The sequence below is a fragment of the Jatropha curcas genome, chromosome 2 (assembly GCF_041381405.1).
Source record: "Jatropha curcas cultivar XTBG-Jc1 chromosome 2, XTBG_Jcur_1.0, whole genome shotgun sequence".
Lineage (NCBI taxonomy): Eukaryota > Viridiplantae > Streptophyta > Magnoliopsida > Malpighiales > Euphorbiaceae > Jatropha > Jatropha curcas.
In genome coordinates this window covers 6289094-6360256 of record NC_143152.1, presented here as the reverse complement: position 1 = coordinate 6360256, position 71163 = coordinate 6289094, and the positions used below count along the sequence as shown (strand labels likewise).

The 71163-nt window shown below is 32.3% G+C and overlaps 6 protein-coding genes across 15 annotated transcripts in view; 2 read left to right on the top strand and 4 right to left on the bottom strand.

Annotated features, from left to right (window-relative positions):
* Positions 1-10955: 10955 nt before the first annotated feature.
* LOC105635908 (F-box family protein) lies at positions 10956-12238 on the bottom strand. The gene has a single exon (XM_012219042.4). It carries the CDS (start codon positions 12174-12176, stop codon positions 11133-11135), a length of 1044 nt encoding a protein of 347 aa, XP_012074432.1. The 5' UTR covers positions 12177-12238; the 3' UTR covers positions 10956-11132.
* Positions 12239-22020: 9782 nt separating this feature from the next.
* On the top strand, positions 22021-35983 carry LOC105635877 (hypothetical protein). 6 transcript variants are annotated; one of them, XM_037638437.2, is made up of 19 exons: positions 22021-22318; positions 23205-23697; positions 24542-24633; positions 25273-25437; positions 25520-25913; positions 26862-26980; positions 27064-27136; positions 27216-27436; positions 27521-27565; positions 28015-28108; positions 28799-28990; positions 29597-29679; positions 29790-29871; positions 31561-31710; positions 32397-32522; positions 33925-34095; positions 35398-35457; positions 35554-35725; positions 35804-35983. In XM_037638437.2, the coding sequence occupies exons 1-18, from the start codon at positions 22272-22274 to the stop codon at positions 35665-35667; spliced, it is 2721 nt and encodes a 906-aa protein (XP_037494365.1). In that variant the 5' UTR covers positions 22021-22271; the 3' UTR covers positions 35668-35725; positions 35804-35983. The 6 variants fall into 6 exon arrangements, with proteins under 6 accessions (XP_037494365.1, XP_037494364.1, XP_037494363.1 ...); XM_037638436.2 differs by having other exon boundaries at positions 29573-29679; positions 31561-31704; XM_037638435.2 differs by having other exon boundaries at positions 22023-22318; positions 29573-29679; positions 35808-35983.
* LOC105635878 (protein trichome birefringence-like 8) lies at positions 35720-38157 on the bottom strand. Its single transcript, XM_012219007.4, has 4 exons — positions 37579-38157; positions 36588-36980; positions 36162-36320; positions 35720-36066 (listed from the first exon to the last, which is right to left on the bottom strand). Exons 1-4 carry the CDS (start codon positions 37938-37940, stop codon positions 35733-35735), a joined length of 1248 nt encoding a protein of 415 aa, XP_012074397.1. The 5' UTR covers positions 37941-38157; the 3' UTR covers positions 35720-35732.
* Positions 38158-39637: 1480 nt separating this feature from the next.
* Positions 39638-46053, top strand: EMB2735 (embryo defective 2735). Of its 4 annotated transcripts, none has more exons than XM_020680013.3 (4): positions 39638-40256; positions 42718-42940; positions 43282-43450; positions 45605-46053. In XM_020680013.3, exons 2-4 carry the CDS (start codon positions 42803-42805, stop codon positions 45796-45798), a joined length of 501 nt encoding a protein of 166 aa, XP_020535672.1. In that variant the 5' UTR covers positions 39638-40256; positions 42718-42802; the 3' UTR covers positions 45799-46053. The 4 variants fall into 4 exon arrangements, with proteins under 4 accessions (XP_020535672.1, XP_012074398.1, XP_012074399.1 ...); XM_012219008.4 differs by lacking the exon at positions 39638-40256 and adding an exon at positions 41580-41736; XM_012219009.4 differs by lacking the exon at positions 39638-40256 and adding an exon at positions 41580-41736 and having other exon boundaries at positions 42663-42940.
* Positions 46054-50086: 4033 nt separating this feature from the next.
* Positions 50087-53566, bottom strand: LOC105635876 (B3 domain-containing protein At5g06250). Its single transcript, XM_012219000.4, has 3 exons — positions 52633-53566; positions 51965-52188; positions 50087-50830 (listed from the first exon to the last, which is right to left on the bottom strand). Exons 1-3 carry the CDS (start codon positions 53423-53425, stop codon positions 50780-50782), a joined length of 1068 nt encoding a protein of 355 aa, XP_012074390.1. The 5' UTR covers positions 53426-53566; the 3' UTR covers positions 50087-50779.
* Positions 53567-67741: 14175 nt separating this feature from the next.
* The window catches only part of LOC105635875 (uncharacterized), a 4470-nt gene continuing 1048 nt past the window's right edge, over positions 67742-71163 (bottom strand). For both annotated transcript variants that reach the window (XM_012218999.4, XM_020679985.2), the window contains exons 3-10: positions 71155-71163; positions 70498-70610; positions 70276-70399; positions 69905-70060; positions 68665-68820; positions 68477-68556; positions 68327-68376; positions 67742-68237 (exon numbers count right to left, since the gene is read on the bottom strand). The exon at positions 71155-71163 is cut by the window's right edge and continues 125 nt beyond it. In XM_012218999.4, coding sequence (XP_012074389.1) covers positions 68101-68237; positions 68327-68376; positions 68477-68556; positions 68665-68820; positions 69905-70060; positions 70276-70399; positions 70498-70610; positions 71155-71163 — 825 coding nt within the window. In that variant the 3' untranslated portion in view covers positions 67742-68100. The remainder of the gene's footprint in view (positions 68238-68326; positions 68377-68476; positions 68557-68664; positions 68821-69904; positions 70061-70275; positions 70400-70497; positions 70611-71154) is intronic.

Genomic DNA, 71163 nt, shown 5'->3' with positions numbered 1-71163 from the left:
TCAAGAAAAAGACAGACACAATGAAAAAAAAAAAGTTACACATTTGTTCCTGTGCTTGCTAGAAAATCAAAAGATTCCTTGTTCTCCCTAACTTTGCAATCTGTTGTCAGCAGCAGCACCTCTTCACACAAATTGCACATAGCAGGATATCCATACTGCAAGATGTGAAGCCCAAAATACCATCTGCAACACCTCAACAACCCAAAAGAACATCCGCATCATATTAGTTCACAAAAAAAACCATCTTCAACATTTGAACCAAAAAACCAAATCTACTATCATTCTTAACACAGAGCAAAATATCAGTATTCACGATATAGGATGTCCTCTCCCTCTCAAACCAGAAGCTCCTCTCCCTCTCAAACTAGAAGGACCTCTCCCTCTCAAACCAGAAGCACCTCTCCCTCTCAAAGTAGAAGCACCTCTGTCTCTTGTTGCAGCAACACCTCTCCCTCTTGTTGCAATAACACCTTTTCCCATAGCAGAAGCAGCACCTCTTTCCACAATAGCATCAGATCCAGATGAATTTTTTCCTCCTCTTTGCACAAGTTGTTTGTTCCTCTAATAAAACAAATGGTACGTAGTAAGTATTCACATAGTATAAAACATCATAGTAATTATTGAGATTGCAAAAGTGAATCTGACTTGAGATATGGCTGGTGGGGCTTGCTCGCATGTTCTCTTATTATGGCCTAGTTGCTTGCATGCCACACACCTAACTGTGCAAGATCTTTTAGCTGTGCTTGGAGGAGCTTCTTCCTCTTGAAGTTTTCTCCTTTCTCTTGGTCTGTCAGGCTTCCTTTTAACGGTTGGAGGCTTTAGGAATGGAAAGTCAATTTGTGGTGGGATGTTGTAATTTGGAATTGGATGAATGACTCCTTTGTAGGCCTTTACATACTTCTCTACTGTGAAATACTCGTGACAAAAGTCTTCAAGATTGAGTCTCATGTATCCAAGTGCAATGCAAGCATGTTTACATGGAAGACCTGAAATCTCCCAATAATTGCAGGTGCATGTCCTTTTCCCAATGTCAACAGCAAAAGCCACAGGCCCCTCTCTCACCTCAAACTCATTATTGTTGCTTGGTAGTATCTTGCATTGTCTAGATTCTTTTATCAATCTGTTCAATGTACTCTTGCATTTTGGAGTTACTCTCCCTTCCCAAGCAGAAGCCACTGCAAACCTTTTATGAAGCATAACCATGCATTTCTGCCTAATAGAGTCTATTAGCTCAACAATAGGTTTGTTCCTCAAGTTTCCAAGCCAGCTGTTGAAACTCTCTGTCATGTTATTTATCACATCAACGCTTTTAGCTGCTGGATGAAAGGCATGTCTACTCCAATGTGAAATAGGAATATCCAGTAACCATTTTGCAGCCCTTCCCTCATTCTTAGCCTCAACATTCTTCATATGCTGCTTAAATGCATAACTATGGCTAGACTTAGCTGCCATCCAAAATTCCTTCCTCAACATCACCCCTGGAAAGTGCTTCTTGAAGTTCATTAACAAATGTTGACAACAATATCTGTGGATTGAACCTTCAAACTGGGTCCTCACAGCCTCAAGCAATCCCTATGTTCAAAAAGAATTCAACATCATTAGCTAAATAGTTGAAAGTGAAATATGAAATACTTTGGAGGAAGTTACCTTTTGTCTGTCTGAAATGAATGTCCATGGCTTTGAATCACATCCCGGTCCAATGCATTATCTAAGACAGTCAAGGAAGAAGGTCCACGTTGCAGTGCATTCATTTTGAACAATTGCAAAAGCTAGTGGGAACACCCCCTTATTCCCATCTAGTGTAACAGCACTCAGTAAACATCCTCCAAAAGGGCCCTTCAGGAAGCATCCATCCAATCCAATGAGAGGCCTACATTATAACAGCCCAGCCCATGGTAGATATTGTCCGCTTTGGGTGCCAAACCTGGCCTGAACCCTCACGATTTTGTTTTTGGGCCAGGGAAAACCTCTGCTCTGCCAGCCCAAAACGCGTCTACCATGTTCAAGGTTGCCACCCTTTATGTATAGGACTTCCACCTTGTGCGTAACCGATGTGGGATTCGCCTAAGGTGTTGTGCCCCAAACCTGGGATGTCACATACACCCCCCTTAGGGACTCAGCGTCCTCACTGAGGTTTGCCCCACCACCGGCCAGAGGGACAAGGCTTGGCTCTAATACCAAATTGTAACAGCCCAGCCCATGGTAGATATTGTCCGCTTTGGGTGCCAAACCTGGCCTGAACCCTCACGGTTTTGTTTTTGGGCCAGGGAAAACCTCCGCTCTGCCAGCCCAAAACGCGTCTACCATGTTCAAGGTTGCCACCCTTTATGTATAGGACTTCCACCTTGTGCGTAGCCGATGTGGGATTCGCCTAAGGTGTTGTGCCCCAAACCTGGGATGTCACATACATCCCTCCAAAAATCCCACTTTCATTGCTTCAAAACATATGAAAATGGAGCTAAAGACAAGTGGCTCATCCACATTGTTCCTTGGCATTGATTCAAATTTGATTAAAGTTCCAGGGTTTGACATTTGAACTTGTGCAATGTATTCATGCAACTTATTGTAGCTCTCAACGTGTGAACCTGCAAGTTGCTCTCTAGCAGCTATCCTTGCCCTATGAAGCTGCCAATATTCAGTCTCAATGCCCCATTTTGCCTTTAACTCAGCTTGCATTAAAGCATAGCTCATTCCTGGATCAGCAGCCAATTGAGATTCCAGTTTCTTCTTCACCCACTGTCATGGCCAGCACACCTTAGGCAAATCCCACATCGCTTAAGTACGAGGGGGTGGTCCTGTACATAAGAGGGGTGGTTTTAGAACATGGTTGAGGCCTTTTGGGCGGGTTGCAAAGCCTGCCTGAAAACAAAACCGTGAGGGGGTACTCGTACGGGCTGGAGCCCCAAAGCGGACAATATTGACCATGGGCTGGGCTATGACAATTGGTATCAGAGCCGACCCTCGTTCCTCTGGCCGGTGGTGGGGCAAACCTCAGCGAGGACGCTGAGTCCCCAAGGGGGGTGTATGTGGCAAGGCCAGCACACCTTAGGCAAATCCCACATCGGTTAAGTACGAGGGGGTGGTCCTGTACATAAGAGGGGTGGTTCCAGAACATGGTTGAGGCCTTTTGGGCGGGTTGCAAAGCCTGCCTGAAAACAAAACCGTGAGGGGGTACTCGTACGGGCTGGAGCCCCAAAGCGGACAATATTGACCATGGGCTGGGCTATGACAATTGGTATCAGAGCCGACCCTCGTTCCTCTGGCCGGTGGTGGGGCAAACCTCAGCGAGGACGCTGAGTCCCCAAGGGGGGTGTATGTGGCAAGGCCAGCACACCTTAGGCAAATCCCACATCGGTTAAGTACGAGGGGGTGGTCCTGTACATAAGAGGGGTGGTTCCAGAACATGGTTGAGGCCTTTTGGGCGGGTTGCAAAGCCTGCCTGAAAACAAAACCGTGAGGGGGTACTCGTACGGGCTGGAGCCCCAAAGCGGACAATATTGACAATGGGTTGGGCTATGACAATTGGTATCAGAGCCGACCCTCGTTCCTCTGGCCGGTGGTGGGGCAAACCTCAGCGAGGACGCTGAGTCCCCAAGGGGGGGTGTATGTGGCAAGGCCAGCACACCTTAGGCAAATCCCACATCGGTTAAGTACGAGGGGGTGGTCCTGTACATAAGAGGGGTGGTTCCAGAACATGGTTGAGGCCTTTTGGGCGGGTTGCAAAGCCTGCCTGAAAACAAAACCGTGAGGGGGTACTCGTACGGGCTGGAGCCCCAAAGCGGACAATATTGACCATGGGCTGGGCTATGACAATTGGTATCAGAGCCGACCCTCGTTCCTCTGGCCGGTGGTGGGGCAAATATGACATGCATGTTAATTGTTGGATATCTACATCATACAATATTCTAATACGATGCATGGTTTTCTGTGATAATATACAGAGAGCGTGTTATTTTTGATCGATAGTATGGAGGGTGTTAGTCGGGGAGATAATTTTAATCCGCTTGAGGAGCAGTCTGAAGCGAGACAGGAAGAGAGTGGTAATGCTCCCGAGCATGCTGATGTCCCTGTTGCACCAGCTGCTGACCCTATAGCCCAGCAGATGGCTGCGTTATTGAGACAAATGGCGGGTAACTTACAGCAACAGCAGCAGCCAGTTAGACAGTATGATAAGTTGGTTAAGTATGGGGCCACAGAGTTTTTCGGCACCACTGACCCGATGGTAGCTGAGCAGTGGCTAGAGAGGATTGATAGGGTTTTCCTAAAACTCCAGTGTGATGATGCTCAGAAGTACGATTATGCAGTCTCTTTACTTCAGGAAGATGCATATGAGTGGTGGAAGACAGTTCCTAGGAGCAGAGTGCAACCACCAGTTCTGACTTGGACAGACTTCCTGAGGGAGTTTAAGAAAAAGTATGTTCCATCTAGCTATGTGGCAAGGCCAGCACACCTTAGGCAAATCCCACATCGGTTAAGTACGAGGGGGTGGTCCTGTACATAAGAGGGGTGGTTCCAGAACATGGTTGAGGCCTTTTGGGCGGGTTGCAAAGCCTGCCTGAAAACAAAACCGTGAGGGGGTACTCGTACGGGCTGGAGCCCCAAAGCGGACAATATTGACCATGGGCTGGGCTATGACAATTGGTATCAGAGCCGACCCTCGTTCCTCTGGCCGGTGGTGGGGCAAACCTCAGCGAGGACGCTGAGTCCCCAAGGGGGGGTGTATGTGGCAAGGCCAGCACACCTTAGGCAAATCCCACATCGGTTAAGTACGAGGGGGTGGTCCTGTACATAAGAGGGGTGGTTCCAGAACATGGTTGAGGCCTTTTGGGCGGGTTGCAAAGCCTGCCTGAAAACAAAACCGTGAGGGGGTACTCGTACGGGCTGGAGCCCCAAAGCGGACAATATTGACCATGGGCTGGGCTATGACACCCACTTTGTTGTTGCATTGGGATTCTTATTGTTTAATGGCCTCGTGCATGTATGCTCAGGTTGTAGGGTTTTTACTACAAAACTCACTAAGTCGGGAGCCACACTAGCATAGAACCTAAATGTGCAGCCCTCCCCCCTTACATTTTGATGTCACTCTTCTACTATCATTCTTGATCATCCTCAGTATGAACCCTCCCCTAACAGCATAATCCCTTAAAGCTTCCCTACAACTATCAACAGTTAAGAATGCATGCCCAACTCTGAATTCAATATCACCTTCAACTGGTGTTTCAAATATATTGTCATATATTTTCTTCCAAGGATCTCGTGTTTTCTTTTTAGGTCTTCTCCTTCTTGGTGCATCAATCTCCATGTCACTACTTTGAGCTGACTGTTCCTTGTCAGTATCAACATCACTGGGACCATCATCAACATCATCATTGAAGTCAACTTCCTCTTCTGGATCTGTTTCCATTCCCTCAGGTGTTTCAGCTTCACTACTCTCATCTTCAGTATCAGAAAAGACATAGTCATCATCTGTGGACTGACTATTAACAACAGTTTCTGTTTCTCCCCCCTCCCACTCCAATGGTTGTTCTTGTACTCTATCTCTAAAGCTGTAAGAGGCTCCAACTGCAATTGCTCTTTTCCCCTTCCTATTGTCCCTATTCACATTGGCCTCATGAACATTTGCCCTGCCTCTACATCGCCCTCTCCCCCTCCCTTTTCCCCTGCCTAACTGGTTTACATAGCCTGAATACTAAGTGTTGTCAGCCAGCACAATATCCCACATCTGTGATCCTATCAACATTTCTGCCCCCTTCCCCTTACCATTACCTGTACCCTCTGTATTTCCAATCCCAGCACCTACATTTTCTTGCTCAATAATGGTCACATCTCCAACATCCCCACTTATCTCAGTTTGTGACCCAATATTACGTTCTCTCTCCCCAACACCATTGCCTGGAACTTCCCTATTAGGCTGCAAATTTTCATTATGTAAACTCATATTATCTGCCACCTGACTGTGGAACACATTTGGCATAACAACACTCGGTTCACCTTGCCTCCTAACCAAATTCAATTCAATATAATCAGTGTCGTTGAATCTTTCAAACATTAGAGTAACGTCTGCATCATTCTCTATTCTATAATTTTCAGAGCATGTAATATCCACATTCTCATCCTTTATCTTGTGAACTTTGCATACGTTTTGTAAGAGGACAATGTAACTCATTCTGTCAGGTTGTGCATCATACAAATACACTGTATCCCCTTCATATATGACCCCAATGGTGTAACTTTCAGGCAAAGCCATCAAATTCAAGTTTTCCTACATTGTAATTTAACACAGGTGTTACAAAAAACCCTCAATACATTATGATTAAGCATTATAATTATCATTATCATTACACACAAAATGTCTGCAAAAACCCTCAATACATTATCATTACACACAAAACAACTCATAACGATGCTTAAGCATTTCAATATACCAAAAATCATCATCATAAACATCCTCAATAATATTGATTTTCAATTTTTTTTTTTCAAGCAAAAAATGAAGTGGGTCTGAGTATGTGGTATTTACCTCAAAACGAAGCTTGAAGACTGTGATTCCACGCAAACAAAGCACTACATGCAACGACCACTCAATTCGTTTCGTCAATAAACATCATTTTCTAGCATGGATTCTTCAACACTTCCACTGGAGATGAAGACGTTTTTGCGTGAGAGAGTTCGGTCTCTAGGACAGTCTGACCTACAGTTTCCCTCGCTTGGAAGGTCATACTTGTCCACGTCAGTTAGGGAGGGGTGTTTTAGTCTTTTAGTCTTCAATTAACGGAAAAAAAATCAACTTTTCGGACGGAAGGACCTTTTAATTAGACGGAGTTAAACCTGAGGGACTAGCTAGATATTTGCGCAAAACTTGGGATTAGTTGGTTAATTATGTAAAACCTAAGGGACTAAATAATAAATTTCCCTTTTATTTTTTCCATACACCCCTATTTATAATACTATTAATCTATTTTTTAGTTAAAATGATTTGAATTCTAAATTAGTGGTGAACATTACTATATTTTAATTAATTAATTTTTTTTAATATTAAATTTAATCATATTTATTTTTTTAACAAATTATAAGTATTTATAACACCTATAAATTTATTATGTTCAAAAATATATTTATAAATATTATATATAAAAATTCGGTTAAATCGTATCGAATCCGATAGAACCCTCCGGTTCAATGAACCCCCTGTTTTTACTGGTTCGGTTCTCAGAACACTGCTCTGATTGACATACAAGTAACAACTATCAAGTTTCCTATTACAAATCTTTTTCTCTTTTCTCTCTAGCCTTTTAACCGTAGTTTTGTTTTAGGGCTGCCGCTATTTATTAATAGTAGCCCTACTTTCTACTTTTCTTTTCACTTTACCTCCTTTTGCTTTTAATCTTTTATTCACTCTAATAAACTCATATTTGTCTTTCTTTTTTTTTTTTAGTTTTGTTATTATTATTTTGTCTCTATGTTTGGAGTTCTTTTTGTTCTTTTTTTATGAGGGTTTATTATTACTAGTTAAAAATAATATGATATGATATTTGACTTTACTTAATTAGAGATTTTAGATCTTAGATCTTGATTTGCAGGTGTGGATCTTCGATCAGTAGAGTCTGATAGTGCGACTTGTTCCTCCATTAGTGCTATTGATATATAGTAGCGTAAACACATTTGTGTTCGTCATATGTTATAAATTCTTGAAAAAACAATCAAGGTATGAAATCTAGAAGAGTTATTATTTTATTGTCCAAATCAATTAATGAATTAGTTACTGATATGAAAATTTATATCTTTGTCAATATCAACTCCAAGCGGAAGAATCGAATATTATATATTTTTTTTAATTTTAGTTTCATTATTTGAAAGGATATAAATTCTTTTGATTTGTTAAAAGATCATCGAGTTCTATATATCTATATGAGTATTTGTAATTCTTAATATTATTAATGAATTATGTTTGTTTTAAAAAAAAAGTTTCCTATTGCAAGTTTAGCAATGGATTAATAATTGAAATAATATATATATATATATATATATATATATATATATATATATATATATATATATATATATATTAAAACAAGATTGAAGCTCTGGGTTTTATGTTCCGAGATTTTAAAACAATTTTGAAATGGGGTTCAATATATAAATTCACTCTATTTTTTACAAAAAAAAAAAAAAAAAAAAAAAAAATTGTAACACCCGCTAGTTTTACCTTGACCCATTTAACACTTTAATCATGTTCGACAACAGCTATGAACTAACTTTTAACTTTTGACCATATGAAATTTTATCTTTATTAATTGCAGTGTTGGATGACATAGCTTATAAAACATCAAACGCTATAAATATTCATTTTTAATTAAATTAGCTTTTAATTAATATTTTTTGACAATGAATATTCTTTTTTTTTTTCCCTCTGAATTCAATTGATTAAACAACTAAGGTCCTTTTTATCATTTTAAGCTAAACAGCTAATTAAACAGTTCTTTTATTAAATATTTATAATTTAAACCGTTATATAAATATCTACCAGCTAGTATAACAGGTAACAACTACTAAAACTATTAATACTGCTGAATATACTCAAAATTACACTTATTGACACTTTAAATTGATTGTTGAACACTTCAACTTATAAAATTATACAATTAAACATTTATTAGATAGTTAAAAACATGTAAAATTATTATTTCAAAAGTTATATTAACCATATATCATCGATATTTTGCATATAAAACCTAAATTTTAAAAATTATTATTGACTAAGAAAATGTAAAATTATTAGAAAAAGTGAAATTTAATATGCTAAAACGCTGATTATAAAATCTATGGTACCATAAAAAAAATTTTAAATTAAGGGATTAAATTATATATTGGACTATCTAAAAAATTAAAATATATTATCGACCTATGCAATTCCCTGAAAGTTTACCACACATTTAATTTAAGAAATATCAACCGGTTAAACTGAGTATGAATAAAAATTATTATATTTCCGTTTGGTCTACTCTAGCCGTGAAAGGCCGGACGGTCAGCCATCAGCGGTTGGCCTTTCACCAATCACCACTCAACCAAAGCGGAAAGCAACCTCCAACTTTTCTTGATTTACCATTTTACCAACGTGTACTTATTTAAAGACCCATCAACTTTGACTAAAACAAAAACTATTAACACTTGCCTAATCAATAATGTCCACTTCAAATTTTGCAAAATTATATTTATCTGAAGAAAACTTGTTCTTGTACCAATTAAAACTCTGCATCTTTTCTTTTTGAAGTAGTAAATTCTGCAGTTCAGTGATATAACAATAAAAAAGGGGGGAAAAATAAAGAAAACCCTAAATTCAATTATCTTCAATTTTCAGAGCAAAAATTGGAAAAGAACTTGATTGAGGATTCTCCCACTATGATAACATACAAAAATCATATGTTTGGTCCACATGATATGTGGACTTTTTAGTGTTAAAAAAAAAAAAAAAAAAAAAAAAAACATAACGTTTGTCTTCCCTCGTGAATCAACATCCTGTGTTTAATCATATTCACGTGTAGACTCATAATTTCCGCATGACGTGCGACAGCCCTCCAATTTCACGATTTGTTCTGTTTAATATTCTATAGGGGCAATGGCGCAATGCTCCTTCGACTTGCAGCATTTTCTTAAGGCACTCTTAATTATTTGTTGTATTTGTTTTCTTAATTTATATTTCTGACTTCGCCTCTGTCTTTCTGACAGTAATCTGTTCACTTGCATTTGCAATGTCTTGTCTGAAATTTAACTCCAACACAAAATCAGATACTACTGGAGTAATATTGTCTTTAAATTAATTAACCTCATTGAGGGTTGAACTTTCTTTTTTTCCAATTTTCATTCCTGCTCTTTTGTTTCTCACAAGTCGTTTAATGGAAACGGGTTTACAACGAAGGTATTGAGAGCAACTGTTGTACTGGTTTTTTTTAGCTCCTTTTGTTTTTTTTTAAATAATTCAGAGAAAAATATTTTTCACAATTTTTCATTATTTGGAACAGTTTAAAAAATAAGTTAACAAAAAATATTATTTTGATTAAAAGAAACACCGAGTCATTTTTAAGGAAAATAGTTTTCCACTTTCAAGAGAGGAAAAAATTTTTTGGATTTTAACAAAATTATTATAACCGTATAAGTGCATATTTTTAGTTTATTAATTATTGGTAATCACTACCACCAATTATCTTCGGCCACCACCACAATCGGTTATTGGCGATTTTTATAATTTATCATTTTTTTTTAATTTTTTCTCATATTTAACAATAAAAATTTTAAAATATAAAATATTATTTTTATGGTCTTATAAGGTAAAGATTTTAACAGAAAATAAGTGGTAAGTTATTTTCTGAAAGCAAATAGTGCCTTAGTATATAATTAAGGACTCAAAATCGAAACTTTTTTACTCTTCATGCTGATTAGAAAACCAACCAGACAATCTAATTATAATTAATTTAAATTTTCTCTATTGAATTTTTACCTTTTTACTCCTATTAAATTATTAATGTTCTTTTTAGTATCGGAAAGGGAATTCGAACTTAGAACTATTGTCAAGTCATATATGCACTTACTACTAAGTTATAATTTAGTGAGCAAATTATTATCAATGAAGTACTTCCATTGATAAAATATTTCTTAATCGGTCCTTGGCTCCAAAGAGTGCAATTATTATTATTCACCACAACTTCTTCAATCCAGTTTTTCAACACATCAACAACGGCTGCAATATTAATTTTCAACATCTTTCTGACTTAACAGCCCCACCATTTATGCTTTCATACCAAACATCCCACATTAATGTTACTTCTGACTTTCAACTCTAACTCATCCATTATGAAATCAAATAAATAAATAAATATCCAATCTTTCAACTATAACAACAAAAATAATTATAATGATATTATTTTTTTGCATTAAATTACGTAAAACAGCACCCTTTTTTCTTTGATAATATAAAATTTGCTTCTCATCAAACAAACAATATATAAATCAGATATGAATTTTTGTAAGTACAATTTTCTTTTTCACTCATGTATACTTGAATTGAAACAAAAAAAAAAAAAAAAAAAAAAAAAAAAAAAAAAGAAAGAAAAAAGAAAGTTTTCAGGCTGCATTTTTTATCTAAATAAAACAAATAATCCAAGAGAGGCAAAGATTAAGACCCCAAAAGTCACACACAGAATGTCTAATGTACTTTCAGTCCGCAATTTTCTTTCTTTCCTCCCTCTCTTCATTTCCAAAAATTCCTCGTACCTTTTCTTTCCTTCCTCTTCCTTTCTTCCCTTAATTCCTTTCTTGCCCTCAAATGAACTATTCAAAATTCCCAAACTATCTTTCCCATTCATGAACATTCCATCCATGTCCTCCACTTGCAGGCTCACTTCCCTCACGTGCATTCCTCCTCTCTCACTCCCTCCTCCGCACGTCACCAGAATTCCACACTGCACAAACTCCGATGCTGATCCTTTCTCGCCCACCAAAATCGAAGCAAACCGCGCATGCACCTCACCGGTCAACCAATGTCTCTGCACCGACACTGGCTTATGACTTGAAAGATTCATAGCTCGCCGTCCGGCTGAGTCGATCAAAATCCAACTTAAAGTGAACTCCTCGGCCAACTTCCGGCGATCGTCTTCTGTTTCCGGATGTGGTATCTGAGTTGGACACGTGTCCTTTGGGTCAAGCATGTCGATCCTAAACGGCGAGCACCGGAACCATCCGGACTCCGTCTTTGTCTCCACAACTCTACTGAAAATAAGCTCGTGACGGTAATAAATATCAACGGCGGAGATAAGTTCTGATGGACGGTCACGGCTGACCAGTGAAGTGGCGGGATTCTCGTTAACGGTCAGGAGAGGGAAGGAAGCGGAGAAGAAGGAGCGAGGACCATTGGGGAAAGAAGAAATTACTTGGCGCAGACGTGGCATGTCAGTAGAAGGCCACGTGGAGAGACAAATATTAGTCCATAAATCCTCTTGGGAAGCGAGCGAATGGAGCTCCGTGGTGGCGCAAGCGGTGGAGGCAAGGGTGGGGCCATCTAGACGTGTGAGGATATGCGATTGGAGAATATCTGGATGAATGTCGGCGATTGAGGAGGAAACGGTGGTTGTTTCGGCGGTGGAAGAAAACAGTGGCGACGGTGGTTCAAAGGAGGAAGCCATTTTTAGTAGCTTTTTTCAAAGGTTCTTGTCCAAAGAGAAAAATATCAAAATAAAGGTTTGATTGGGTGGGAGAGAGATTGAGGAGCGAAGCTTGTGCTGTAGAGTTTATATAGGAAACTTTTAAGGAGGGAGAGTTTTTTTTTTTATTATTTTTTGTGATTAAATGACCAAAATAACCTTAGTTTTGAATTGAAATAAGAAAAAAGAAAACAAATAATCATTCTCTTTCGGTTTATTGTCAAAGAATTTTAGTAATAGACTGCAGGCAGGCCTTCTTTTTGCTTCGTTGCTTCCTTTCCGCATGAGAACAAAGAACACCCTGACATATATATATAAAAGCGGGTTTAACTGTTGGTTAAAGTTACAAATTAGACGTTGATTGATTGGTCTTTTCACTTGTACTGGATTGAGTGTTGAATAAAGAGAAAAACTATTTCTATTGACTATTATATAACACATAATATTCTTTCTGAATTTATTAGATTATTAGGTGGGACATCCATTCTATTATATAATTACTTCAACATAAGTTTCTTGCACCTTACTAACAAAGAAAAAAAATCCTTGTACGGTGAAAAAGTAATTACAGATTTTCCATTTAAAAAAAAAAATAATCGCATAAAATATATGATGAGATGAAGTTACCCACCGGAAGGGTTATTATAAAATATTGTTGCTATATATAGACCCACTTTCTTAAATTTGTATTTTTAATTAATTATTAACTCCTTTTATTTGACCAATATATATCTCCAAAAAAAAAAAAAAATTCGTAGCAACTATTTATTACTAAACCCCAAAAATTATTTGATAAAAATATATAACAATTGTACTAGTGTTGTGATGCAAGATTGTTATTTTATCCGTCCTTGTTTGTCCGACATTATATATGTTTTTACTTTTTTTTATATTTTTTTGTAATATAATATTTATGATCCGCCCAAATCAATAATTTAACAAACATGAAAACATCATCAATTATGCATTTATACGTTAAATTAATATAAATTAAATAAAGAATTTAAATGGTTTGCTTCATTCTATTGGCCTTTCTTATTGACCCATGTTTTGTTTGTATGTGATAAAGAACTATACACGACTGATCTCGTACTCGTTTCGCTTGTATTAAAATTGGCTTCTGAAAGTTGAAACTTGAGATAATAATATATATGTTCATAGCATGGTAAATAGCATAAGAGAAACACATTCATTGTGTTTAACCTTGTTAAACTGCTTACACTTTTTATTTAAAATTTATAATTTTTACTATATATATAATATCTGATAGAAGTGTGGATGATCACGATGAGGTATTAATTGTATAATTTTTAGTTTGAATGGAAATTTTTATATTTTTTGAATGGAAACTGCCTCTTTTAGCTAGAGATGATAATGAGTATGGTTCGAGTCGGATAGTTCCATACCAAATCCTATACCATCTTTAATCTTTATACATTACCTGATAGGGTATCGGGTTATATGCATAATAGGTACTCATCATCCAAGATTACCATGGGTATCTATTACCTATGGATATTCATTTATTGGATTATATTAAATTAAAAAAATTATCCAAATGATTTATGTAATAAATAAAAAATATGAAAATAAATTAATACATAATAAATGTCGAATCATGATATATTAAAATTTTAATTACAAAATTGTTCTTCTTATTATAACACTTTATTCAAGTGTAATAGTAATAGACTTTATTAAGTGTAATTATAACAAAATTCAATTAATAAAATAACTAAAAAACTCATATACCAAAATTACTAGACTTAAAAATATTATTATCAGAATACTCCAAATCATTATCATCATCATTATTTTTCTTTATTATTTGTAAAATTGAAATTTAAATCAAATATTAAAATTGAATTTTAAGTTTCAAAATCTAAAATTTTAAAAATTTCACCGATTCAAATTAATAAATGAAAAATTTAGAGTCAGGTCATTTTGGATCACACTACATTACAATAAAGATAAAGTTGCAACTTATATAAATAATTTACTACAAATACCCCAGTTATTGAAATTTTCATACTATAAATTTAAAAACATAATAAAATTTTAAATATATCGGGATTTGTATTTCAAGTATGGATTCAGGTTTATAATAGCAATACCGGTATCCAAAATAAAACTTTCTGGTGTTACCCAAACCCTATCTATATCCTGTCAAAACTCTGAAATTCGAGTTTTATTGGGTTTGGTTCAAGTTGATTTTGCATCCCTACTTATGGCCAATTGAAACTCTGAGAAAAAGAGAAATAAAAATAAAATCAGTTAATTTCAATTATTAATTCATTGTTAATCTGTTAATCATTATTCCCTCATTTCCACTTTAATAGTAACAAACGAATATTTTATTTAGGAGTTTGAGAGTATAATAATAAATTATTTTTCAGTTTTACCCATATTTATTTAGTATAATTTATTTTTAAGTTTGCATTTATTTATTCAATCATTTATTAGTATTAAATTAAAGATAATATAGTCAATTTACTCAATCATTTATTATAATTTAGATAAATTTAATAATTTTCTCAATAGATATAAAATTTTAAATGTGAAAAGTATTATAAATCTGATGCAATAATTAATAAGGTCAAGGATGCATAATGACGTGCCATTATCACTGATCAAAATCAACATTTGTTGATGCGTGCGTGGAACTTGAGATTATGACTTTTTGTCTACTAAAATGGATGTTTATGGGCAGAGGCTAGCTAGTGGCTTCATCTTCCCATTTTATGCATTTCAATTTGTTAGTCTATATATATTACAAAAGATGACGACTTGAGGCTTATCTCTCTAATTTTATACTCAAAAAGTTGCTCAAATTAGAGTCCGTGAAACTTTAATATGAAAGAGATGACCATTGACTGTAACAAATGGAGATGGAGGTGGTATCAGGTCAGCTCTGTCACTTATAAAGTCAAATCATACAGTGATTTTTGGATTAAAATTTGCCAATTTCAAATCACATTTAGGATATCTCAAGTGGTAAATTATTTTATTTTTTTAGAAAAATAATTCTTGAAATAAGTTTTCATATAATTTTTTTAAAAAAAAATTAATCACCAAATTCAAGTCAGAGTTACCGAATTGATTCAATTTTGCCACCTTTGATAATGACAGTTTACAGATCTTTTTTCTTTTCTTATTTAACTAACAGTATATTATAGGTGTTTTAAGTATTTAATATTTTAATGCATAAAAACATAAAAAATAAAATAAAATTGATTCCCTAATTTACTTAAAATAAATAAATAAATATATCAAAATTATTTTTTGGATCGGAATATCTGTCACTCCCCGTCCCATATATATAGTTCTAGTTTGACTTTCACAAAGATCGAAAAAAACTAGTTAATATAATTAAACTATATTTTTATTTAATTTTTTAAAAATTACCCTTTATAATATTAAATGATGTATGTATAATTGAGAACATAGATGTACATTAAATATGGATATATTAAAAAATTACATAATAAATTATTTTTTAAAAAAGGAAATAAAACTACATTTTGAGACTTACGAAGAAAAAGAAAGTTAGCCTATATATATGGGAAGAAGAGAATATTATTTTTCTTTTGATTTCTTTGAAGATTGGGATACCAATGGGTATCTTTATAATACATGAAGAGATAAAGTAAATGAATTTGCTTTCAATTACAATGGATATTTATAAATAATCATGACTGTTTTTTCAAAAAAAAAAAAAAAAAAATCATAATTGTGATTGTTGTTAACAAATTTCAAGTTTTAGATTTATTTGTAAATGAATTTGCTTTTCATTTTTTTTATTTGATTCATTTTGTTGAGTTAGACTACAAATGATAATTTTTCATTATTTATAAATTTTCATATCTTAAAATAAGTGGTACGTCTTTAATCAAAATGAGAAATTAAACTTAATATATTATGTGAAAACTGGCCGCCACTAAGTGTTAAAAAAATAAAGTCTTGTTACTCTAAAATTAAAAAAATGAACCGAACTAATTAACCAAATAATTGAACTAGATCAATTTAATACAACGTTTTGATTTTAATTGATTGTGCTCATTTTTAATTAAGAGACAAATAAATTTTCATTGGATTAATGGTCTCTCAACTCTTCTATTTATTCATAAATAGGTAACAAATTAACAAGTCATAAATCAACTATTAATAAACCAAATTTCAATTTTCACATGTCCTTTAGTTAGTTTTGTTATGTATGTGTTTTAAATAAAATCTAAATCACAAGTGTGGACTTAATTATTTTGGTGGTTTATTTGTGGCAATAGGATTTCAATTCACAATGAGATTATTATTATTATTTTTTTTAAAATTTTAGTGATGTTGATTTTTTGTTTGGAGAAAATAATAGTTATTTTATAGAATAATTTTAATTTTAGATTAAATTCATATTTTTTTCTGCAAGATAATTATTCTTTGAAATTGATAGTTTGACTCATTTTATAGTCACAATCAGTGAACAACCACCTTCTTCCTACCTATTATCTTTAAATCTTCTATCAATGTCACGAGAGGTTGCTAGTCATGTAGGCATCAATATAATTTAGAAGAATTATTAAAGGTTGTTAGTGTCTCTAACCCATTAGACTGGGCTTAATCTTACTCTTACTGCGTCTGGTGGTCAAACCCTTAAGAAGAGAGAAGCACTTTCAGTTGAGATTTTCTTTCAACATATTAGAATTATTAGTTTTAATTCCAAATAAGAATGGATTTAGAATCAAATTACTCTTAAGCAACCCCTAAGACAATTTTAAGACCCTCAGTCTTACTTCAGAAATTACACATTTTTTTCAACTTTTTTTTAAAATTTTTTTAATGTGCAACATCAATAAAACATAATGATAAAAAAAAATTATTAATATATCCTATACGATGGTTTTACGCTAGTTAGTCTTTATTTTTGTCAAAATACATAATTACATCCCTAAATTTAGATTTTTATCACATGATTCAGTCATTCTATTCATTTTTTAGGTATTTAGCGGTGAGTCAAATTCTAAAAAGGCAATCGATGAGTGAGATAATTTTTTAAATGTCAAAATTAACCTTATTCACACATGTAAAGTGTGAGAAGCCCTAAATATCAGATTGAAGAATCTGAATTCCTAAGGCACTCTCTTTTCTTCTCCTCTTTTCATTTTTTCAAATATTGAGTTAGTGAGATACTTAACTCATTATGCCATGACCGCTTCAAGTGCAAGCAGAGTGTCTTAGATGGAAGGTTCTGTAACACTTTATGCAAATGTGGTAAGATGAATGGAATTCACATTTCCCTAACAGTTAAGAAGAAAAACCGACTGTACTCTTACTGCTAAAATAATAAGTATGAAACCTTTCTAGGATGATGCAAGCCTGTAGAGTCATTTGACACCACATATCATATAAATATAAGGGACAACAATTAAGTGGAGGTGTGTTGCCGAACTTTAATTTAGAGAAGTGAACAATTTAAAAGACGTCGTTGTTCATATGAATGAGGAAAATCTTAGGCTTATAGTAAAGATGTAGGGGCGTCCATTGAAAAGCTGTGAACCACAAGATATATTTTGTTGTATGTTATTAGTGCCTTTTGGTGCTTTCTATGTTGGTTTTTATTTTGCTGGATAAGAAGTTATAGATGGCTTATAATATTTTTATAGCTCTTTCTGTATGACCATATAATAGGTAGAAAATGGTGTAATTGGGATAGGTTGGTGGATTAATTATGATGGATAGATGAATTGTAATGGCTGTACTACTGGCAATGGTTAATTATATGACTTTCTTGAATATTGTACAAATGTTGTTTAATTAATGAAAATGTTAATTTGGTTGCAGACTTGGTCTGTTAAGTTTGATATGCTATACAATTTGCAAACACTTTAACTAAACAATAATTATTCATTTCATAGGTAACATAATAATAAATGTTAACAAATTATACTAACACCTTTTTTCATGTAAGGAAAAATATAATGAAAACAAAATATGGTAGCTATACATAACTATACATTATAAGACCAATAAATGGACAAAAAAACATCAGAGTTTGCCTTTGCTTGAAAATCAACGTGTATATCCCCATATAAGCTAATTTAAGGCCTTCTTGCTATCCACAAAAAGAAAAAGCTTCCAAATCATCAACTTGTGTATCAACTCCTAGTAGCTGGTTGTTGTGAACTTGTTACACTTATTGCTGCCTATCCTATCCTAGGCCTCTTATTGCTTTGTGAACTCTAAAACAAATAAAAAACACAAAATTGAATGATTTAGTTCAAGAAAATATGTTGAATGATATAGCTTAACAATTATTTTCATCCAAACTAACAGTACATAAAAACAAGCCTCCATAGGATCCTTTTAGATGGAAGCCATCAAGGCCAAATGGCCTACAACACTTGAGAAAGTCGTTCTTTATAGCAGCAAGTGTGTCCATATCATTTAAATCATGATCATTTTGGTTTGTTGAGGGGAATGGGTGAATGAGTTTAAATAACTTCGGGATACTTTTCTCAATTACAAGAAAAGATAGCATTATTATTTAAATTATAATCATTTTGGTTTATTGAGGGGCCATGCTTACATCTTCAAAATCATAGCTTATCACATCATCCATATTATCTGAATCTGCATTAGTATGAGGTGCTGAAGGTCTTATATTTCCTTGAGATAATTTTTTTTTTCTCTTTCATTTTTTGCATTCCCATTAGTGTTAGCAATCATTCTTCTTGCAACCCCAACAGACCTGGAAACATCCCTAGCTCCGTCTCTAGAAGTTCCCATATTATTGCCCCTTCTTCTACCCCTATAGTTGTTGTTCCTTCATAACCTTCAAAACAAGCCTCACCCATCACCCACCATTTTCGTTTATGTCCACATTTTGACCATTATTCACATTCTCGCATTTTAATTAACATTAGCCATATTTGCATCAATGTTAACAACTTCAGGACCCATACCCATATTTGCAGCCTCAATTCCCATCCCAATTTGATGTTTCTCCACCTAATGGATGTTGATCAATTACACTACCTTCTACATTACTCTTACCAGCTTGACTACATAAAAGTAGTGGCATTGCACCACTAGTCCCAGCTTCATCACTATCCTTAGTGCCACCAACATTCCCTTCTCGATGACTTGTTCCACTATCTAGGAATTAAACTGCAATTGGATATTGTACATTACCTATCCTTAATTCAACTTCATCCGTAACTTTGAACATTTCAAACGTAAATAATACATGAATATAATTCTCGATCAGTCTTGATGTTATTACCACAAGTAATTTTCATAAATTCCCCTTCTACATTAAACAACTCAAATACAAGATCTAATAAATCCAAGTATGAGAACTTATCTGGATCAACATTCCCTATTGTCCCTTTCTGTCCTTCACACGTACAAAATACACCAAAATACGCTAGAAGAGCCATTCTGCAATGTAAATCATATGTGCAAAAACTCAGTAAAATAGTGCAATTTCATTTAATGAATAGAAAAAGTAAAGTTCTACACTGTGAAACCCTGGAAAGTAACTCCAAACATCATCAACAAGCAAAAACAACAAATTGCTTATTACTACCAGTCAAATGCATCATCTCGAATATAATTTTTTATAAAATTACGGTTCACACAGTTATATGGGTGGGAGAGAAAGCTTATCTCTCTGGCAAAATAGCGATAATCTTCAAAGGAAAACAATCTGATAGTTATGCGTGTTGAGAGAAACAGACACTAAGTGACCACCTTTGCTTGAAAATCGAGGTCCTACACTCATAATTTATCGATTAGAGTATCCATGGGAGAGTCGCATTTCTAAGAGTTTTCGATGGAGGGAAACTTTTTGTTAAGGATCTTTTATCACAATACACTTTGACTTAATAGGCAAATATGTATAATAGGATATTTTCGTCCTTTACTATGCATTTAATGCCTAAACGCCTTAAAAATAGACAGAAAGACCGAATCATGTAATGAAATCTAAACTTAGGAATAATCTTATATTTTGATAAAAGTAAGGATTGACTAGTGTATTTGACAATTATATAAGATGTAATAGTAATTTTTCCTATGATAAAATGATGACAAGTAATACTATAGAGACTAAACAAGTAAATAAAAATGTTTTAAATTTTATTTAAAAAATTATAATAAAATATAATTTGAGAGTATTTTTTTTTCTTTATTTCACAACTCTTTATCTTTCTTTTTATTGTTTCAAATTATGAGAAAACGAAATCAAAGCCGCATGCTTATGGTTTCAATTTTCAGATCATTGACTATAGTCTAATTTTGGTTTTGATTCGAACTGTGATGACACGTACAATCATACTAACTTCTTGTACTTGCTTGATATTATGATGGAATACAGTATAGATGACCCTTCCAAATTGAAACCACATAATATTACCTCGTCGCTATAATTTTAGAGGTCTAATGATTTAAAAAAGTCTCAATTTTGGTTTTTTTTTTTTTAAATTTTTCATTACCTTTAATTTCGTCAATTGATAAAACATTGGCCTTTGTCAAAAGCATAGGGCTTCAACTTTTTAAAAATGGACCAGAGTTGAGGGTTTTTTCTTTTTGTTATGATAACGTGACATGTTGGTGTAAGGCTAAGGTAGCATTTGTGAGCTACGAACAACCACATTGGTTAGTTTTTAATAGAATTTGGATGGACTAAAATTAACAATAATAAAAAAAGAAATAAATTCATGGTATGAATAGACAAAATTAAAAATATTGGATAGAATTGAAAAAGAAATATAAAGAAAAAAAAATTCATTGACTTCAAGAGCTTTCGCATCGTCTCCTAGCCCACCCGCACCCTTGGCCTTGGTCATGAGTCTGGTGGGTCAACCAAATGACCAATTCCCATATACTATTTTCCCCCTTCTCTTTCTTTCACTGTTCAGAATTGGCACTCGGTTAGTGGTGACTACTATTTCAAAAATATTTCTAAAAAGATAAACTCTCTTTATTTTAGTCGGGTCCGATGGGCCTTACGAGAGACGTAGAATACTTTAAAATGTAAATATATTCGATAAAATTAATTATTTTAATAATTGTTAGTTATTTTTCATCAAATGTTTATATAGTTTGTTCGATAATTAACTATTTTGATAATTGTTAGCTGTTTTAATAGTATTTAACTGCTTGAGTAGTTGTTAACTGCTTGAATATCTTTTCGTGGAACACTAAAAGTTAAATGTTAGAGGGTTAATATTTTATAATGCTTTTTATAAAACCCTAAAGCTAAACATTAAAAGGGTTAACATTTTATAAAACGCTACTTTAATTTCTAAAAACTAATTCAAACTCTATCTTACCGAATACTATAAAATTTAGTGTTTAACATTTTAAAAAAAACTATTTAAAAAGTTATTGTTAAAACATAGTCATAATATGCTCTTCTAAATTCTAAACACCAGTATAAATACGCTATATTACTGAATACTATAAATATTAAAAGTTTCATTTCGAGATGAGTTTGTTAGGTGTAAGCACAAACCAATTGAAATAAAAAAATTGAACCAAATCAATCTAATTTGGTTATTTTATTAATCGATTTAATTTCAATTTATAATTTAATTTAAAATAATCTCCCAATTTAAATTTTGATTTTTAATTCGGATATTTGAAGTAAATAAAATATATATAAAAATCGAATCAAATGCACTGAACCAATTCTTTTAGTTTGGTTTTGATTCATTTTAGAAAAGTACATCCTTCTGTTCTTAATATTATTGACTTGGTTATTATTGAGTTGTTACATAAAAGCAAGCAGGCGTTTAGCGGGTGACTAAGCAAGTAGCAGCTTCCATTCTACGCTTCAGAAACAACCTCGTCTACCAGTTTTATCTATCTGATAATTTATGTGTCCACGTTTACAGATAAAGAGTATCTGCCACGTCACCTTCTTTTCATTCTTCTGCAACGAGAAAGAAATTTACACAAACGAAAACAACCTTGTCTTTCTTTTTCTCTTCTCTTCCCCTCTTAAGCTTCTCTCTTTGTTTACCGCGACCCAAACGCCTAATTTTCTCGACGAATTATTTCATTTTTGACCGATTTTCTTCGATGTTTATGGCAGTTAAGTTGCAGCGTCATTGCTTCGTACCCTCAAGGTCCTCTATTGATTCCCTCTTCTTTATTAGTGTGTACTTTTTTTGTCAATTTTATTTTTGGAAAATATTTAAGGCCTTTTGTTATTGAAGCACGGCTGGGGTGTGGGGTGGGGGGGGGGGGTTTGGTTTTAATTGCTTGCACTTTTGTTTATTTTATTTAATTTTCTCTCTGGTGACTGAGAAACTGGAGGAAATGAAAAAGAAAATGAATGTTATTAGAATTTTCTATAACTGATGTTTTGTGTTGGTTAACGATGCAAAAGAAATAATTAAAAATTCAATTTTGAATGTAATTGGATTCCAGTTGAGTATGTATTCTTTTTGGAATTACTTTACACTGGAATATTTTAACTAGTGAGAATGAGAAGCCAACTGCTGAATTGAGTTTAGTTCTTCTGCGGTTATTACATTGAGTTATTGTTAATATTATTGTTGAATTGGTTTTTTTTTTTTAATTTATTTTAAATTCCAGTTAATAATAACTTATAGTGCATGTATTTTCTTTTGTGTCCATTGTATCAAACTGTGTTTTCTTGGACGAGAATTTGTAAATTTTTGTGAAATTATGTCCAATTTGGAGAATTTGGGATCAGCTAAGGGCTACTGTTTCATGTTTGGTTATTATATTGATACTATGCCTATCTTGATTGCTCTTGCATTGAAATTATAGAGTGTTTGCTGCTGGGCATTCTTTGCACATCAAAATTTTAAAAAGAAAAATTAGGAACTTGACGAGGACCAAATGAATGATTTTGTAGCTACTTTTTTCAGGAGTTGAACACGGTATCCCTGTTGTCTTTTTGTTTCAACATTGGGTATGATGCGATGCAATATTCTTGAATGAGCTTAGAGTTTGACTTAAGAGTTATGTATTTGCAAATTGCAGTTCTTCAAATCCATGCCTTTCTCGAAATTCAATTGGAACACGTGTTTCCTGTGAAAGGGTGGCTCACTTGGATTACATATTAAGCAGTTGGGGTAATTCAAGGAAAAGATGCCTTTTGAGGCATGCATTTTTTATGACTAACTACCGAAATCTTAGTTATAAATTGGCTGCATATAGGAAATCAAAATGGGGCTATAGTAAAACAAAAAGGTTGAGGCACCTCCTTCCCTTTGCATCTGCAGATGATGGTGTAACTGTTAATGGAAGTCCTACAGCAAGTAAGAATACCAATGTAGATGAAATGAGAGTCAAACTCAATCAGTCATTGCAAGGTGAAGATTATGGTGATAGACTTGTTCAATCTTTACACGATGCAGCTAGAGTTTTTGAGTTAGCGATTAAAGAACAAGCCTCTCTTTCAAAATTATCTTGGTTTTCAACAGCATTTCTTGGTGTCGACAGGAATGCCTGGGTGAAAACACTGTCTTACCAGGTTCATTCTCATTCCCAAAAGAAATAGAAAATTTTTTGGATATCTTGCATCATAGATGTGCTACTTCATTTTTTTTTCAAATCTTTTTCTTGTAAGATATGCATGTAAATTGTCAACTCAATGCTGCATTGTTTTGGTCATCTTTTTTATGTATAGGAGTTGGGCAATCATTGCCAATTGTATTTGAGCGTAAAATTTTACTATCATTTTTTTGTGTGCTTGTCCTGTAATGCCATTACAATCTTTCTAGGAGATTTTCTAGTCAATGCTTATTTTGGTCCACTCTTTTTTTTTTTTTTCTTTGTCGCTAGCTTTATCTGTGAAACCTTTTTGAAGCTTGTCTTGGGTGATGTGTTCTTAAATTGCTTCATGGTTCTACAAATGATCAAGGTGCAATTTTACACTTTTTTTATATTTTTTATGTAATTATCCAATGATTGGCTGCTGAATATCTGACTAGTTTGCTTCTGAAATGTCTTGAGATTCTTTTAGTTTGGTCAAAATTTAAACTTGTTTAATTAGTTTCTTCATCACTGATAAAGCAGCAGCCTCCCAATATCTAATGCTGTTTTAAATTTCTTGCTTATATTTTCTCATTAAACTGTTGGTTCTTACATCTCATCAGTTTTTTATTATATTTTTTTAGGATTCTTTTTTTGTCATATATTTTTTTTTTGTTATAATTTTTTATTTGGATACATTAATGCACTGTTTCTCAACGTGTCCAAATTTAGTTATCTATATATGATTAGGTGAGATTTTAGGCTAATTCTTTTGAATATTGACTTAATTATTTTAATCGGAAATGCCATTTAGGCCATCTCTTGTTTCATGAACTTCTCAGGCTTCTGTATATTCTCTATTGCAAGCAGCATCTGAGATTTCATCCCGAGGTGAAGGAAGAGATAAGGATGTAAATATTTTTGTCCAGAAGAGGTATTAAATACGTGTATTTTAGTTCACAATTCTTGTGAATGGAATTCATATTCAAGCTTTGAAATTCTTGTTAAATTCACCTTGTCTGTTGTTTGTCCAAAATATTCATATCCTGCATTGTCAATGCCATTAATGTGTGTGAAGCTATACGAAACAAGTAACTACCTGCAAGTTTTCTTAAATGCAACATCTTAAATGTGGTACCCTATTTTCAAATGCTTGCCACTTTTATGATGCGAATCATATGGGGACTGATATTTTGTCATAGATAGCCAGTTTTCCATGATTTGATGAGAAAATAATGGAATTTTGAAGATCAGTCCCCTCCATGTCTTTCTGTGAATGTCTTCCAAGCAATGTTATATATAATATGTATTTTGGACTGAGTTTTTATATTAAATTGATTGTTGAACTCTTTTTCTTAGCGGGTACAGATTGAGCCTTCAGATTTCTAATTTTTTTTTTTTATTTTTATTTTCCTCTCTTGTATGTTTCCTTTATTCAAAATCCTTTGTTCCATACTTGTTATTGTAGCCCCTTCCTATTAGTGGTTTGGATATAATATTTATATTGATAAATCTATATTCTTTTCTCTTAATCTACTCTTTTCTGGCTATTTTAACGATTTATTTTGTGCAGTTTATTGCGACAATCTGCTCCCTTGGAGAGTTTAATCAGGGAAAAGCTATCTGCCAAGCATCCTGCAGCGAATGAATGGTTTTGGTCTGAGCAAATCCCGTTGGTTGTGGCGTCATTTGTTAATTATTTTGAAGGGGATGTACGCTTTACTGCTGCGACTTCTGTGTACGTTATTGAGTTTTGAGTTATAAATTTCATACAATTTGAATAGCAATGTGGAAGTAAAGTTACTTTGATTTTCTTCCAGATTGGGTAAAGGCATGTCCTCGGATTCAGACAATGAAAGAGATATTGCACTCCTCTTGCTTTCACTGAGTTGCATTGCTGCAATCACGAAACTTGGCCCCACAAAAGTTTCCTGCCCTCAATTCTTCTCCATGATCTCAGATATAACTGGCAGATTGATGGAAATGCTGGTTGATTTCATTCCTATACCCGAAGCTTATCACTACATAAAGGATATCGGCCTACGCAGAGAATTTCTTGTCCATTTTGGTCCCCGAGCTGCTGCATGCAGAGTGAAAAATGATTGTAGTTCAGAAGAGGTAGTTTTCTGGGTTAATCTTATACAGAAGCAATTGCAGCGAGCTATTGATAGGGAGAGAATATGGTCAAGACTAACAACATCTGAAAGCATTGAGGTTAGTACTAAAGCTTCTAATGCCCATTACCTGAATATGGTCCACCGAAGAGTGGTTTTGAAAAGGAGAATTTGGAGACACTTCAGTAGTTTTGCATGAAATGGCTGCTATTAGTCAAACTTGCACTGTTATGGTCTCAAGCGTCTTATTTACCCTGTCACCAAGCAATGGCCCCTTCAGTCTAAGATTTTCTAGATATGCACATGTGAAGATTAATTGGGGGTATTTCAGCCTGCTGACAGTGTCTTATCGAATTATCTAAAAATTGACTGAGATAAATCAGAAACGCTTAGTGTAACCTTGTAGGAGAACTATCACATTGAGGTATTTAAGGCAAAAGTGTACTGAATAAGTCTCACATCTGCATGTTGGAAACATATATTATGTTGTGATGGGAATGGTGAATTAAATATTGACATAGTTACATTTAAGAGAAGAAGGATAAAATAACCCCATTTAGTAACTGCTTTCTTATTTTATTAGTTTTTTGTCTTTCCAAGGATAAAAAATTTTTTACTTAGTTTCTTGTAAGCGCAAAGGAAGCAGCTTAACTTTAAACTTACTGCTAGCTAAAGTTTATGGAAATGTGGACTGAAGTTATTAGTTAAGACGTATACTTTTTAGCGCTCGCAAACAGACACATACATGTTATTATATACCATTGAGTCATTGGGTTGAATAATAGTAATTGCTGCCCCCTTCCAACGGTATTTCACACTCATTTTTTTGCCTGAAAAGATTAGGCCTAACTTTTGATTTCTGTGAAATTCAGAAAGGAGGTGGTGTCATTGGATAAAACAACAATCAATTAATTATTAAAATTATTGAATAGATATAAAATCTATTTATTAATAATTAAACATTATAAATCTATTTAAAATTCAATTGATGAATAAAAATTCTAATTATCCATTGGTTGTATGAAAAGTAAATGCTTTCTGAGTGCAGGTTTTGGAGAAGGATTTGGCTATATTTGGGTTTTTTATTGCCTTAGGAAGAAGTTCAAGATCCTTTTTATCTGCAAATGGATTTGATATTATAGATGATCCTATTGAAGGCTTCATTAGGTAGCTTTGATTTTTTTTTCTTTTTTTTTGTCAATAATATATTTTTTTTCCATGTCAACTCAATTAAATGGACTTCTTTGCAGGTATCTTATTGGGGGTAGTGTGCTGTACTATCCTCAGCTTTCATCGATAAGTTCATATCAATTGTATGTAGAGGTCAGCATGTATAGTTATTATTGTTAAACAAATATGCCTTATGGTTAATTTGAGATGATCACAATGTGCTTTTGTATAGGTAGTCTGCGAAGAGCTGGACTGGCTTCCTTTCTATCCAGGCAATGTTAGCACTGTTAAACAGTCGCATGCCCATCGAAAAAAATGGGAAGTTCCTCCAAATGCTGAAGCTGTCCCTCTCATATTAGATGTCTGCTCTTATTGGATCCAGAGCTTTATTAAATACAGTAAATGGTTGGAGAACCCTTCCAATGTTAAGGCAGCGAGGTTCTTGTCCAAGGGGTAATTGAAATACATTGCATTAATTATTGGACAAATAGGAGGTAAACCAATAATTTTAACAAGTATTATGTCATAATTGTTCAGGCACAACAAATTAATGGGATGCGTGGAGGAACTGGGAATATCACGGTAAGCTAATGGAGGAAAAACTTTAGTTCTTTCTCCCTCATACTTGCATAAATTTATGCATGTACAGAGACTAAACATGGTCTTAAAAACATAGCGCATATGTCTTTGGTAGCAAAGATTTTGAATTCATGTCAATTTGACATCAGAAGCTTGGAAAGTAAAAAGCATAGTACAGAATGGTATTTGCCCAAATTTCATTTCATGCTACATTTCTATTGACTTTTTCAAGCATTTCATTCATGTTTTCTATATCAGCAGTATTTTTTCTCACATTAATTTATCTAATTTTACTTTTTTGAATAACGAATTATTAAGGAGATGATGTCCAGCTAACTTGTGAATTAACTTTTACATGTCACTATTTGTTTTGATGGTGTGTTTTCATTGTCCATCATTCTTTGCTTGAAATTATTAGCTGGCAGATTTCTGTTAAAGAAAGTATGTTGCAGGAAAATGACAGAAAGTAATAACAACAATTCTGCAGAGAGAATTGGATCTGTGATATATTCGCCAATAGATAAAGAGATGGATTCTTTTGACAAGGTTTGTCCCTCCATTTAAAACTGTAGTTCATTACATGTGCAACTTTTGGCATTTCATGTTGGGCTTCAGAACATGTGGCTTCACCTCATGACTTCTTGCGCAAACAGTAAACATAAGTCATGATGGCTTTACCTTTCCTTTTGGCTTGTTTTAGCTTGTTCTCAATGTTAATGCATCATTCTTGATCCCAATTGATGGAAAGATGACAAATATCTAAATAAGTTGGGGCAAATCCTTGATATTTATGAAGTCAGAGACCCATCTGACAATAATGAAAATTTTCTTTTTTTAATCATTGATGGTACATTGAAGATAATTCTTTCTGGGCAGGGAGGGTGAGTGTTAACTTGACAATTGAATGGGACAAGGAATTTGGTGATTTGAAAATTAGATATGCATCTTTTTAATTAATAATAGAAAAGGTGAATTTCATTTCTTAGTGGTTGATAGACAGAAGGAGGGATAGAGAGAAAAGGGAATAAGTTAGAGGGAATGCAATGTTTAAAAGGAGGTATATAAGGTCTTATCTTTTGCCTAATGCTTATAGAGTACACTTGGTTGCCCTTTTCTGTTTGGCATCAATTCCTGATATTTAAGCTCAATGCAGGGATCTCAATGGAACAGCATTGGAGTGTATTGCTTTTTGGAATTTATCAAATGCTACTTACTATGCCATGCATTTGTTGTCAGGCATTGGAGAGTGTTGAAATAGCTTTGATAAGACTAGAAAAACTGCTTCAAGAATTGCATGTGTCAAGCTCTAACTCTGGAAAAGAGCAATTAAAAGCTGCTTGTTCTGATCTTGAGAAAATAAGAAAACTTAAAAAAGAGGCTGAATTTCTGGAGGCATCTTTTAGAGCAAAAGCAGCTACTCTTCAGCAGGTATTATTTTCATTTTGTTTCAACATGCACTCTACAGCAAATCGACTACTTCTGATCACACTTTCTTTTACCCACAGCTGGCATGTACTTACAGATGTGTGCATGGGTCTGTTTGGATGCATATATGTATTTACTTAGTTATATAGATCCTCTGCAATATGGCATATTTTATGTTTTTAAGTGGTAGTTTGATCATTTTCTAAACGTGGCTGTGATATGAGAATTGTTAATTATTGTGTTTATTATTACTAACAGATTTGTTGCATCTGTCAGTAATAAAGATGTAGAAAATTTCCTACTAATTATTTCATAGTCAAATCATTTGTTGAAAATCCGAGGCAAAATCCACATTCTCTACGTGTTATTTTCTTTTCCCTGTATGCTTTAGGTTGGCTTTAATTGAAAATCTGATGTAAACAATATGTTCCTTTTAATCAAAAAGAGTTCAGTCATTCTTTTCCTGTTTTTATTTTACAATATCTGCTTTGGACAAGAATTTTTATCATACAATTGTTCTCATATTTGTTGGAACTTGTTTAAATTCTTATTTATCTTACTGATATCTTAATACTGATCTTCAAGGGAGATGATGAAAGTAATTTGCAGTATTCTGTTAGTGAGCAGCAGCAGCAGTACTTACAAGGGAAAAGGAGCAAGAATGCCAAGATGAGATCAGATAGGAGCAACAGGTATGAAACCTCTGTTGTATGTTTGATCTGTTTATGACAAGATTTTGATTTATTTTTAGCTGAATAGTTCTTCCTTTCTTTTCCTACTACTTGTTTTTGTGAGTTGTCAGTAAATCACGAGGACTATGGAACTTCTCTGTACGCTTTCCAACCAAGAAGCCTGATCCTGAGTCAGCACTGACAGATGGAACTGTATGCACTGCCTTCTTTGCCTATGATAGTACTTGTTTATGCATCCAATCCTTTAATGTGCCTTGAGAATTCTCTGTTAAATTATTAGTTTATTTTTATGAATCCTTACTTGATGTTAGTTTAAGTATAGAGTTGAGTAAAAGCTAACACCTATTGGATAATTATTAAGTATGTCTTTCCACAAGGGTTGTGTCTTCTGTGTATTCTCTGTCTGCTCTAAAATTCATTAGATATGCAACTAGGATAATAGATTAAGATAGGCCATTCAATAAGTAGTTCAATTCCTGCTTATGGCTAGTACCTGACCAAATGCTCTTACTGCACTAATACCGTCTCATATTTCTGTCTTGAGGATATGGTAGATTATGATGGTCTAATATTTAAGAACGATGTATAATCCAAGAGTTTAAAATTTATTCCTGAAATCCTTCGAAAAAATGTTGATATTGATGCAAATTTATTTCTCAAGTTGAAGTGTGAGCTAGATTGCGAAATGATTGGGCCTTTCCCAGATATAGCAATTAAAATTTGTCTCCGGTTCTTATACAAATTGAAATGGCTTGGAATCCTACTATTTTATGGAGACGATCTGGTTGCATTACTGTTTAATAGTAAGTTTTATTTCTAGGTAAATAATAGGCCTAGTGAATAATAAATCCAAAATCATTGGCAACTGTTCTAAAAGTTATCAATCCTGGTGAAATAATTTTGGTTGATGCTACTGGTCAGTTTCTCTCTTTTGAAAATTAGGACTTCTAACCTTCTTCCCTTTGGTACATGAAAATGGGTAAGGAGATAACATGGCTTAGCAGGAGAAACTAACTGGAATCCTTAATTTCATAAGGATGGGAAACGACCAGTGCTACATCTAGGTACAAGATTAAAGTGTATTTATGCTATTTGAGGAAGTGATCACAATTGAAGGACTGCAATATTGGATTTTATTGATAATTACTCATAAATAATAGTTCCTTGGATTGAATGGGATAGAAAATTATTGTACCGAGGTCCACAATACTTGCAAATTTTACTACCACAAATCATTGGAATCTTTTTCTTGATAAATGGTTGCAAATGGAAAACTCTGACACCCTTAAATCCCACCACTGTTGTAACATTAATGAATGTAAACCACACCATAAAGAACACCTTCTATGTTAGCTCTATTTGACCTGGTTCTATTAGAGGACAAATTGGTGCAATGCGTCTCGTCTGCTGGGAAGATAAAAGCTATTGTTAAATGACCATTGCAAGATTTTGACTGTTATTCTGCTATGAGAAAATTATGTGCCTGTTGTTTGTTATTTCACATGATAGCATGCTGAAGTCTTGACTTCTTTGCTAGTTGAGCTGCAAAACTAGTTTCTGCTCTATCATAAATGAGGTAGCAAAAAGGACCCCTTTTTCTCATTTAACATTCTCAGACAAGTGATGAAATGCATTAAATTATGCAAAAAGGCCCCCTTTTCTCATTTAACATTTTTGGACAAGTGCTGAAATGCATTAAATTAAGGATATGATGACATGAAATGGTATTTGATTGTTTTTTATTTGCGCAGGCTTTTAGTTCTCTATACTATTACTATAGAATGGTTTCCCTAATTTTGTGTGCATGGAATTAGTTTGTGGAGTTGTATAAATTTTAATTTTGGAAGTAAGTCAGTATGTTATTTGACTTGGTGAATGCAGGGAGATGAACATATTGAGCAAAGTACCTCAGATGAAGGCATTGCAGAGACGGGATCAAATGAAATTCTCCGTTTTGAACTTTTAAGGAATGAGCTAATAGAACTAGAAAAACGGGTTCAAAGAAGTACTGATCAGTCTGAAAATGTAAAGGTCTATCTCGTGCTTTTGACCCCTCTTAGGTGACATTATTATTTTGGTTTTTTCTTGCATATGGTCATTTCAACTTGATTGAATAATTGTGAGAACCAAGAGTTCTCCAATGCATAATATTGTTTACAAATTTGAAACATTGTTACCTAGCCTTGTGTTTTTAACACTCTTGCTAGTCTACTTGAAAATGTTTTTTTTTGTACCTTATCCTCTTATTCGTGATTTTTCTTCCTTTTCCCTTCTTTCATTAAATTGTTTTATTATCTATACAATAAATAAATAAATGAATTGTTACTTTTTACTTTTTAATTATACAAGCCATGATTAGGTTCCTTTATACCAGGGTGAAACTAGGAAAAATTGTATGGGGTGCAAAATAAATTTTTTTTATATTTTTATGAATCAAAATGTAATTTTTCATAAAGGAATTTTTTTCTGGGGGGTGCAGTGGCCCCCTCGGGTCCACCTAGTTTCACCTCTGCTTTATACCATTACTTCATCACGATTACTATCTATTACTTGTCACCAGATCTGATAATAATCTAGCTCTGAACATGATTTCTTAAGAAATTTAGTCAGGTTTCAGATGGAAACAAACTTGAGCCTAGCATGTAATCTTGTCTATTTATGCTTGGATGTTCCTCCCCGGTGACATTTTTAATTAGTTAAAAATGCATCTTTTTCAGGATACCAAAGAAACTGATGGCACTGACAATTTCAATGAAGATGCTGGAAGCGGTCAACTGATCCAAGTACAAAAGAAAGACAATATCATTGAAAAATCATTTGACAAGTTAAAAGAAACAAGCACGGTATGATGAGTACTTTCAATAAGTAGTAAATAGCTATTATGATATTGGAGCTCTGGCTTCAAGATGGTCCCAGGGTGAAAATATTGGTTTTGGATTTCTCCAGCTCGTTAAAAGTATATGTACCTTATACATTTAATGGCTTTCTGAGAATGGTTGACTTAATGGTGCTGTACAATAGTTTAGCTGGTGTATTTATTGAAATAAATTAGTTGGAGGTCCATTTATTTCAGCACTTGGAGCAGTTTTGTAATTTTCAGTTTTTTCTTTGAAATATGTCTAGACCAGTTTGGGGTCCTCTGTTTTATTTTAGAATTTTAGCTTGAGTATTTTTTGCCTTGGGATGATGTTATTCCTCTTAGTTTGTTTTGGAGTTGAGTGCCTTTTAGAATTAGGACCAATTTTGGAATTACTTTACCTTTAAGTTTTAGGATTAGTTTGGTTCTATAAACGCTCATGCTTGTAATGCTTTACTATTATATTTTAGTCAATCAAATTTCAGCAATTCATGCTTTAACTTTTAATTTGTGCAATGCAATTCTAACCCTAGGAAGCCCGATAGGAGTGAGTCACCATTGCTTTCAGTGCCAATACAAAACTGTTCTTAGGCACAATTCGTTCTACATGTTTCTGCTGCATATTATTTTGAATATCAAATTCCTTCTTGTAATATAATTAAATTGACTTGAGTCAGGTTTATATCACAAAATCAAATTTTCCACAGTAATATCTTTTTAAAAAAAGAGTTTGATTTCATGAATCATGAGCCCCAACTGCACCCCTTCTCCAGCCCACACCCCAATTATCTCTTGCTCTTGCTCTTGCTCTCTCTCTCTCTCTCTCTCTCTCATATTTCTATTGCAATATTTGGACTTACTAAATTCATCTATTCTCAATAGCATAAATCTGAGGCATACCTATGGTGGTGAGATTGTGGCTAGAAATGTTAGATCAACTTGTCAAATTGATCGCCAGTTACCCAAATTGAGCAAACTACCTGACAATCTTTTATCTCATGTATAACTTGACTTTTGCGGTTCTTCTTTTTGTTGATTCTTTTTCTTTGTGCAGTGGAGATCTCATGTTCACTTTGTGTAATGGAGATCTCCTGTTCATATGAAGACAATGGGAAAAATAAATGTCTCTTTTTGTACTCTAGTTAGCACATACTAATACTCATAGGAAAAACATATGCAATCGCAAAATCAAATCCTTAATTTCTTTGAATTGTTGATAAAAAACATCACAATTTTGAACCTTCTTTCTTCATGTTGATATTTTACATGGACAGATTTCTGTCCATCAGTATTTGGTCCCTTGACTATTGGTATTCTGGTTGCCATCAATATTTGTTGTGTTAAGTTGTTAGCTCCTCAGTGATGGTATGTGGTTAAACTATGAGCAGGATGTCTTACAAGGAACTCAGCTTCTAGCTATTGATGTTGCTGCTGCATTGGGATTGCTTAGGAGGGTCTTAATTGGAGATGAGTTAGCAGAGAAAGAGAAAAAGGCTCTCCGGAGAACGCTGACTGACTTGGCATCAGTTGTTCCTATTGGTATTCTAATGCTTCTTCCAGTAAGTCTGAACTTTAATATTCTTTCAAATTTCATAATTTATCACTGTAGTTTTGTTGATTCTCATACTCATCTTTATATTAAGCTTGCAAACTGCTATGTTTCATTGTCTCCCATCTGAAGTTTGACATGGTTTATTACTTTCATGTAAAATTTCCCCGTTTTCAGAGAATCTTTGGTAGATTAGTTGCAATTGGAACAAATGATTTTGGATATTCGTGAAGTTTGCTTCATTGCTTTATAAAGAATGGTTGTTTTTCCTCAGATTCTTATTTTTTTCTCGTCTATGCCTGTTCTGTCTTCCTCTGTGTTTTTATGCCATGACGGACTTCATTTTCTTCTTCTTCTTCCTTTTTTTTTTTTTTAAATTTTATTTTATTTTAAATTTTAATAGAACGTCCATGGTAGTCTTTATGAAATGAAATGTTTAATTATCAATATATTGTATGTTAGGTATTCTGAAAGATAAGCTAATTACATTTATATCCTGTATATATTTCCATGAGTTCTTGATATGTCATGCTTCAATATTTTACAAACTATCGCATCCCAAGTTTATGCCATTTTGCCCATGCCCATTCATTAGAGTTGTATGCCTAGTGTGCCATGCAGGGTAAGGGTTGTGGGTGTTCAAAGTATCTAGTTAACTGATTCCCTCCCCTCCTATCCCAATAGCAATGTCACATGGTGGATATTCATATTTTTGGATTCTATTCAGAATATTTGTAAACGTATAAATCTTGCACTTTTTCTATCTAGAACTTTACATCATCGCACTTTTTCTATGTAGAACTGTACATCATACTTTTTCTATGTAGAACTGTATGTACATCATCACATGTTATTCTAGTATACTGCTAACTATGAAGTACCCTTCTTACAGCCATGGAAGTTTCATTCATTTTCATTTAGTTCCCAGGTCTTTGCCCTAGCCATAAAATTTGGCTCAGGCAAGGCCTATGCATGGTTGGCTCCTTTTTAGTTACTATACAATAATCAATCTAAGCACCGAGTACTTTTACCACCATTACTGAAGTGAAAAAATAAACGTAAGAAATGTTCAAAATGCAAAATAAGGCTTTGGAAAGCTGGGAGTGACTATTAAGCATTGCCAGGATTAGTATGCTTATATTCTGCAAGCGATTATAATTGGCAGTCAAATTATACCATTCTAACGAGAAAGAAAAGAATCTGTTAAATGTCTTCACATATGCATTTGTAAAAGACATAATCTATTACTGCTACATTGACTAATTATGGTCTACATATTGTACTGAATAAAAGGATAATTCATGTCCAACAGGTTACTGCAGTTGGGCATGCGGCAATGTTGGCTGCCATTCAGCGATATGTACCATCTTTGGTCCGTGATTTCTGACCATAATAGCTTCCATTTTAAATTCTTCTTTGAATGTGAAATATCTAGCTCTCAGAGGACAAATAATATGCTCTTTGGCAGATACCTTCTACATATGGACCAGAAAGGCTGGAGCTCCTGAGGCAACTTGAGAAAATGAAGGAAATAGAAAGCAGCGAAACCGATGGCAATGAGAATGAAAAGGAATTGGCCTAGTTAGAAGCAGCCAGATTATACACAGACGTGTGCATTTTCCTCTTGTTTTTTCGGCCAGGTAAAAATCACTTGGTTCTGAATCCCATTGCAACTAAATGTGCATAGAGAATTTCATTCCATATGTCCGGTATCCCAGGCAGGCACCAGTGGCTGCAGTCTTGTGGAGCGGGAAGCGGAGTTCCTGGTTCACGATGAACTGAAGGATGGCCGTCAAACCTGAACTGTGTCAGATATGTTATGTTCAAGTACTGAATTTTGCTCTTTCTGTATTCCAATTCCATTTGTTTAATCATACTGGAAATCAATTGATTGTTCACTGGCTCAGGCTCTAAATTCATATCGTTTGTCTCTGGTTGCATATCCACATCACATCGACCGTTATTATTCCACGTACCATTCCTGCAAATTTCACTCTGTTAAAATTTCATTTGACAACATTTACCCTAACCCAACACTCCCTCTCTCCCTTTCTCTCTGTGCAGAAAAATACTTGCCTGTAATGTACTGGAGAGAAGCTACGAAAGAAAATGTGACTTCTTTCTGGATCTAAATTCTCTATTGCCCATGACTTCCATGTCTGTAGAGATCTTTCTAGTGCTTCCATCACATTCATTGACACATTTATTTTTCCTCCGTCCTCAAAATAGCAGCCCCTGTAATTACCAGACCCGGTTATTTAAGCTGAAACAGAACGAGTAATACTATAACACTCCTGAGACTAGTCATAATTAGCAGCTTAACACTTTGATCTCTAAAACCAACTCCAGGAGGAAGAGTAAGATTTTGCAGGAGTTAACTGTTTATTATATAGTGATGAATTTATATTCTGCTTCATGTTTTTAGAAATTAATGTGTGATAAATTAAGGGTGTTCTAATGATTGAAAAGGAAAAGTTTGAGAGAGAAGTCAGAAGGTTATACATTTTGACAGTTTTAAAATCATTCCACCAATGGCCTCCACTGAAAACGAGAATGTCTGCCCCAACCCAACTTCTGGAGAACCAGTGCATCTTATCAACCTTAATGGCTAATCTCACGTTGGCTGGTGCATTAGGCGGTGGATGACCGATGACTACCAGGAAGGGAACCCTGTAGTATTGGACAGTGAGATTATAGTCACTGAAACGCACAGAGAGGAAGCCTCTGTGATGTTTAGAAATGGAGCGTCCATTTTCTTCATATATTGTTGACTTATTGGAAACTCCCTGGCTTAGCATGCATAAAAAAGACTCCCATTGGTTTCTCCCTATTGAATCTCCAGCAAAAACTATCCTTCCATTCCTGCTCCTCTCTAGAAAGTCTCTGCCATTAAATCTGAATGTGGAGATATAAGAAAAGATATCAAAATGGCAATCTCAATAACCGCGGGAGACAGCCCTATTATAATAACATAACCGAAGGACATAGCCCTATTATAATAACATAACTTATATTTGTCTCTGAATAAAATTGTGTTGGACAAAAGCCTTTTTATACATTGGAACTAACTTTTAGATGGCGTTCTATGAAAAAATTACTCAATAAATGTCTTTAATTTTGCCGAACAAATTGAAATCAAACCATGGTAATTTTGACTAAGCATGTTAATCTATAAATGACAAGTGTCAATCAGTTTTTCATTTCAAAATTTTTTCAACCGGTTCTAAAATCATAAAAACCCTTGTTCCAACTTCAATCGGTTCCTATTAATCACCTGGTTCCAATCAAACCAATCATTATGATTCTTTTATTTCTTGGTTCCGTCCAGTTCGGTTTGAATCGTTTTCAGTTTTCAAATAGGGCCTTTTGCCCTAATAACAAACATTCATGCGTGAACCAACAATACACGACCATGCAAACCCATGCAAGAACCGCTATTTCTCTCGTCATATATAGGTCAATAAACAGAGAAGATTTTTAACTAATTCCTTACCTTGGTATATCACAGCCTTCTGGCTGCCATCGCCAATTGAGATACTCTACGTCTTTCCTTCCACACTCCCGGCACCGGAATCCGGGATCAAGAAACGGGCAGGTTTCATCATAAGATTGATTCTTGTACCTTTCATCCCTAACCCATCTTCCATAAGAGTAGTCACAAATAGGTAATTTCTTTGAAGAGAAACCAAAACGGAAAAGTGTTTGCTTTGTATCAAAAGGGGCAATAAGAGGACTCAGAATAAAGACTGAAGATACTATAACTACAAGAAAAGAGATTGTCAAAACAACTTCTCTTTTGATTATAATGGGGAGAGAGAAAAGTTGGTGTTTTTGGATTGTGGGTTGATGATCCATAAGAAGAGGGAGAACAAGGATGTTCTTGTAATAGTTTGAAGAGGTCTTTGAAGGAGAATTATTTTGTGGCTGTTATCGGTTTTGAGATTGTTATTTGATTGCTTTTGGTAAGAAATTAAGGGTAATAAGGTTCATAATTTGATTTTCTATATATAGGAAAACTTGTTTTTCTTGTTAATATTATCATTAAAATGCTTTAAAGAGTTTGTGTCCTAATTAACATTCATCTCAGAAAAAGAAAAAGAAGAAATTGTCTCACATTAAAATTCTTTAATTCCAAACAGATACGGTATCTATGCGAGAGAGGAAAGCAATTGAATCAACAAAAATAAATAAATAAATAAATAAATAATTGTAGACTAACTCAAACGGTTTTATATTACCTATAAATGTTAATTTAAAAATTAAACTATATATTGTCAATTTTAAGAGGCCAAATGCATAAATTCAACGGAAAAAAAATCTTATGTCACTTGTTTTATAGGGGCAGTAAGATGGTTAATTCTTCTAAAACTTGAATTTATTCTTTTGGATGTGATAGGAAAAGTTTATATTTAAAAAAAAAAAAAATTGTTTCAACCCAAAATGAAAATGATCATCATAAATTCATAATCATTAAGATGAAGAGTAATCTCTCACTTATCAATTAAAAATAATATGGGTAATATTTAGTGCTTACAAAATTAATTAGTTGTTTTGGTAGCTGTTAATTATTTTAGTAGTGTTTAGCCGTTACTTATTTGAATAGAAGCTAATCATTATAAATAGTGTTTAGCATTTTAACCGGTTAAAATGTTAAAATCTATTTAAAAAGTTGTTGTCAAACGCACCCTTAAACATAATGCTAATCAGAAGAATTTACGTCCTCATAATTCCATCAATAAAAATTTTATACCTTCTATAAGTTATAATCAAAAGAAAAAAAAAAAATTTGTTCAAGGTTTGTTGAAATGATAAAACGCAAATACTGCAACAAAACAAAAATGAATACTTTTGACAATGAAACAATTTTTTCCCTTCTTTTAATTAAATAGGAATGCATCAACAAAAGGATGTCTTATTGCATCATGGGTAAATTATATTAGTGGTATCTAACCTCTTAAGATCATATAATTATTTGTCATTTTTAGTTAATTACAATTTGTCATTAAACTGTGATTTTTATTACAATGAGCTAAATAAAATATTTCCTTTAAAAGAAAATTCACATTTCCTTCTAATATATTAGCATTATGTTGTATTAAACCTTTTTCTAAAAATCTCAACTTACAAATTAAGCCTTTTTCAGCGGATAATATTTTTAGATCAGGACGACATTTTAAACTTTTAATCTGAAAAGGGTTTTCAAATTAATTAAATGAAGTACGAAGCTATAGGACCATTATGATTAGGTTTTTAATGATGGTTTAACCTACAAAAACATCCTGAGATTTACTATTTGTTACAATAACACTCTAAGCTCAACTTCACCCCCTTCGCACCCTAATTTAGAAAATTTAAAAATATTGTCATCTTAAAATCAGAATAAGCTAAGATTTTGAATAAAATAATATTAAAATGTGTCCTATCAATTCAACTTGGTTAACTTTGAAAATTGTCAAAACTCACCGTTTTGGAAATTTGAATCTCTAATTCTCTCTTCCTAATTTCATGGCACCAAGAAGGGCCTTCTCCCTCAACAGTCTCCTGTTCCCTTAACAAAATCCCTAAATGTCATATTTATCTTCTTACTTTTGAATTTCTTAACTTTCTTCTTCTTGTTGTTGAGCTGTAGCTTTGAATGTGTTTATGGAATCTGGAATTGAAGGGAGCGCAAGGTCTGTGGACACCGCTCTTCTTGATCGATCGGGATTGAGATGTGGGCATAATCTTTGTGTCTAAATAATGATATTGTGGAGCAAAACAAATCTAGGTAGACAGTTTTATTGATTTCCTTATTAGAGAAAGAAGGTAAAGCAATACTGAGTTCATTCCTCTTTTATTTTCACTTTGGTCTGTCACCGTTGAATTGCAATTTGGTGTATTTGTTTTAGGAAGGGGTGCCTAAAAACTATGAGTTCTTTAAGTGGATGGATAGTGAACTCTCATCCAAGAGTATGGAGTTTAGGAAAAACATGTTTGCAAGACTGATGGGCTGAAAGCAAGTGTGCAAATGTTGAAGGAGAAGAATTTGGAGTTGAAAACAAAACTGGAGGAGGCTGAGAAGAAGGTAGAGCAAAAGAAAGCATTAAGAAGGAATCGAAAAGCCCAAATATTGATTCTCACTGCTAAAAATAGAACACTTAATTCCCAATAAGAACAAAAAGAGAAAATGAGGTTAGTTGGTTGAAGTCATTCTATTTATGAATTGTGTTAATGTGCTTGATGTACTGGGTTGTGTAGAACCTCAGTTATGTTAATGTGCTTGTTTTGTATTACTGTGTTAGTTGTTTTTATATCCAAAAAGCTCATTTAATGTGCTCGTAGAACCTGATTTCCAATAGAATGTAAAAGTAGACATTTGGCTATTTTATCTGTAAGCGCTTTTCTTCTAACAAGTGAAAAAAAGTAAGTCGATCCTATAATTCGCCTAATAGCATATGGAAATTCTTTTTTGTAAACCTTGGAGGAAATAGTGAAACATAATGCTAATGGCGCACCAATCTTTAATTGTACAAAGCTCATAACTTTTTCAATCAAAACATATATCACTCTCTTTAATCTTTCTCTCCACTCTTCTTTTCTCTAAATCTCCATTTCACTTTGTCAAATCTCCTCCAATCCCATGTAGATCTCTCATCTCCTAAACCCAGAACCAGAGTTTGGCCTTCTCTTGCTCCTCTTCCCCACCCAATGGCCTCCTCAACTACCTCTCGCGCCACTTTTGACTCTTCAAGGGGAAACTTTTTCCTCTCGATTCCTTGTCTTTCTTTGTTCATTTTCCTTCACTTTTATATCCTCATCAAAACAGCCCAATCCCATTTCTCTATTGTCACCACTAAACTCACCAATCACTTAAACCTTTCTCCGAGTATGGGTGGAGTGACCCTTTCGGCTTTAGGCAATGGGGCGCCCGATGTTTTTGCCTCCCTAGCTGTAGTTCGTTCTGGGAAGTCTAGAACTGGGTTTGGGGTTATACTATGTGCTAGTACTTTTGTTTCTGCTTTTGTGGTTGGATTCACGGCGATATATGCTACACCATTTAATGTGGATCCTGGGTCTTTTGTGAGAGACGTGGGGTTTTATTTGGTGGCAATTTTGTTTTTTTATTCTGAGTATTTGAGTGGGGAGATTACATTTGGAAGCTGTGGGATTTGTTGGGTTTGTGTTTTGGATGGATTTGGGTTTTATATGGAAATTCTCTAACCAGACGAATGTTTCTAGCGTTAGTAAATTTGAGATTCATGTTTTAATTGCACAACTTAAACGTTAAAGATTGTGGAAGGAGGACAGAAAAGTCTTTTCCGCAGCCATAAACAAGGAGTGCGATGACGTGTCATGCCAAGTCATCTGGTGATTAAGATTAAGTGGGTCCCATTTCATATTGACTCATGTTTCTGCCCTCCAGATCAGAAATAGACACCTGATTACTTTTTTTAAATAGTTCAACCACTCAATTGTTAAGATTTTCGGTCCAGACACTAAATTATAAAAAATTAAAAGTCTAGACACTGAAATAGTCAATTATCCAATCAAACATCTTACCCCTTTTTGCAACAGACTGCGCCGCTCTTCTCTCCTTCACCGCTTCACCTCGCTTCGCTGCCCGTGCCCGTGCCTCCAGGTAGCAGTCCTGCTCTTCTAGTGCCACTGCCAGGTTCCTCCATTTCCATTCTCGACTTTTTTTTTATTCTATTCTCAATTTATTTTCTTTCCTTTTTCTCTGTAGGATGACTTCGTTTCTTTTCCTTTTGCTCTCTCTCTCTCTCTCTCTCTCTCTCTCTCTCTTTTTAATTATATATATAAACAGACAAAGAAGAGGAACTGTTGAATATATTGTTGAGCCGAGAGAGACAAAGATTGATGTTTAGTATTTTATGTTTTCTTTTATTGGTTTTGTGCAGGTTTTATTTGTTATTTTCCATCTAAAATGGGCTACTTTGTTATTCAAAGCTTCCTGTTAAGTTGAACGAAGCTCATTAATTTCTTGAAAATGTCTAGATACTAAAAGAGAAAAAGAGAAGGGAAATTAGATATTTTGTGTGAGAAACTAGTCAATTTGGAACTCATTAATAACTGTAAATACCAACAGATGGATATTTTGAGAAAATGACATGAAAAGTAGCTCTTTATAATGCAACTAGGCCAGCTAAGGCTGTCAAAAACCTTTTGGTTTTATATAATAACTAACTAATTATTATTTTATTTATTTTGATGTAATGAAAATTTATTACAGGAGAAATGAATTCCAAATTCCCACTTCTGATTACTGAATTGAAAATATGCAGAGGATGCAAATGCATAAGTTTGATTGTGTGTATTATTTATTTAGGTTGAATTTTATTTTTTTTTTTTTTGTTTTTGCTTAGTATTATTATGTATTGTCGTTTTATAATTTTCGTGTTGAAATTGTTTCATTATTTTCAAGTTGAATTTTAATATGAATTTTTTATATATTTTCTGTTGCATTTGAGGTTTGGGTTCGGGTTCGGGTTTCGATGGTTTGAATGAATTTATGATTAAATGTAGTATGCGGGTAATGTTTAAATGGCTTTCTGTTATTATTGGTTTATTTCTTAGCAGATTCGGGGTAGGTGCGGGTACTTAAATTGACAATCGGGTTCGGATTCGTGTTCAGGTAGTTGATTTTTAGTGGGTACCCACCCTGCTGCAATCCCTAATTGCAACCATACCACCAACAGAAGAAAGGAGGAAAAGAAGAAATGAAGCTGAAAGTGGTGTGTAGAAAGGTTTACGATTACGTTCGATACGATCTGAAAGAAATAGCGTTTCCTTCTTCACTGCCAGACCCCCCTCATCTCAAAAAGCGTCGCAAATTGACTTGGCACGAGCGCTTTCTGGTATTTTGCTTCTGTTCTTTACTTTAACTTTATCCACACTGCAGTTTTTATTAAAGCTATGTTTACTTCTGTTCTGTGGTGGTTTATTATTGGGAATTTGGGATTTGCACTTTGTAATAGAGTCGAATTCTGTTGGGATTTTGCCTTGACATGGGAATTGGTTAATTTTACGCCAAAGTCTTTAAAATGGCTACATTTCACATATTTGATTAGTATAAGCATAATCAGTGTACATAAAGTAATTTGTTATTGAAGCTGCAATGATATCATAGCTTGAATAAAGTTAATCAGGTTTTGCATAATGATTCAAGTAGTGAGTGCTTTATGCCTGTGTCTTTCAGGTATTAAAAGAGGCCTCAAGACTTTATGCTGCAAGCTGGGTACGGGATATTGGTCCTGATCTTCGACCGAACGATTATAAGAAGAAGGATGAGGAAAGTGAAGATAGATCCAATGGGACAACAAGAACTTCAACTGAAGGGAAAGAGCCCTCGGTATTTGAAGATCTTGGTAAGAATCCTGACATGGCCTTGTGATTGGTTTCGGTAAACAATCTAGTGATATATATGATATTCGTTTATGATGTGGTTATAACAATTTTTGGGTATTCTTTTTGTTAGCTTTCTTTGATCTAGTTGGGTAATGGATCCTCTTTTTAATTTATTGTATCAGTGGCTCAAATATAGTTAGGAATGTTTTGCTGGTGAGATTGATAAAGAGAGAAAGGTGTTAATATGAATTTTAAGAAATACATAGAGTGTGGACTTGACCTTACTTCATTCTGATAAGAGTTTCTTCATCTAGACCATTAATGTATTTCTGGAATTTGAGGTGGTTGAAAGTTCTAGCTTTTAGTTGTCTTGTTTTGAAACAGTGATTATGTTCTCTTTTATTTGAGGGTGATTGTGGAGCTTTGATGTACATGAGGATTGACATTATTGTACTGTTTTGGTTGATGGGAGGGACTGAGATTATCATGGTTTGGGACTGGTGTCGAAGGGATGTGGAGGTAGAATTGTAAGACTACTACACAGATCAGAAAATATGCTTCCTTCCCCTAAAGTGAGGGAAACTTTATTCATAAACTATTATTGCCTTGTTTAATTTCTTTTATATATAGTAAATTTAATTATATAAGCATTGTAATGCTATCTAATGATTGTAGAGCAGCAGAGCTGAGGTAAGCTTTTCTCTATTTATTTTTGGGTTTTAGAAGGATGGTGGTAGAAGCATGATGAGGATGGCAGACTTGATGGAAGTGGATTCTGAAAAAGTCATTAATATACTTCCTTTCTCTTTATCAGCCATAACAAATCTCTATTTTGCTATAGAAATTTGTGGTCTACCGAGCAGCTAAAGTGATATGTTACTATTGTCTTTTCTTCTTCACTCTTAGTCCTTGAGATTGTTTATTTGAAATCATATGCTTTGGCTACAAAAGTAGCCATTTTTATAGAAATCTCTAGTTGATATGTTTTCCAGGTAAAGCAGCTATCTGGGGGTCGAGTTAGTGAGTTTGTAATTTTGCTAGTTTATAAATCATGCCTCACAATATTATCTTTTCAGAACCTTTTGCTCTGAGAAAGAAATGTGTGGTTTTTTATCCTTTTTTTTTAGGAGAATCTATTGATGCATAAAGGAACTTGAAAACAGCATACATATTTGCTATATGTCACAGGAAAATTATGTTTTAGGAAATCCATAGTGTAAAAAGTTTAGTAGTGAAGGCACCCAAAACACTCAAGAAAGCCTATGTTTGCAAAGATCTGGAAAAGAGTGAAGAGCTATCTAAGATTTTTGTTTGTCATATCAAATGAATATATATTTGGGGTTGGATTTGTGATTGGGATTAAGATTGTGGTTGGGTTGAGGTTGAGGTTGTGGTTGGTGTGGGTTTTGCTCTTCCATGCGCAATCAATGAAATGGTTAGTGTCTACTGCACTGGTATACGGCTGCTGTTGGTGACAGTAGCAGCAGTTTAATAAAAGCGAGTCAGGGCACTGGGTTTGTTAATTTGTTCATCTTCCAGCTATCAGAGAATTGGCTCTTGGATCTTCAGTCCTCCATGGTTGGATTTGTTTTTGGACTTTATATTCTGAGCTGTTGAACTTACAGATTTATATTTCAATAATGTTAATTTTTATTTTTTGTGATGAATTTTTTTTTTTCCAAATGTTACAATTTTTTATTATTTAAAAATAAAAAATATAAAAGATAATGTTTTAGTTTGAATTGATTGTAAAATAAAAGTTGTGGCTTAATTATAGTCAAAGTTGATTTTGGGCCTAACTGGATGTTGGCAGAAATTTCAAGGGCCTAATTGACTTATATTCCAATATCTTTTACTATCTTTCTTTGTTCTTGTGAACTTAGGCCATGTTTAGTAAGCTGTAACAATATGTAATGTAATTAAATACATTTCTAGTGTAAACAGTGCTTTATTGAATCTATTTGATTACATTATATTGCAATACGTTTATGGCTTATCAAACATGTCCTTATGCTTTGTTTTATGAGTCGTAATGGAACATGATGTAATATGCATAGAAATGCCCCTCATTACATCACATTACGATTCATTACGACTCATCAAAGTTAGCCTTCAGGTTTTTTGCGTTAGGCTCTGATATTAATCTTCTTTTCTGCTGAAAATTAAATTAATAGCTGTTGCTGCGAGAGGAGGTATGGAGACATTAAGGCCTGCTTTGCAGCGGGTTTACATGACAAGAGCTTCAGCCTATAGAGATGCTCTCAAAAGTTTTATAGAAGGATATCAGGAAGGTATTCAGCAGGTCATGGAGAAGAAGGAAGAAGCTAAATCTAAACAGGAGAATGATACACCCAATAAGTCGACCTGACTCCTCATTACTCTAACGAGGCATTGGAAATATTTATTTTTTTTCTAGATGCTAGTAGTAGTCCTTTAGATTGAAACAAGTTACTGCCCTAACAAAAAGAATATAAGAAGTTAGTAGTTTGTTTCATCCTTTTATGAGGGTTGTATTGTACATTAAGCAAGTCTGGAAACTATGGATGCGCTGGAAAACATTTTGTACATATACTTTCTGTATGCAGACTAAGAAATCATAGATAGTACCGCAGTTTTTCAGTCCTTTGATTTGTGCTCACCTCTTTAATATGGCTTTAGAACTTTTTGATGATATGTTCTTCCAATTTTCAGTTTTCTGACAATAATTTTGTTGTTTTGCTTGTGGAAAAGTAATGAATGCTTAAATATTGTTTGCTTCTGGGGGAAAAAATTGATGTGGCTGAGGCATTTGTGACGTCCCTGCCATTGAATTGGGTTGTCTGTATGAAGTGCAACTCTGTGTTGCCCGGCAGCAGGTTTTATGCAAAATTATTTGTGCTTTCATGTCAAGGGAACACAAAAAAAAAAAGATTTTTAAAGTGCACCTCATTCAATCTAATTACAAAGGTTAAATGGACATTAATGTAAGTCTTGCTTTTGATTCTTTTAATTCTTTTCATTTTGGTTCCTCTCTTTCATCCTTTTTGGCGTTGCTTTCTCTGCTGAACTGTCTAAATCTTTCATCTGACTGCAGGAGCATTCAGGAATTTCCCTTTGTCTTTATCTTTTCCTTTTTCTATTTTTTCTCTCTATCTCAATGATTATAAAATGAATATTGATTACTTATTGAGTTAATGGTCAGATTGAAAATGTGCTCAGTCAGCACACATCCTACAGAACTATCATATTCAGCTTCTTGATGCTGCTTATTTTATTAGTTTGCTTTTTGGTGATATCGCTGCTGTGAAGATGATCTCTAAGCGCTTAATTGCTTCTGTGAGGAAGATTCTATTGCCGTTACTAAACTTTGAAGTGAAAAGCATCTATAATTAAGATACAACTTAGATCTGGCAGCTGACTGTTTCATGGAGAAAATGTATGTGGCAGACACATTTGCTCGGGAGACTCGGGTGAATATATAACATGCAATGTATTAAGAGAAAGAAAGAGGATTGATTATGACTTGCATGATTTGAGAAACTGAGTGGACACTATTGTATTAGAAATTGGCTTCTTAGTATACCGTTAGTGAATTGCATAGTAATAGCCTTTTAATGAACGTTGCTTTGATGATCAGATGGATAATATTTGAGGAATCATTCTCTCTTACTGTGTTAGAGCAGAGTTTACTTTCAGTGAGAAACTGTTTGCGGGCTTTTTTTGTTAGGTGATATTTTTAGTGGGGTTTCCACGTCCGACCTGCTGCTTGATGATAGCTTTTGCCGGAGTCTTTTCAAGCGCATGAGTCCTTCCTTCCTTTAAGTCTTCTCAGGGATATGATATTGCAATCAGCATCTCATGACCAACATCTGATATATTTGTGCGTATCAGGGATGGAACCTTGGGAACAAGAAATTGATATGTTTCTTTTCTTTCAGATACCACGCATCTTTTCTTATCATGAGATTGAGATGAAATGTTATTTTCAAAAACCAAGACGATGTTTGAATGGTGTTTTATTTTCTGGTGATTAATTGATAAAGGCATGCTTAGCTGTTGCAATCTGTTAAATTTGTCATTTGTATATTTTTCAATGTTCTATCTGTGAAGTTGTATGCTTTTTAGTGTGTGTTAGATGGTGTCAATACAATATCAACATATCAACATCATTACTTGATTAATTACTCGGGTTCGTTTTTCTTTGGTAGGTGCTAAAGGGAGGAAAATGTGAGATTGAGTCAAGACTCCAAAAGTGAAAAAGATTGATAAGAAGAAAAGCTAAGTGGGATAAAGAAATACTCACATGGTGTTTCTTTATCTTTACTGTACTTAGTCATGCATGATTGAGAATTATTACCAGACAAATGCATTATGCAGGACAAGTCCTTTCATTCCTTTGATTGGCCACTGCCTTCATGCGAATGATACCAACACATATTCAGGGACCCTCCCACTTGTAGAGCACTAAAAAATGGACACCTTCTCTAGCAGAGGTCAATGGGTATCTCTTCTATATTAATCTTTTTGGGCCCTGACAATCACTTGACACTGTTTCTGATCATTCATTCAGGTAATGCACATATCTCTGCTAGTCTTTCGTTATTCAATGTATTGCTCTATTATGTCAATCTTTTCAGTTCATTGCAACTTGTACTTGAACATGTGGTCACAAGCTAGAAGGCTCTGGCCTGTGACACTGTACAGAGTGATTTGTTGTCTAAGCTTTGCTTTAAATACTTTAAAACTGTTTCTAATTGGTGGAGTGCAATATATTTGTTTTATGCTTCTTATTTGCTCAAGTCTTTGATAAGCCAAATACCTATATTTGTCATTAGAATGAGCAGTGTATATATTGTTCTGAGTTTGACAATTGGCACTTGTTGTCTACTTTTATGATAACATTTTAGGCCTTGGTATATTGTTAGCACGTACTCAATTTTTTCACACTTAAAATTGTTTCTGTTGCTGATTAGGATGTTTGAAGAGACCTGGGAAAATGGAACCTAAATCATTTACCAGATAGTGCTCAGCTTGCCTTCATATTGGATGTCTTTTCTTTTAAAAGTAGAAAGCTTAAAATGTTGAATTTATGTTCCAATAAAATATATAATTATAGGATATACCAGGTTGTTTATTTACACCTGTTTGATTTAAATGGATTCAAAGCATTGTATTCATTTTTAAATGATGAAATGTGGTTACCTCTGCTGAATTTCATAAAATTATATTCCTGATTTGTCCTTCGTATCAGGTTCCAATGTTCTTGTAAAATGGTTTCTCTGATCAGATTAAGTTCTTAGTTACTGAAAACCCTTCTGAGGACTGAATTCTTTCAGAAGGAATGCTCATGGCTGCAAATTGCAATTAAGTTTGTTACTTACGAGCATTAAACCCTCATGTTGATAGAAATTGTGTAAACACGCCTTGTATTATATTTCAGACTTTTGCTCTTTAAAGATTAAGACTCCTTTTTTTTTTTTTTTTTTAAACTTGAAAATTATTTTTCAAATTTATTTGATATTTGGAATGTTCAGAAAAATTAATGACGAAATATTTTTCTAATTAAAAGGAAAAAAATTAAACATTTTCTTTATAAGCATTTTTTTTCTTATTATAATCTTATAAATCCACGTGTAATCACTATTATTAATCACCGCTAATCATAATCATATTTACATAATCAATCGCTCACTTGGTAATTCCCACTGCTTATTAGTTTTATTTTTTTTTATATATTTAAAATATGAAATTTTTATAATTTAAAATTTTTTTTATAATTTTATAAATTAAAGTATTTAATATTTTTAATTAATTTTCATGAATTATTTAAAAAAATATTTTCTTTCAAAAACGTTTTTCTCAAATAAATTATTTTCGTAGGGAGAAGCGGGTTAAATAGAATATGGTCTTCTTATTTTTGCCCGGTTGGTGTTTCCATTGTACTCCAAAAGCAAGGATCAATTTTTCTGCCGACTAATATAAAGTATGTTCGGATGCACACGTGTGAATGGGTAAAGAAGTAAGAGAATGCTGTGTGGGTTATTGTCATATTATAAGTTATAACTGGTTAATTATGGGCATGAGTTGAATGTGTTGATGAAGTGTAAAAATTCAGTTTGGTTGCTACTTTTTTCCTTTTTGGTAGATTAATGAAATTAACCATTTTTGCCTACCAAGTACAAATTCTAAGCAATTTAGGGCAACAGGAATGCACTTGCTCCTCATACACCTAGAGTGCAATGGACAACAATTGGAGAGTATCACTCCATCCGACCCTTTTTTTTTTTTTTTTTTTTTTTTAACTACTCCCAACATATAAATAGTCTACGGTTTTTGTACGGAAAGTAAAAAAACAATTAATCCTTCTGAATTTTAAGAAAATTAAAAATAATTATTGTATATAATATAAATAATAAAAAAATTAAAAATATATTATTTATTACAATTTTAAAATACTCGAAATAAATTATATTTTGTGATAATCACTTAAAAATGACTTATATTTTGAGACGTAGAGAGACAATATATTACACCATGTCTATTTTTCTTTGTAGATGATGTCAATCTAATGCTGCGAGAATAAATATCTATCTATAAATTTTTTTTGAATGTTTTTAAGATTTAGATTTTGTACTTGAGGAAGAAAACTCTCCCTCAATTTTCAAAAGCATGAAATATTTAGCCATAAACCTTCTAATAACACCTTTTCTTGGCATTTCCTTGACTACCAATAAATTACAATTACTCAATAGCAAAATAATAATAATAATAATAATAATTGAGAGAAGAAGCTCTCTCATTGTTACAAAAAGAAGAAAATAAAAAGAAAAGGCAGAGCAGCTTAGATAAATAGATTGATGTGAGATGTGAGAAAGAGTGGCTGTGATCAATCTATTCAAGGCCACCCTCAAAACTCACCCACCCACCACCATACCTCAACCTAATCTTTCCTTCCTAATTCCCATAACTATGATTATCAAAAATCTTCAGCCAGAATCTCAACAGTGCCCAAATAGATTCCTCAATCCCCAAATTTTTTTCCCCTTTGGAAATTGCTTACGTCATAATTGGCCTTCCTTCCTCTCTCTCTCTCTCTCTCTCTCTCTCTCTCTCATTGTTTCTTTGGGTCCCACTTCCCATCCTTCCTTAACCCTATTTCTCCAATTTGCTTCACTACTACTGCCTGCCCCTCCCCCCCTCACCCTACCTGGCTTAAAGTTTGCACCTGAAATTCAGGAATTTCTTTTTCTTTTTTTAAAAAAAGATTATATTATAATAACATAAAAATCATTTTTGACCTTGCTGTCCAAGTAGAGGAGAGTGGGCAGAGTTGTATTAAGTCAAATCCAGAAACGTCCCATCCACAGATCTTATCCTCGGCGATTTCTCATCTGGTTCACATCTCGTGAGATAGTGATATCCTGTTACAATCACAGAATAATTTTTTTAATTAATAATTCTAATTATCACATATAATAATTTTAATTTATTTATATAATTCTTTCAAATACACCAAAATGTGCCTAACTACCATCATGTGTTGTGTTGTGTTGTGTCACTAAAAATCTTGTAACGTTGACCATCCTCCATTGTTTGTTTCTTTCCTTAATTATTGACCGTGTCTACTTCACTTTACATTTCCTTCTAAAATGGGCAATTATCTACCTCCTAAATCCATTTAGCCCCTTCACTCTTTTTCACAACCGACATTTTTACCTATTTCTATTTACTAACGTTACATATTATCCCATAATAGATTTTTAGACGAGATTCGCGCAATAAATTATTTATAAGACACACTTAAATTCAATGAAAATCAATATAAAAATTCAAGAAAACGATCTGAAATTTTAAAGACATCCGTTAAAAAAATAAAAAGAAAAAGTGTACACGAAAACGCACTGAGACCTTTTTTTATTATTTATTAAGAGGTGGAAGGAAAGAGAGGAGGGTTGAAGAATGAAATAATGTTTTCAACTTTAGAAACAGAGACCAATTCAACACTAAACTTACGATAATGATAGCTCATTTAGTAGTTCGGCTTGGTCGGTTTACTTTGCGTGCCTTGCTTTAACTCTTCCTTCTAAACCCTAAATTAGCAAATATGGCCCACTAATCCAAACCATTATGTTTATTTATTTATTTATATAAGCTTAATGAACTAGTTGTTTTATTAATAATAATAATAATAATAGTAACAATAAATTATTAGTAGATCTTTTCCATTTTCTAAGTCAAGAACTAAATATTTAATAAAGACTTGCCTAATTTTTTAAAATCATATTTCTAATACAATTTGGACATGTGGTGGCTAGGGTTGGTCTACTTTGGCTTCCCTAATCAATCTTTTCTTTTTAATTAATTAATTAATTAATTAATTAATATAAATCTGTCTCTTTGAAAGAAACACCAAAATACATAACTGTACATTTAAACAGAAACAGATTAAAAAGTAACTCAACTTCCCTTGTTAATTTAATCATATTAATTATTTCTTTTTTAAAAAAAAAATTAAAAATTTATATTTAGCATATAGCATATAGCTTCCAACGTACCATGTGATTGTGACAGCTATTTGAAGAAGAAGAATAACCAGAATGAAAGCTGTACATCTCTTCTTGTTGTTGTTGTTGTTGGGTTAGACCCTGGCTCGACAAAGATGATGAACCATCTGGTGTAGATGGCTCAGACTCATCAAGTTGGCACTCCAAATTCACACCAAATAGCCTTAGCCTCTTTGAGTTCCCTAATGCTGTTGTTTGGTTCTGCCCACTAGACCCTAATATAACCACATTGCAAAACCATACAATTAATTAGTATAATTAATCATTTATTTTACCCATTTCTATCCATAATCGAATATTTGTTTTATAATAAACGCACGTAATAATAAATTTTATTATGTGAAATACAAATTAATAGAACTCAATATTTCAAAAACAATGTCATTCATTTATTTAACTAATAAAAATTTGGAAAACAACTTAGAAATTTTTTGAAAGAAAAATGAAGTTTTTTATAATCACGCGCTAAACAGTAAATTACATCAAACATTGTTTTGTTGCCATTAAAAATACTAAAGACAACCTCTGTAAGAAAACCAGAATCCAACCACATTCTTCCAAACTAATTGGAAGGTGCTTCTCACGCACTTTAATGCTCGTATCCCATAATCAAGAAACCATTTTTAAAAAAAAAAAAAAATTAAATTAAAAATACATACCTGCATGAAGACAGTCAGGTTGATATGGGACAGTAGAAGTAACATTAGCCCCATGACCATGTTGATAAGGTTGGTGTCCAGATGAAGAATACAATCTCCTACTCCACAACACACCACCGCTACCCTGCACCATCACTCCCCCACTGCTATTGTTATTGTTATTACTGTTATCTCCTCTTCTCCTCCACCCTATAAAAAATCTCTCGCCGTCTGTTCGATGTCGTTCGAACAAAACGACATCACCAGCATCGAGTTGCTTCTCCTTCACATATCTACTCCAGCCTTTAGTCAACACATAACTTTGACTGCTATTCCAATACGAATACCTAAACCGCCAACACTTGCCTAACTCATCCTCGAAACTCAGTATCAGACCTTTATTATCAACTGAGTCAGGACCGAGTGGGAAGTATTTCTCTGCATGTTGTTTTGGTATAACTAAACGGTTTAGCTTCCCTACATCGCTGGGAGTCAACGGTTTCTCAAACATGGTTTCTTTGGCAATTTGTTGTAATACTGGTCCTCCCTCTTGTTCTTCTTCTGGGTCTTGAAGTTCTTCGTCGTCGTTTTGGGTGGCCGGAGAGAACATGGGGTGGTGACTATGGCGCTGAAGATTGTAAGAAAAGCTGTAAAGATTGGAAGGGAAGGAAGAATTTTGGGTAGAAATTAAGGGATTGTTTGGTTTAGAAGAAGGAGAGGAGTTTGGGTTGGGTTCCATGATAAGGTTTTGTTGTTGTTGTTGTGACCACCAAAGGTTTTCTGGAAGGTCTTGTGAGAAATGGTTAATGGACATTTTAGGAAGAGAGAGAGAGAGAGAGAGAGGGAGAGGGAGGATTGTGGGCTGGTAGAGGCGTGATGATTATGGGTTTGATGTGGAAACTGTGGGAACTATTGATATAAGCTATAGCAGGGGATATGACGATGAGAGAGAGAGGGGGGTAGGGGTAGGGGTGGGGGTGGGGGTGGGATTGTACGTAAGTACAAAGGTACTTTAAGGTTTTGCGTGATGAAAAAAATTTCAATCATGATATTTAGTGTAATTTTATGTTATAAACCTTTTTTTTTCACTTTAATAACATTGAAGTGAACTCCTTTTAAAAATTATATTTATAAATTCAGATCCTTTAATGTGAAAAATAAAAATAAAGTTCGAGTTCAATCCTCGTACTATAACCTCTCTTTTTTTTTCCCTTCCTTTTGTTGTTGCTTATGTTGTAATTCTTACCTTCAAGAATTATTATTGATGAATATGTATTTATACTGAGCATTGAGTTGCTGTTAAAAAGTATATGCATGTAGTTATTGGAATGTTTACAAACTTCACTCATAATTTGTTTAAATACATGATTAATCTCGTTTTCTCATAAGTATTTTTCCATAAATTCAAATCCTCGCATTACAAAATCTTCCGTGAAATTAAAGAATGTCTTACTACTTAAACCACTTTTTATAAATCCTAATTTCCATTTCATAAGTGTATTTTCCATCTTTTGAATTCTCACAGAAATAGCCAATAATTTATATATAACTTTTGAGCTTTCAAACTTCGGAGTAATTATTGGTAACCAATAGCAAACGTTAAATTCAAACAAATAAAATTTGTACTAAACATTAAGATTAAGAGTTTACTTGGGGGATAGGCCAATCATCAGCGGCCGGCCGCCACTCAACTTGTCAAATTGAATATTTGATAGCGTTGAAGTTATGTTTGTATTATAAAATAAGCAATAAAAACATTTATAAGTTTTAATTATAATTATTAATATGTCATATTCAATTTTAACGAAATATATCATAAATAATTTTAATGATATTAATTATTTTAATTTTTTAACATTTATAAATTTTTACTAGTTTAACTTTTTGTTCAATTTGAAAAGTTGAATTTTAATAAAATGTACAATTTTTTTTTTTTTTTGTTCAATTGACATTGTCAATTTAATTTTTTGGTCTATTTTTGTCACATGGGGGAATAATTTACCTAAAAAAAACTAGTAAGTTGCAGTTAAATGCAATTAATTTATCAATTGAGACCAATCATTTAAGCACATGCAAACCATAATTAGCACATGTAATTTTCAGGAATTATTTGGTCATTTTGAACCAAATAGTGCCCAAATAGAGTTTAGAATTTCTATTTTCTTGTAGTGAAAAAAAAAAAAAAAAAGAAATGATGGAAGATACTATAAAGAATTTACTCAATATGACAGGAAAATGCACGTTGAGAAGAAAAGAGATAGAAGTGAATTATATTATAAATATATATATATATAATTGATGGTGGTGTTAGAAGATTGGCAAACAAATCAAATGGGGTGGGGTCCAACACCAATCTCCTGACATAATATTGATAACCTGTGTTCCCATCCAACGGCCGGCATAGCACTTTGTTTTTGCAGATCTTCATTCATTGGGCACATGCGATTCTTTCTTTCCAGTAACTTCTGCAACAAGTATATTTTATAATTTGATACGCTTAATAGATTACTCTAATTTAAGATTTAATAATCCACTGTGATATCTCAATCACGTGTGATGTGATTTAATTGGTTGAACGAGAGTTGTCGAGTTTGAATTTGAGTTAAAAATATTCTTTTTGCGTATTCCGATTCCCTTGTAAATAATTTTTTATGTGTATTTAAGGTTATTAATTTAAATATTAACTAAATTATAATTTGATGAAATAATATAAAAGAATTTTAATAAATTTGTAAAGAAAATAATTAATAGAAGTGGTCCTTAATTTAGACATAGAAGTGAAATTTGGGTGCAAGCAGATTAGTAATTTGGTCACGTGCATGACAGCATTAATTTAATAATGTGTGGCCATTCCTAGTTTAAAAAAATAAAATATGGGTCTGAAATAAAATCCAAAGGTTGATCCATCTTCTTTCTTTCTTCCCTTTCCAATGAACAGAGAGATGATGAGATGAGATAAGATTTGTAAAATTAGAGACATTTCCCTTTTTTTTTTTTTTTTAGGTCAGTCGTGTTTAAATTCTCTCCCCACATTCAAATCTATAATTAATCACATACTTTACTCCTCACTTGGGTCTCTCATCTTTATTATTTTCTAATTTTATATTTGGTCAATGGCATTAAGGACCATATCTAGGAGTCAAACTTCATTTATAATTATTTTATAATTTCTTCTAATTAAGGCGAAACAATTGCGAAGGTGTGCTAACATTCGGTTCAAATCAAATTAGATTGAAACAAACTGAATAATCAAATTATTTTGAAATAAAAATTGAACCAAACCGGATATGCACAAAAACTGAACTATTAGCTAATTGTTTAAGGCTCCATGAAAAAAAATGTTAAATTTTTATTCATGAAACCAAAACCAAATTACATATGTTAAAATCTAAATTGAACCGAATCGAATAAAAGAAACTGTTAGGAAACTTTGATAAAAGAAAATTTTGAAATATGAAATTTATTTTTCATAAAAAAAAGTTATTTAAAAAATAATAAATAATATAGGTAGATGTGTGTGGTTTTGTATTAGTTAGAGACAAAATGCACCTCAAATTCCAGGTAGATTCAGACACCCTTTTGATCCATACAAAAAGATTGAAGTAATAGTTATTAAATTTAAGTACATGTTGGAGAAGAAGAGTAGAGAGGATTGTCTAATAATACAAACAAACAATTTATGCTTCTGTCATCTTCTTCATTGCTTACATTTTTCTATTTGTACTTATCAACTATTCCTCTTTTGTTTGCACCATCCATTTCATCTCAATCATCATATGAGATTTTTTTTTTTTTTCTTTTGTTCTTTTTTTTTACAAGATTAATCTTATTTCAGAATACCAACTTGATTTTGTTTCAAGCGTTTGTGACTTTTTTTTTTTTTTTGATAAGTGTTTAACCTTATAGATACAGACTCTTGAGTTGGAATACAAAACTAATTTTGTTTCAAGCATATTTGATTGTTTCCTTTTAATAAGTATTTAACTTTATAAAAATTGTGTGCTAATGTTCCTTTTAATAAGTGTTTAACCTTATAAAAATTGTCTGTTAAACTTAAACGTGTCTTAAAGTAATATGTGTTTTACTTAGTGTTTGTTCAGCAAAATTAACTATTTTGACAGCTATTAGTTGTTTGAGTAACTTTTCATAAAACGTTAAAAGCTAAAAATATACGAGTTAATTTTTTATACAATACTATTTTAATTTCTAAAAATTAATTTAAATACTATATTACCTAACACTATAAAAAATAGCATTTAGTCAAAATGTTAAAAGACGAGCTAAAAGCCCTTACAAAACACAGTTTTAGAAATATTTAGGTAGATGACAAACCTAACTAGAGTATGGTTATTGAGGATGTGTCAGCTAATGGTTTTTTTGTAGAACAAAAAATGAATGAGAGTATCCCAAAAGGTGGAATAGAGAGTAATTGTGTGAAAGTTGGTGTTTGGGCCAAGAAGAGGAATCATTGACCATAAGGAAAACAAGGAATCTGCCATTGTAATTATTATGAGTTTATTTCACAAACATAGAGATATTTGAGGAAAGTGGTGAGATTCTATTTTCTAATAAAAACAAAATATTAAATATATTTATATTATAAATCTCAATTCCCAAGCACAACCCACCTGGTTTGTGTAAGAATTTTCACACTACAATCCATCACTCTCTTTTTCCAATTATTATATATGGAAATTAATTAATTATCCAAACAAATCAAATATTTTATTTCGCAATCATACCATTCTAATTTTTAGTTTATATATATACATATTTTTTTTCTTTTTTGTTTATTGGATATTGGGTATTCTTATGTGTAGAATTCATAATTTTAATTTAAATATGAATTTTTTTTATATTTTTATTATAAAAAAGCTTTTTTTTTTTTTTTTAACAAGTGGATGTTAATTCACAGATTGTATATGTTCAATGAAGCTATGTAAAAAATATAGGTAAGTATGGCCAAGAACAATGTACCACAATCTATAGTTTGATACGCATCTTTGTGCCACTGTATTTATATTACACATATACACCCAAATCAACGATTTAACTCTAATTATTGGCATCTATATAATATTATATATTCTCTCCCATTATTGTTTAGCATTGACATAATTATTGAAAGTCTTACGACTTTTTTGAATATGTTTTAAAGAAAAATTTACCATTTCTTAATAAAAGAGATACACTTAATTGCTAAACAATGCCTCGATTTTTACAACTTTTTTTAAACTTCGTCAATTTTTTTAACTTTGTAATTCAACTGTTAGACTTGAACTGCTTACCTGAAGACTAAGAAGATATTGTGATTGTTGTTGACAGTTATCAATCTCAAAATGTTATCCCAAAATGTTGTGTCTCTCTGTATAAATTTTTGTTTTAAATAAATTTTTCTATTTAAAAAGAACATTCAAAATAAAAATTTTTTCTAAATAAAGAGAACAGGAGTTATATATTTTCAAATGCACGAGGCATAGAATCATAGAATGAGACCACTTTGGGATTTGAATCCAGCTATGCAATTTCTAGTTTTCCTTTTCCTTCTGAATTTGATGCTTTATTTGGGCTGCTTCTTGGAAATGGGAAGGGATATTAGTTTCTTGTTGGATTTCTATTTATTTTTTATTTTTTATCCTAGTTATTCTTTTTAGTACTATTAAAGAATAACTGAATATTATCATATTAAATTATATTTTGATATGCATTTTATTTATCTAAATTAATATCAAATGTTTTTTTTTTTATTTTTTATATGTGTGAATCAAACTATAAAATGAGAATAAAACATCAAAAAATTATTTCAGGAAGCAACCAAATTTTGATTCTTGATTATTCTTGAAGGACAACTCTGCAAGATTGGTAATGGAACTTGAACCAAAAGCTTAAAAAGTGCAAAATGTTCTTGCTCAATTTATGGTTAACTTTGGCAAGGTCTACCATTCTTTAACCTCCTCACCATATATGCTTTTTTTTTATATATTTTATTCTTTATTTTTAACAAATTAATAATTCAACTATTCAAATACTTATTACCACGCAAAATAACTAGGGCGTAGAAAACGATTGATCAAACCGAAATAAAAATCAAACGTTAAACGGTTTGAAGTATATTTATTGATTAGTTCAAATCAAATTGACGGAACTGACTAGTTTGTCCACCTTTAAATACAATAACTGAACTAATTTCGGACCAATCACCTCAAAAATTTAAATACATAAAAAAAACAAAATAATTTAACTTATCTAACAAGGTTAACCAAGCCAGCACACAAGCATTATTAAAATTATGCGACAAAGGTGTGAAGTGGAGACCATATCCAGAGTTTTCATGTAGATATAAAAATTGCATGTCTGGATATGGTCCATACATTAGGATATTAAAATATATAGAGCCGATATCTTAGACTAAAAATTTGGTGGGTCTAAATTCTCAGCAACCTTTTTGTTTTTTTTATATGATTAATTATTAGTTCCAGGAGATAGATTAGTGTATTTTAATTTTAATTTTAATTTTAATTGGACAGTAATGTTATTAAGGAACAAGTGAACATGTTTTAGTTAGTTGGAAGTTAATTAATTAAAGGGTAGAAGCTTGATTAATGCTATTGCACCTAATGATGAGGAATTGTATTATTGTCTTAATACTCTCTTTGTTCTAAAATATAAATCGTTTAAAATTTTTGCACAAAGATTAAAGAAGTAATCAATTCTCATAGATTATAATAAACTCAATGATAATTTGACCAAAATTATCTTTTATCTTAAAATCAATTGTTACTTTAGTTGAAAAATTCTACACAAATTGCAACCTATCCAAATAAACCAAACAAATGCAAATAACAAAACAAAACTCCACATAAAAATGGAGAGGTCATAAACTTTACACAAAATAGAGATAAAACATAAATAAATAGCAGAAACATAAATAACATGAATCTATGTTGGAATAGACATAGATCTATAATTTTTTTAATAAAAAAAATAAAAATTTACAACAAACTAAAAATATGAGGAGAAATTATCAGACAGAGTCCCCGTATCTACATGCTTGAGTTTGTGTTTCAATGGAGAGAAGGGAAGAAAATTTTAATGGTGAAAGAAAGAGAGAGGCCGAGGTTACAAAAACTTCTGCCATTAGCTAATTCGTAATTACAATTGTTTTATATTAATAGTAATTAATTCTGCTTGACATTGAGGTTTTTTTTTTTTTTGGAAAGTGCAATTTTAGACGTTAGAAAAAATTTGTTTTTTTTTGCAATATTTAGTAGTATTTCATAAATTTGAAAATCTATATATTATATAATCACGTATTAATATATTTAGAAAATCAATAAAATTGAATTAGTAGATGAGAATTAGATTCTAATATGAACTAGTGGTCTTTCTATGCTTCGTCTGCGGATGTTATATATATATAATGTTTAAAAATAAAAATTCTATTTTTATTATAATTAATAATTATTTTCAAAAATCTAAATATTCAATTTATTATACTAACTAATTTTCAAAAAATGAAATAAAATAATTTTTCCCTTTGCAACAGAATCGACATATTGACATATACATACATAAATCAAGTTTATAATTAAGCTTAAAATTTGAAATTTTTATAAATATTTTAATAAATTTTACAATAATCTTTTAAAATATCAATTATTGAATTCATTTTGAATAAATAATCTAAAATCCAAGCATAAATCTAATAAACATTAAAAACTTTTTAAAAAAATTAAATTGAAGTTTTCCTTGATTTGGAATATATTAAGAAGTAGTATGATCTCCCTTCACAAATCTCTACCTTAGTTGATCATCAAAAACTGAATACACTATGTAATTTTATCGCCATCACTTCATTGATGAAGTGCACATCAATAAAATGTCATGAAAATAGTGTTATATTATTTACAAAGAATTCATTTCTTTTATTAAAAGTATGATTTGATTTTCTTTAAGATTTCATTTATATTGAAATAGATATCTATAAAATTCTATAACAGTGGAAAAAATGAAAATGAAGAGATTATTTTAAAGAAGAAAGTGAAAAATTTTGAAATATTAATAATATTATTAATTTAATTAATTATTTAAAAAATAAAAAATATTATTAATGATATTAATTAAGTTCCTATTAATTATATTAAAAATAATTTTTAAAAAAACAAAAATTATTTTCAACCTAATAAATTAATTTTTTACCACATAAACATCTTAATACTTTAGAATTTAACCTCGTAAACTTTTATACCTTAATTTTTATATATTTAAATAGATATAGATATTATGTATATAAAATTGATAATTCAAAATCTAAAATCACTGGCATTAATTAAATATTACTTTTAGCCCAAATCTAAAAAGAAAAAGAAAAAAAAAAACTATTGTGATACAATAATCACCGAATCAGACAATCTATTGTGTTCATGTTTCAGGTTGTATAATTACTTTATATTCCAAATATTCCATGAACTAAACCAATTGTGAACAGTCTTTGTTTGTTTCCTCACATACATTTTATGTATAAAAAAGAAAAATGATGATGACATCATTGGTGACGTGTAGCCCATGTGTTGTGAAGAAACATTTATGGTGGCACTACTTATAATATAATAAAGAAAAATTATTCTTGTGTTAGCATTTTTGGAGTCAATTTCTATTTATTGAAGTTCTTGGAAATGTGAAATTTGTTTGGCTTCTTCAACTTTATATTGCTAAAGTTACCCACTTTCCATGAATTATGGGACTTCCATTTCTGTCCTCTTCTCTTAATATTTATGTAAAAGACTACTCTTAACCACATCCTCTCACCTTCCTTTTTTTTTTTTTTTTTTTTTTTTATCTGTAAAGATTTCATTTTGCAATTTATAATTATTTTATTTAATTAATTAAAAAAATCAATTTTAATTTTAAGTAAAACAAAATTACAGAATATTTTATCGAGTTAAATATGTAAACATAACCAATTAAAGTTTTTAATTTATACTCTCAACCATTTCATTCTCTGCATCTATATATGATATTCTTTTAATACTTTGATAATATTTGTCCGTCTTACCAAGAGATGGATATAGCGTACGAAGAATGCTTGACCATAAATAACTCACTAATAATAATAATAATAATATCTCCATTTTAGAATGTGTAAAGTTGAAATGGATTTTAGCAATTTACAGTGAGTTTAAACTGTAAATAAAATTGACCGTGACATGTGAGACAAAAAAAATATAACTAATTTTGTTGTGAAGTAAAATAACACACAAGACAAGATGAAGTAGCCAAGGAAATTTTAATGGCTTCAGACAAAGGAATTGTAAATGTAGGAACCAAAAACAAACCTTCATCTCTCTCATCACTCATTCATGAAAAGCCTACTCTCAGGTCTGTCCATAGCATTGGATGATCAAGGTGAATAAATAAATCAATAAATATCTGGGAAAATATTGGTTACTCTAAATCAAGAAATAAATAAGAAAAATAAAAAATAAAAAAAATTACAATTTCCTAGGGCATGTCCCTTATGTATGTCTATAATTCTATATGAGATTTTCAGAATCAGAAAATAAATATATAGATATATAAATATTTGTAATTAATTCTGAGCCACAGATTTTAGGGGGTTTTAAATAATAAAACAAGGTAAAAACTATATGGAAGAGGCCACGTCTCCTCTTTTTCTGGCTGTTTGGTCTGCCTCTAAACGGTTCATGAAATCAGATATCAGAAAATTTCATCAGAAGGGCATGCCGCATGCGTGGGGTAACCTCTTAAATATTTATCAATCAGGGTTACCAAAGGGGCCCACTATATCAAATATTTTTAATTAATTAATAATGTATTTAAAAGTGGGCCCAGAAGATCAATGATCCCCCAAACAAGCCCTTATTTACTGCTATATGTTGATAGCATGCTTTGGTTCCCCTATCTATCTTATAGTGCAGGTGTGACTCATGATGGTTGTGCAATTGAATTTTCGACAAGTGGCAGTTTTGGTGTAGGGTAGAGGTGGGACTCAAGTGGTGATGGAGGGTAGGGGTGTGGGACCATTTAAGGACTCCTAAAGGCTAGTAGTATGGTCCCTGAAGCCCATGACCTCAAAATGTTGACAGTTTGTCCTTGGTTGCAAAAGAAACTATTGACTTGAAAAGGGGTAAGGCCATCGCATGCGTTTTTTGTCACCCTTTTTTCAAGCCAAATTTATATATCACATATTTTACTAAAGCATACCTCAAAGCAGGGGCGACAGCGGTTCCGGCTTAAAAAAATATGAAATTAGAACTGAACTAAAGACCGACCGACAGTTTTAATTATAATTTAAAATTAAATAATTATGATTCTGATTATAGTTTTTTAACGGTTCCAAAATTAATAGTTTTGGTTGATTCTTGCAACCACCGGTTCATAATTTTTGAAAATTGAAAACCAGAACTGGACCGTGGATTATCGGTTTCAATTTCAATTCGAATCGATTTTGATTCTTCACAGTTCTAATTCAAGTTTCTACAAGTTCAAAACCAAGGGTCCCGATTTTAAAAACCATAAAATGGGCACCCCCTATCTCAAAGTACAAAACTACACAAAATAGCTCAAATGGAATTACACGCTTCAATTTAGTGCGCAATCGTTATAAAATTAAGGTTTGATCTGTAAAAGAACATTTATGGACAGGGCCTGAAATCGTCAATCCGCAAAAATATCGGTTGCTTTTTAAGTAGCCATTAAACCCTGAAAGGAGATGAATCACATACTTAAAAAAAATTAAAATAAAACATAGGTGTAAAAATTTAAAATTTCAAAATGAGCGACCTAAATTTAATTAAAAGGAGAAAAGATGAGCTAATAATTTTAAATAAAATTACTATAATTTAGTAACCAATAGATGGTGACATCACTCTTCTTACACTAACAAACAAAAATCTTCCTATCTTTTTTCAATTATATATATATTCTCTTCATGATTGAATGAAAATTGAGTTCTTAGATGTATATTTTTCTCTAATTATGATTAATTAATTTCCATGATCATCAAATTTACTCCTATTTAAGGCTAATTTCGCATTTTTCTTGCTATTAGTAATTTTTTTAATAAATAATTAGAAAGAATTTTCATGAAGAATATTAGAAGAAAGAACATGCACATTTCAATTTTTATCAATCATAATCTTGATTGATAAAATAAAAATGAGGTTTTAAGAGCATATTTCTGTTTAACTATGATTCTTTTGAGAACTCAATTATCTCAAATGGGAAAATTTTTAAATTCAGAAATTTTGTATATGCCCGATAATAAAAAAAACAAATTAGTTAACGGCCTGAAATTGGACGATAGTGATATAACAGTTGAGAGTTGAAAGTCCCCATCCCAACACCGGAGCCATCCATCTATTGTACAAATACAGGATTAGGCCCCCCCAATTCCGCACGCGTTACAGTGTAGCAAGTCCAATCCGCATGGAAAAAACCTCCATTTGCATGAACCATTTGTAGCTACTATTCCTTTGGCACACTGATTTAATTATGGCTTTTGCCATTAGTATTAATTAATTAGAGTAACATGCGAGCTTTACCATCATTACCAGGTGAGAAATGTCTAATGATATTTGCAACCACATTCTAATTTTCTATAGAGCTATTATTATCAAGTGCATGCTACTTTTTTTTTTGGTCTGCCTGCCTTCCTTCCTTCCTCTCTTTCAACTTGAGATCGATTTTGCTACCAATAAAAGGACTGGTGGATTCCTCGAGTATCATGTGGAGAGAAGACTTAATTTGTGATGATTGAGCTGTTTTGTATATAGGGTCTGTTCAATAAAATTAGTTGTTTTAGTAGGTGCTAGCTGTTTTAGTTGTTAGTCGTTTGAGTAGTTTTTCATGAAACACTAAAAGCTAAACGTTAATTTTTTATAAAACGTTTTCTTAATCTTTAAAAACTAGTTCAAACGCCACATTAACTTTTTATAAAACGTTTTCTTAATCTTTAAAAACTAATTCAAACGCTATATTACTGAAACAATTATGAAAAATAACATTTGTCAAAATGTTAAGAGTGATCAATAAATGGAAAGTGATCCAAGCTTTGGGGGGGTCAATTGCATTTGTATCAATTCATTCCAACTTTCAAAGTGAGTTGAGCCACCCCCCACCACCCCCTTTAGCTATCTAATGATATCTATCCCTTTGAAAAGTTTGAATGGATGAGTCACATGTCCTACTCTTGGCCTAACTTTCAAGTTGAAAACAATCTCAAAAGGACACACTTTTGTCTTTCCATTGGCCTCACATGCTAATCATTAACCATCCTTATTATCAATCAGAATGTATATATCAACATGTTTTTTTTTCATCAAGTTGAAAACTGCTTTTTCAAACTTGATATTAAGCTTTTTAGAAAACAAAATTTTGAATATGAATTGATCCAAATTTGTAATTAAATTAAAACCATAATAAAAAAATTTTATCTGAAAAAGGATGAGGAGGTTGAAAACAATATGAGAAAGACACACTTTTGTCTTTTCATTGGACACATAATTATTAATCATAGTATATATCAATATGTTTTTTTCATTCATTAAAATCACTTTTCCAAATTTAAAATTAATAACTTTGACTTTAACAATTGATTGACATCTATCAAAATTGATCCATTTTGGATGTAAATGTCGAAAATAGTTTGAATTGAAACCTGTTGAATACTTTTAACTCAATCGAAGACCATGACTGGGTCTAAATATAGTTACTAACTATGCAAATAAAAAAAAAAAAAAAAAGAAAAGAAAAGGACAAAATTCTAGCAAAAAGGGAAAAGGAAAAAGAGAGATAAGAAATTAAAATAAGTTTATGGAGAATGCAATCACCGACTATTAGTAGCATTATTGTAGGGATAAATGTGGTTTGTGTATGTCTGTTTTTGGCTTGGTTGGGCAGCTAAAAGTATTCAAAACTCTATAATGAGTTATGACTAGTCGATTCAAAGATGCCATTTTTGAAAGCTTGCCCTAGCTTCAAATGTTAGAAAAATTTGACTTTGTTATCTTATACTAATTTTCAAGATTTTGATCATATTGAAAATAAAATGAAGTTAAGTTAACTAAATTAAAATAAGTTTAATCATCATTGCTAAAATGAATTGAGACAAAAAAAGTGCTAATTTGCTGCAACTAGTAGAGATAATTATGTGCAATTAAATTCTAATAATGGATCATTATTATTGCATAGGACTAATCTCTTGTGGATCGTGTTTTTTTTAGACAAGCCTTTTTTTTTTATTTTCAATATTGGTATTCATATTTTTTTTTAAATATAAAAGAAAAAAAAAAGAAACTGAAATTACATATGAAACACGATTTAGAGTAAGAAATTCCATAAATATCATGAAAGATCGAAGATTTTATATCTTAAGTTCCTTCTTTGAAAATATGATTACTTAAAAGAGAGAGAGATATATCGAGGTGTATCATGCACAAACATTATCTTCTCTATAAATATAGTTAATATAAATCCTTCAATTCATGGCGAGCAAATCTTTTGATTTAGTGAGCCATATCAACAACAAAACTGTTATTATGGAGCCTTTAGTAATCAACTCAACTACAGTCAAATTATCCGCCTGCTTTTTATATTAACCTTTTTAATCATTATTTTAGGGAAAAAAATTAAACACATATTTTTTTTTTTGAAAGGACATATTTAATTTATTTAAGATTTAATTTTATGAAACTCCTAATCATTTTATCCTAAATATACAATAAATAAGTATTTTTTTATTGATTTGAATTCATTAAGATTAACCCTTTATTTGGAAAGGAAGATTTATTTTTTGGAAGAAAAAAAAATATGTAAGCAAAATATAAGGAAAAAAATAATTTCTTTTGTTTAGAAAGGGTGAGAAAAATAACAAAGAAGGGAAAATATGCACTATACTCCTATCGAGCCCATAAAATTAGAATTTCTTCATATTAAAAAAAAATAAATGAAATGAAAATATTGCATTATTTAATGGGAAATAGATTTTATTATTTTCTTTCCTTTCCATTTCAAACAAAAGCTTAAAATTTATCAACTTGCAATTGTTAAATACTTGTTGTTAATTTGTGGAATGTTAGTCTCATTTCTTTAGTTTAGTTTATAGTTAATGTTAATCTGTTTTGGTTCGCTTTTATTCTGTTTTTTTTTTCTTTTTAAATTTTTAATCAAACATTTTCAGGCTAATTTAAGTTCGATATCTAAAATGATTAAAAATGAGATAAGATTCAATAGCTTAATTTCACCAAAGGTCCCTCAACTCAGAGCTCATCACTTTAAAATCTTCCATCTCAATTTTGTATCATAAAACTGTCTCGACTCCTACATGTGTAACAGTAAAGGGACTCCGACTGGAAGGGAGTGACGTGGCTCATCGGAGTCAATTAAAAAATATTAAAAACACAAAGTAAGCGCCCATGTGTCAAATAAAATGTTGAGCTCACCTTTTCTCTCTCATATTGCCTCTCCCATTATCTCTCTTTTGCCCCTTGAATTAAAACCCTAACTTTAAAGCGATGACCTCCTGAGTTGAGACACCTTTGGGTGAAATTAAGCCAAGATTCAACCTTCAATTAGAAAAAAATAGAAGATAAGATTCAACCTCTTTAACTTTAGCCAAAATTATAATTAAATTTTTTAATGAATTCGATTTCATCTGAATCAATTCTATACTAATTCTAATCCAAACTAGATCAATACTAATTATATACTAATTCTAATCAAAATCTATAGCTGATTGAAACTTAAAGGACCACTAAAGTAATGATTGACAAATTGAGAGTTTTTTTCTTAATTCTATTGGCGGTGGTGCATGCGTGTTCTTAGTTGGTGGATTGATTTGTGTGGTTAATTCCATTGACCTCTACTAACTAGCTGTGCCACAATGACCTTACCCTATGTGACTAGTTTGATAGAGGGACTATAGCATTTGAGATCAAGTAACAAGTATGTCCTTAGATGTTGTAAGTTGCAAGTGTGAGTTATCATATCGTGTTAATTACATCCCTATCTTTTGTACATACCGTCCACATCGCTCTAATTTGGTGAGTCAAAAATAGGGTATTCATGTTATATAGCTCATCATATTATTTCAACCCACTGGACTTTCGAATAAATAAAAATAATCTCCTTCTATGTAAGAATTTGTGATAAAAAAAACAACAGTTTTTTGTAAGATTATCTACAATAAAGAAAAAAGGAGAAATACTAAAATGGGCCGCGTGCCAAAACTGAAACCCATGTTGAATTTTCTTGAACTCAAAAAAGTCATTACCTTTAGCAAAGTAAATGGGCCTAGACCACTAGATTAAGTTTAATCCAGTTGAATTACACTTCTTCCTTTCCCCAATTGTGAATTTTGAACTAATTTTTTCTTTTCTTTTTCTTTTTGCAACATTATTAATCTTTGTTTTTTTTCAAACCTTTCCAAATCCAAAAGAAAAAAAAAAACTCCGGGCTTTAATTTAAACTTTAGTAAGATGTATGGGCAAGATCCAGGTAGTATTCTGAGAGCCACTTTGCAATGATCTTGATCTCTCTTTTCCTCACGTGTTGAAGCCATTTTGGATCTTCACTACTTGCATATCTCAAGTCTACATGATGAGCCCCTGTTTCAATACATACACACATTTGTGAGCAATATTACCATTTTTTAGCTCAATAAATAACTCTCTGATTCAAGATTTGAACCACCGACCTTTTTTCGCTACTATAGCGATTATACTCTTTGATATATCCTCTAGAACCCTATAATTCCGATAAAGATTGAGAAAGGATTGTTATTTCATTATTGATAAAAGATAAAAACAGTATGTATAGAGAGGGAATGGAAAGGAAAAGAAGTTACCCTCCACCACTCCAAGGGTCTCTTAAGCCATTAAAGAAGATAATATTACTTCCAAATCTTTTCAAGACCCTTTTGATATTCTGTTCAAAAGAGAGGACTCAAATGTCATTTTGTTCAAGTATTTTTTAAAAATGTTTCAAAATAGAAAAGAATTTTTGATGAATATATAGAAAATGATGGGTACCCACATGTCCACCAAACTCAATAGGTACCCAATTGGGTCTGGGCTGAATGTGAAAGGCATATTGGCAGTAAGTGGCCCTATCATTGAGGCTCCACGAGGAAGCTGGAAACATGCTCTCCTTATTGTTGCCTCCTGTTGGCAGTATCATCTCTGTGCATGCCTACAATGTCATTTCCAAACACAACCAAAATAGACTATTAAACAATCATTTTAAAGGGCGACTGCAATTAACATTCAAGGGCTGGGTCTCAAATACAAATGGTTAAAACAAAAAAGATTTAAAAATTATGCAATTTAAATTAATATTCCTCTCTCATTTTACAAGAAATAATATAAAAAAATAATAATTAAGGAGGCCAACAAAAATTTTTTGTTAAATTCAAATGTGAAAATAAGTTGCTTTTGCTCAAAAATGGTAATACTTCACTAAGACGCATACCATCAATGCCAATTAGATAACAGTCAGATTGGTCTTCTCACTTATACGAGAAATAAGAGCATCAATAACAAGGTGTTTCATATGAAATAAAAAATCAAAAAAAAAACAAAAACAAAAAGGGGCATGCAAAAATGATTAAGATAAGGAAATCCAATTTTGACGCTTTTGGTTGCAAAGAGATAATCATAATTATTAAGAATTAAGAATGATTAAAAGGACAAAGCTTAGCATGTGAAAGAACATGCATTTCTTGGATACTCTCTTTCACATGCTCTCTCTTTGTTATAACTTTGAAAAATATGAAAAGAAAAGAAGTTGAGGTATATGATAGTATTCATCCCTACCTTATTTTGTGTATGTGGATGAGTTAGTGGAGAACATTTACATTACGTGTAATAGGATGTATACAAATTTAATTACAAAACTTGTAGGAGAATTCTCATTTTTAAAATTTATATTTAAAAAAAGGTTTATTTTTAACTAAAATTAAAAAAATTACAACATTCACTTTAATTAATTAACAATTATAATGTTTAATTAATTTTATTTTGTTTTTAGTTGTAATATACCATCTAATAATAGATAATGGATATGATTTTAATAATTTATATCTATGATAAAATGTTATTAAGTATATGAAATTTATCTGAAGTTAGAAACTTAAAAACGTTCATAACTCTCGTTGTCATGTGAAAAAAGCAAACTTACAACACGAAATCCTTTTTTCTTTAATTTTACCATGTTTTGTTAAATGTTAGTATTAGTAATCAAGGAGAGACTAATCTATAATTTGTTAAGTACCTACCTGCCATGACCATCCACCAAGGCCGTGAGGATCTGAATTATTGTCAAGATCGAAACACGTAGCAGTTCCACTGTGGTTATAGTAGACACTAGCCGCACCGTATAACTTCGCGAACGTATCATTTCCAGTCGTTGGATCATCAATCGCTTTGCACATCTATAATACAAAGGCAAAAAGTGCGTTTGTATGGAAAATTATTTAATTAATTTATACATTTCAGATATAAAAAAAAAAGGATCATCAATTAATAGAATAAAAAATTATAATAACTTATTTAATTGAGCCAATAATTCCAACAATTAGAAAATTATTAATTATTTGTTTCCAATTTATTTTTTATAAAAAAAATGAATTAAATAATTAATTGGTACCTGTTTGACTGGATGAGGTGGCAAAGGATTTAGAAAATTAGACGAAGTTGGATAATCTGTCATGGCTGTGTAGGTCCATGCAGTGTAAAGCCAACTCTCCAAAGATCCTGCACTAATATAATTCCTGTAACAAGAAAAAGAAAAAGCATTTAATAATTAATTAATTAATTATTATTAATTGGAGAAACCTAAGCAAATATACATATATTTAAATGGACTTACTTGCATATTTTAAAAGCTTTTCTGAGCTTTTCAAGTCCTCCAGGTTGGCTTGCTGTGTCTTCAATTTTTTGCCATGATCCTTTTATTACTTTGTAGCAGTTCTCGCTCTCATTCTGATTTCCATTTCCACACGTAATTAAAACAATAAATTAAATAATTTTTAAAGAAAAATGCTTGCTCTTTTTAGAAAATACTTTCAAAATAAAAAAATTTAATAAATACATTTTCAATTTATTTATGACAGTAGTTACCGATATAGACTATGATTAACATATATAGATTGATCACTTGTTTTTTTATATTTTATTAATAAAATTACAAAATATATGAAGTTTTTATAATTTAAAATATTTTCATAATTTTATTAAAAAAAAATAAGATGGAGCTCTAATTTATATTATAATCGCTAAGGAAAATAATAATTGAAATGTTTAAAAAATATGTAAAGATATATAGGAAGTAAAGTCTTATCTAATGGCATCAAATATTGGTTTATGTGGTTGAAAATTGACCTTATCTTAAATGCCATCGTCCTAATAATGTCTTTTAGCTATTACATATAGAAAATGAAGATGTAATATATAATGTCTTTTAGCTACTATATTTAATATATGGAGAAAAGTGAAAATGCAAATTTAAGAGAGAGAGAGAAATTACCCTAAAGTC

Excerpts from the sequence above, each read along its gene's own strand:
- EMB2735 (XM_020680013.3), top strand. The coding sequence starts at position 42,803 with ATGAAGCTGAAAGTGGTGTGTAGAAAGGTTTACGATTACGTTCGATAC. Across the intron at positions 42,941-43,281 it reads CTTGGCACGAGCGCTTTCTG|GTATTAAAAGAGGCCTCAAG; the intron begins GTATTTTGCTTC and ends TGTGTCTTTCAG. Across the intron at positions 43,451-45,604 it reads CTCGGTATTTGAAGATCTTG|CTGTTGCTGCGAGAGGAGGT; the intron begins GTAAGAATCCTG and ends TTAAATTAATAG.
- LOC105635908 (XM_012219042.4), bottom strand. The coding sequence starts at position 12,176 with ATGGCTTCCTCCTTTGAACCACCGTCGCCACTGTTTTCTTCCACCGCC.
- LOC105635876 (XM_012219000.4), bottom strand. The coding sequence starts at position 53,425 with ATGTCCATTAACCATTTCTCACAAGACCTTCCAGAAAACCTTTGGTGG. Across the intron at positions 52,189-52,632 it reads ACCTGACTGTCTTCATGCAG|GGTCTAGTGGGCAGAACCAA; the intron begins GTATGTATTTTT and ends TGGTTATATTAG. Across the intron at positions 50,831-51,964 it reads ATAGCTGTCACAATCACATG|GATATCACTATCTCACGAGA; the intron begins GTACGTTGGAAG and ends TGATTGTAACAG.
- LOC105635877 (XM_037638435.2), top strand. The coding sequence starts at position 22,272 with ATGTTTATGGCAGTTAAGTTGCAGCGTCATTGCTTCGTACCCTCAAG. Across the intron at positions 25,914-26,861 it reads CAACATCTGAAAGCATTGAG|GTTTTGGAGAAGGATTTGGC; the intron begins GTTAGTACTAAA and ends TTCTGAGTGCAG. Across the intron at positions 28,109-28,798 it reads AGATGGATTCTTTTGACAAG|GCATTGGAGAGTGTTGAAAT; the intron begins GTTTGTCCCTCC and ends ATTTGTTGTCAG.
- LOC105635878 (XM_012219007.4), bottom strand. The coding sequence starts at position 37,940 with ATGGATCATCAACCCACAATCCAAAAACACCAACTTTTCTCTCTCCCC. Across the intron at positions 36,981-37,578 it reads GAAGGCTGTGATATACCAAG|ATTTAATGGCAGAGACTTTC; the intron begins GTAAGGAATTAG and ends CTCCACATTCAG. Across the intron at positions 36,067-36,161 it reads TTCTCTCCAGTACATTACAG|GAATGGTACGTGGAATAATA; the intron begins GCAAGTATTTTT and ends TGAAATTTGCAG.